Raw genomic sequence first — 72,089 nt, 5'->3', positions numbered from 1 at the left:
ATGTACTGTTGTTGGCTCTCCAGTGTAACTGGTTCACCACTGTCTGAGACAGGGGGTTGGAGTAGATGGATCACTGGTTTGCCCCATCAAGGCTTTTCTGTGTTCTCTTGAATATGTACTTTTAGAAATAATAACTTTCGATCTATATACTTCCCTTCAGGACAACTTAACATCCACTCAGAGAAGTTTACAAAGTGTGTTGTTTTTATCCTCACAACCATCATCCTGTGAGGGGGTTAGGGCTGACAGAGCTCTGAAAGAGTTGTGATTGATTCAAGGTCACCCAGCTGGCTTCAAGCGGAGGAGTGGGGAATCAAACCTGGCTCTCCAGATTAGAGTCGTGCCCCTCTTAACTAATACACCAAACTGGCTCTCACCCTTCAAAGCATAGCCACTGGAATGCCTCCAGCATTTGAGTGGAAGCTAAATTCATACGTAAGGTATGTGCAAGTTACTACATAAAAGAAACAGCCAACGGGGTTTTGTGGAGCATTCGATGTGACACTCAGAGGAGGGCAGAACTGCTTTGGGTGGCATGGAGATCTGCTTAGTGCCGAAAGTAGTATTGCTGAATGATTTCTGGGAGTGGTACTGGATACTGAGGCTTTGTCACAGCCAAGGATAGATTGCTACATCCCCAGGAGGGTTCTTTTACACTTTTGTTGTAATGACAGATCAGATACTTACCTAAGGCTATGTATCCCAAACATGGCAGTTCTCTTTGAGGAGCAGAAAGACAGGCAATGCAGCTCAACGAAAACAAGCTGCAGATATCTTGAGTTTTCTAGCGACTGGTAAATGAAGGGTAAGCTATACGGTACCTACATGTCTTCAGGACCAAATATATTGCAAACCTGCACATTTAACATTTGAGCCAAAGAAAACAATATAAATGAAGCAGAAGTCTAAACTATTAACTTGGATTACTCTCAGAAGCAAGGTAAGCAACCGAACAGAGTGAAGAATGAAAATCTGGAAAGCAGGCAACGGATTTGCATAAAAGCACTGGCTGGTGCTTCTTACTTCTTCAAGCAGCCACAAAACCCAGGCATCCTGCATTCTGCAGGCAGGTCTGGTCTCTCCTAGAGAAGGGCTTCAGGCTTGGCTAGCGTAGTGAGGCCTGGGAGTCTCTATTTAAACGGAATGGACTGGTTGATTCAGAAAGGCAGCCTTCTCACACCTCAGTCTAAATAGGCTTGAAGTTAATCAGGCTCTTCTACCTTGGCCCAGGCCTTCCTCTGCCACTGCTCTTGTGGAGTGGGTCCTGAGGGTCTATGGCCCTGGGTTCACGTCCTACATGGCGAAGGCCTGGTGGCTATCTCAGATAGCATCGCCAGATTGAATAAAAAAAGAAACCAGATCCTGGAATTCCTTGCACATGTGCAAAGCATATGTGCTCTCCCGGGCCCAGTGCAATGACATCATTTCTGGAGCGACATCATCACTGGCCACTTCCCCAGCACTCAGGAGGCTGGGCAGACGAAACCAAAGTTTACAAACCCCAAATACCTGCCCCTATGTTAGATGATTTCTATTCATAGCCTAGCAGATTTTCTAAATACTTTCCTTTGGATACCATTAAGAAGTGTTTTATCTGATGCAATCCCTCAGCTTTCATTGGCCTGTACCAGATTTTTTGCTGTAGCTTATCGAATTCACAAGGAACGATCACAGAAGCTATGAGATACATGAAACGGGAGTTCCCCAAGGTCCATGTTTTATTTCCTATTCCTGAGTCTTGTTTTTAAACCTATTATGTTTTATACTAATGTCTGTAAATTTCACTATTGTTTTTCTTCGGTATAATTTGCTTAATCGATATATGCGGGTTATGAACTGTAATAATAATAAATGTAATATTCATTGCTTATCCAAAGTCCTGGAACACAACAAGCCTTACAGTGCCTCTGGAAGATCTCTAGCAATGGACTCCCTTCACCTCTTCAGGGACCCTGTTCCACAGAATGGGGGCAGTGTTACAAAAAGGCCTGGGCTCTGGCCGGTGCTAGACAGGCCCCCCCCCCCGTAAGTGGGAGAACAGCCTGAAGAAGACAGCCTGAAGACTCTAGTTGGCACATGGGAGCATTATGGGAGGAGATGTCCTTGAGATGTGTGGCCCCAGGCCATGAAGAGTTTTAAAGGTCTTAATCAGTGTCTTGATTTGCACTTAAGAAAGAAACTGGCAGCCAGTGTAGCGGTTTTGAAATGAGCGATATATAGTCCCTGACAATAATTAGGCTTTCAGAGCTGCAGTTTCAAGGTTGTTTCCAAGGGCATGGTGCTGTAATCCAACTATGAAGTTACAGAAGCGTGGATCGACTTAGCAAAATTGGCTGAGAGCCAAACTACAAGTGACGTCTTACACAGGTTGGACACTAGTCGGCTTCCCTCAAGTTTTGATGGGAAATGTAGGCATCCTGGTCTTGCAGCTGTAATGGAGAGCCAAGCTGTAAAACCAGGGCGCCTACATTTCCGATCAAAACTTGAGGGAAGGTGACAAGTGTTAAACCTGTGTAAGGCGTCACTTGTAGTTTGGCTCTCAGTCTAAAGAAAGGAGACCACTGTTAGCCCAAATGCAGCTGATGAAAAGAGCTCTTGGTCATTGCACCAACCTGCTTTTCAAACTGCAAGACTGGGTCCAGGTGCATGCCCAAGCTCTGAAGCTGCTCGATATAATACACGGAGACTGTAGGATTGCCAGCCTCCAGATGGTGGCTGGAGATCTCCTGAAATTACAACCGGTTTCTAGGTCACAGAGATCAGTTCCCCTGGAGAAAATGGCTGCTTTGGAAAGTGGACTGTATGGCATTATATCCTGTTGAAGTTCCTCCCTTCCCCAAACCCTGCCCTCCTCTAGCCTCCACCCACCCCCCAAATCTCCAGGAATATCCCAACCTGGAGCTGGCAACCCTAATGGAGAGATTCACAGATAGTGATAGCAAAGCGTCTTGTGGAACCTTAAAGACTAACAAATTTATTGTGGCATAAGGAATGTCTTTGTGCATTTGATGAAGTGGGGCTCTGGTTTATGCCACAGTATTTCCCTTAGTCTTTAAGGAGCCTTGAGACTCTTGCGTTGCCCCCGTAAGACCACTTTCCTTGGAGTCAGCTCCACTGAGCAGAACTGCCTAGGATTGCTCTCTTACAGCTCAGCCCCAGACCAAGTTACATGGGCTGAGAAGGGTGTAACTTTGCTTAGAATGGCACTGTTAGTTATTTTGGCTACCGTAGACGAACACGACTTCCCCTTTGGAATGCGTCATGGTGGAATTTGCAGATTATAAATGAGGCCAAATAGTTTGTTGGGTTGAATAATACAGTATATGGATCATAAATTTACCTACAGTGATAGCAAGTACTTGATACATTCATAACAGATGTGTACGGTCGTGAAGCAAGACGGCTACTAACCACTAGCATTAGGCAGGATAGTTTCCCGGATGAACAGATTTCACCAAATCTTCCTTACATAGTTTTATCACACCAAAGTCTGGTTGCGGGACTGCTTAGTACAGTTCTTGTTTCTTTTAATGCATTATTCAGTCTTTTAAACTCTTTTGCCCTTTTGATCCCAGCGCACTGGGCCTCTTTTTATCAGGTGGAATTGAAGTTCAGGTTATTCTTTCTCGCTCCCCACCCCATTCTAAACCAGCTTGAACTTGATACAGTTTACAGTTTCCACTGTTTCCAAGGAAACACAGACACAATTCCAAGAAACAGATCGGGGAGAGGATCATTTTCAAAGCAAACATGGTTTTGTTATAACTTCTGAAGAGGAGGGAGGAAAATGAGAGGTTGAAGTTAGTTCCAAGTTCCAGGTCCCCCTTGTAAGGAAAAATAAAACAGGTTGCTAATAAATGCTAGCCGCTTAAAGGCTTCCGTACAATTACACTGGTGAGAGATAAGGGCCGATTCCAGATGGCCAGAAATTGCGGTTTTTCTGCGGAAATAATTGCTTACCGGCCACGCGTTCACTTTCGTCTCCATCCACTTTGTCTTGCAGCGTGCCATGCTGTCCCGCTTTCGGATGTTCGCACGGCCAACTGAGGTACCCAGGATTGGTTGTTTTCTCCCCGTCACAGTTGACGTCGGGGGCCTTCATTGGTTCGCATTTCGTTTTTTTTAAAAAAAATGTTTTTACGTGTTTTGCGCAAATGCGCAAACGCGCAGGTATGCGAATATGCAATGTCGACTTTTGTGCACTTTTGTGTGTTTGTGCATTTGCGCAGTTCGATGTGCGCAAACGTGCGACTGCGCAAATGGTGCCCGGTTTTAAAAAAAAAATTAAGGGAATATTGTTGCCGGCCAGCCGGCAAAGGAAGGAGGGAAAGGGGAGGGCCTCTCCGCGGCGACGAAGCGTCCAGAAGTGTGCAAACCCGCAATACCGCGTTCACACCATCCGCTTATCGAGCGCAACTGAGCACCATGGACCGCAGGTAAGCCGGGACGGGAAATTGCGGGTTTTTACGAGTGAGGTCGCTGAAAAAGCAAAAGCACTCGCTCTATTTGTGCCCATCTGGAATCGGCCAAGAAGAGAAAAACATAAACATTACCTGGGTGGATCATACGAATGGACTGACTAGTAGTTCTCCAGCAAGATGCTTTTGGAAGGCTTCACCAATGGAGGACGTCATCTGTCACCACCTGCAGTTGGCTTCTGGCTTGTGCGCTCTCCTCGGTAGAGAGACTCCATTTCATTGCTGGAACCCAATGCCATTGAGTGACCCAATTCATAATGAATTTGTCTAACTTGCTTATTTAATTGACTAATTTAACGCTGAAGGGATCTGTATAAAAATCACAGCACTGCAGTCCTATTACACACGTACCTAACAGCAACGTGGTTGAACACAGTGGGACTTGATTTGGGGTAAGGCATAGGAGTGTAGTGACCATTTTTCTTTCTACAGCAAATAATTAAGTCACCATGAAGTCACTTCCTTATTCTATATTAAGTAAGGGTTAATCAAAACCAAAGCAGCTCCTGGCAACCATACAATGAAGGCCAGTTCATGTTATAAAATCTTTGTGCCCTCTCGTGGCCACCACTGTATTCTTGTCAATCAGGTGTGCTCCTGGAATTCTGAGCTCAGATCTTATTTCTCAGGCATGCAGGAGCATGATTCATACCGGGATGGTGGCAAGTGGGGAGATGGGGTTAAGGCCCCCCCACCGGTGATGACTGTATTCCTAGTCATGGCCTCTGGGGAACTGGTCTTTGCCCCACTGGGGAAAACTCCATCCATCCATCGCCCGCCTTTCTCACCGAGACTCAAGGCAGATTACATAGTGTGAGATTAGTACAATCAGTATCAAGGACATTTCCATAAACAATATCATAGGATTTTACAAAGACACAGCATTAGCAAGGATCCAATACAAAATTGAAGAATGGCTGAAACAGAACATAATCAGTTCTAGGACTGACATTAGATAACATCAAGCACAGGTAGTATATAGAAGTACATATTCAAAGCAACAAATAATATGCAAGGATACATAGTGGTGAAGTCTGTGGTCTCTAACTCATTAGCGAAGCATCTGAGATCCCCCTCCCTACAATACTTCCCTCCTATCTGAGTAAAAAAGCCTCTTTGAATAATTTGGTTTTGCATCGTTTGTGGAAAGCCAGGAGAGTGGGAGATCTCCTGATCTCCTCAGGCAGGGGCCACCACAGAGAAAGCCCATGTTTGGGCTGCTGTTGATTTTGCCCATGTGCAGCCTGGCACCTGCAAGAGACCCTGCTTAGATGAGCTTACATGTACTTACATGAACACGTACGTTTCCAAACTGTGCACATAATGGCTTCCCAGGACTATTTCACTCGGGAAAATAGCACTGGGGGGGTGGGGTGGGGGTGGGGAGAGGCTTAAGTGCCTTTCCCTGTGTACCATCAATCTGATCTAAATCAGGCCCATGCCCACTTTGGATGTAAGATCCAAGCATAGAACTCCTAGAACACCAGCCATATGAGGAACACAAGGACATTATGATGTATGGATCAGTTCTGATTATTGTGGTAAATCCGAACGTCTTCACACAAGATAGCACTCCTGTTGCTTGATAGTGCACTATTCTGACATTAAAACTACAGTACACCCCTCTCTCACACACAGACACAAACACAGAGATACTGTCATTGCTAACAAGCACCTATTGGTCAGTGCTTGAGATGTATATTTAAACCTTTTAACTGTTTTTTTTTAATGTTTGTTGATGAACACTGCTCCATTTAACCGGTCGAAAAAAAGGTGGAGGAGATAACTATAAATAAAGTGTTGTTGAAGTGAAATGTCTATTCCCTACGAAGTGTTTATTGTGGGGTTTTTCTTTTCTGCCATTTTACCAGCCCAGCATGGGAATTCTCATCTAGCTATTTCTAAGAGGGTTCCTGCTGCCCTGTACTGCCTTGTAGATCCATTGTTCTTTCTAGACAACTGACTAGCTTTGCAACACCTTTCCCTTACGCTTCCTTCAGTAGCTGTGTGAACATCACTACATTTAATACAATGGAGTGAGAAAGAGCAACCTAGCCAATTCAACATAGCAATGCTTCTCCATTTCCATGCCCCCAATCTGCATGTCACTGTGATGGAAAGCATTGTAAAGGAGGGTTTCCTAGGTGCAGCACTTGGACAGTTGGAGGGGAAGGAGTTGGCAGTGGCCTGGGGCGGGAGCTTGATTGACAGGCTTCTCTGTTCCCTCTGACTGGCCAGTCAAAACCCACCTTCAAGATGAGAGGGTTGCTGATAGAATTTTGAAGAGAGTGTGTGTAAGCATCTGACAGGGAAGGCTCCCCTCTGGCATGAGGGGAAAGAAATGTGTTGTTCTATCTGTAACACCAGTGTTTTGAGGGAGAATTCTTGATAAGAATTCTAAGTATAAAAGCCAGCACAAGCTGAAACCTGTTTACACAGCTGCGATAGAACTGGGGGTTGGGGTTGGCAAAGAGTGATTGGGTAGTAAGTGGAGACTCCCATTCAAGTCAAGTGAAGAAGGATGAATTCCGCTTAGGAAAAGAAGATTAATTCCTGCCCAGTGTCTGGGGGGGGGAGGGGTTGGCACTGAGGAGGACCCCAGGTCTGTTGTAAAGAGAAAACCGTTTTGAACTAACATCTGGAAACTGACTTGTAAAAGGGAACTCTGTAAAGAAACATTGTTGCTGCAGCCTACATAAACAAAACATCTCTCACTATTGAGGATCAAGAACATAGAAACTAAGCTTAAAGAAACCTATATTGCCTGTGATTTAGAGGGTATTCTGTTCTACCAGAATACACTTTCTTTTACCTCAGCTCTTTTATTCCCTAACTGTCTTTATTCCATTCCTCCCTGTTTCTTTTGAGAGATATTCTGCCTCTAGTGCCATTTCATACAAAGAAGAAGCTCACTTCTGCTTTTCGCCTATCAAGGTTTTGGGTTGAAAAATATAAATGCTTATCAGGGTGGGACAAAAAGAACTTTACAACCATAAACAGAGACGTGCCACTTGAGGCTGCTCAGCCAAAGCAGGCACCCTTGGATTTTGGCGGGAAAATCTGTTTCAGAGTGGAGGAGTGAAGAGGGGGGGGGGCAGTATCAGTCATAGTCACATTATTAACAATTTGCATGAATATTATGTTATGAGGAAAATATTGGGAGAAGACATTGTGCTTTCATCTTAGGGCCAAGCTACAAGTTACGAATGACACTTGAACGGCAAGTGGAGAGCAAGTGAATGGCAAGTGAACACGGAGGAATACAATTGCTGTTCAAGTGTCATTCGTCACTTGTAGTTTGGCCCACAGTGTCTAATAACACATTCTGTTTCCCTTGGGATGTCCCCAGTTCAGGTGGAATGGTGTGCTTTAAAGATCTGCTCTTCCCAGGTAGGCAGTGCTCTGATTCACATGGCAATCGTGGTACACTAAAGCCTGGTACAAACAACTCCCCATGCATTGACTCACTATGTGGGAAGGGAGAGCAGGGACCAGCATGCTGGACCCATCCCCTGACCCACTGCCTACCTCCACACAATTGTCTGGTCATCTGCAGAGTGCAGCTGTGTGGAGGCAGTGGCTGTGTGCACACATCCCCTCCCTGTGATCAGCAATGTTCTGAGAGCAGTGTTACTGATCACAGAGAGGGGACTTCATCAGCATAGTCAATGCTGTCGTTCTCCCTATGTAGTGAGTCAGCACATGGCCAAGTTACAGACAGGGGGCTTATACCTTCCCCCTGCACCATTTTCCTGTCCTGAAACAGTTCTGGAGAGTTCTACTCGACATGTTGGAGGCTGTACTGTCCTGAAGAGCTACACATTACATTTCCACAACAGGGCATATAGCAGTTCCCCGGAGCCATTTCAGGTCAGGAAAACTATATAGGGGGAAGGTCAAAGCACACTCACTCTCACCACGCTATGGCTCTAATCCAAATCAGGTTTGTAAATGCCTTAAATGTGCAGATGAGACCATGCCTTTTCACCAGATCCTTATTAGGCCCTAAATAAGCCCTAATGGGCTTAAGATGAAATAACTGGGATCATGGGGGTGGGGGCAAGATGTAACTAGGTTCAGAGTAACTAGACCATGAATACATAAGCATAAAGAACAGTTGTTTATATTTGTTTGTTTATATGCTGCTTTTCTCCCCATGGGGACTCAAAGTGACTTACATTGTTCTCCTTTTTCCATTTCATCCATACAACAACAACCCTGTGAGATGGTTAGGATGAGAGAGAGCAATTGGCCCGAGTGAGCTTCCATGACAGAGTGGAGATTTGAACCTGGGTCTTCCAGATCCTAGTCTAGCACTCCAGCCACAACACCGTGCTGGCTTTTTCTGTAGGCACAAACTAGTCCCTACAGCTTCCCAAATCTGCTGCACGGATGTAAAAATCTATTGTAGCATGCATAACTGTAGCAGGTATAGAGAAATCTCTCAAAGTCCTTTCCAGTGCAATGTGTGCTCACAGGGTCATGCTCAGAGTTTATCAATAGTCTCACCATCATATATACCCAACCACAACAAGAATTAGGATTCTAGTCAGCTCTGAGCTGCAGACTAAGACATATATTACCTGTAGACACGGGGATATTAAAACACTCCAGCTATTTTCAGCCCCCAACCAGCGAATGAAGTAATTCCTTAATACAATTACCTCTATATAATTGAAAGTTAAATCAAGGCTGACTGTATGATTTGAATATTAATTTAAATAATTTCATCTTTATTACACTATTTCGTTAGCACAGTGTACTGCCAGATGGGCTATTCATTTTCTAGTTGATTTTGATTTACTTGAGCAGACTGAAACAAAGGAACATGTAAGAAGCTTTTCCCAACCTTCTAGGGGGCTGAGTGCGAAATCCTTTTTCATTACCGTGCCCACTGTTCCCAAACCACTTATCATACCCATCCACCGGTGCCAGAAAATAAAATAACTAGTGCAATATGTAAAATGGCAGTTTGTGTGGACTTCTGCTGCCTTACACTGAATAGATATGAATGGGAAAACATTGTACAGTAGGGAGTATGGCATAGGATATATATATAGTATGTATGTATATCCTATGTATAGTATATACATAGGAAAAAGCAACTTCCACAGTAAATTTGTTAAATAAAACAGGAATCCGGAGGCACCTTAGAGGTGAACAAAATTTGCAAAAAAACTCTGTTTATAGGGTTACCAGCATCCAGGTTGGTCTGAATTCTCCCAGAATTACAACTGATCTTCAAACTACAGAGATCAGTTCCCCAGGATGAAATTGCAGCTCCAGAGGGCAAACGATGGTATCACCACCACATCTTTACTGAGCTCCCTCCCTTCTCCAAACTCCACCTCCCCAGGTACTGTCTCCCAAACTCCAGGAGTTTCCCAAGCCGGAGTTGGAAAACCTATCTGTTAGTCTTTGATTTATCAGTAGAATGCCTTTTGTTTTTCCTGCTGCAGATGAACACTGTTATCCTTCTGGTATTTCTCTTGGTTATAAAGTAGGCTTGCCAATCGGGTTGGGAAATTCCTGGAGTTTTGGAGGTGGAACTTGGGGAGGGCAGGGTTTGAGAAGGAAAGGGATTTCAATGGAATATAATACCATAAAATCCACCCTCCAAAGCATCCATTTTCTCCAAGGGAACAGTCATCTGGAGTTCTGTTGTAATTCCGGGAGATAACCAGACCCACCTGGAGGCTGGCAACCTTTATAAAGGTGTCTTTAAAATGACTGTGCAATGTAGGAAGTGATGTCTGGCTTACAAAAGCTTCCACAGGAGTCAATGTTGTTGTTAGTTGTTAAGGTGCCACTGGACTTCTGTTTTATTTTGCTGCAACAGATGACCCTCTCTGGAATGGTTATTACTCTGACATGTTTAGAAAAGATTATGTGAGGATTTTTTGCCAGAATCATTAAAAATAGTCAAGAAGGGCCCTCAGCCAATGGTTTGGGACTTCCAGTTGCTTTAACATTATTGAAATTATGTAGTTGTGGATCTGCTCAGAACCGAACTGGGAGAGCATTCCCAAAGATGATAAACTTCAGATAACCAGGGTCCACTCCTGACCTCAGGGCTTCCTTTTCAAAGTCTCTCCTGAATCAGCAAGCTGAGAGAGAGGAGGAGGAGGAGGAGAGACTGTTCATTCTCTCTTCACATGGATTTCCAAAGAGATCTGTTGTTTAAAGTTCTTTCCTCCTTTAAACTCTGTCTGCTTTCAAGTATTGTTTATTTCGCAGGAGTCAACTGAACTCGGTATCCCGTGAGCCATCAGATCTTGACCCATGCTATAATCTGTACTGAAGAGTTCAATTCACCTTTCATTACCAATTGCAGCCCGGCAAAACCACTGTGCTTTTGGCTGTTTTACCCAAAGCAAATTATTGCTAACCATCCATGCAGGCACCTGTCTGAGGAGGCCATTTTCAGCCGAATTGCATAGTGACCCAAAGGATTTTTGCTAATATTCCACATGTGGAACTGACTGCTCTTATTCTAAGAGCAGTGAGCTCGTGTGGTATAGTGGTTAACACAGACTAGGAATGGAGAACTAGGTCTAAATCTCCACTTAACCATGAAGCTCACTGGATGTCGTTAGGGTAGACATTCTGACAGTGTAACCTAACCTACACCACAGGGCTATTGTGAAGATAAAATGGAAGAAGAGGAAAGAACTGTGTACACTTCCTTGGAGGAAGAGTGTGATTAAAAATCTAAAAGATTGCTAGCACTTGGATGCCTTCTCTGACCCCAGCCTAAGCGATGGAATGCATAGAAGGCTGGCAAAACACACATAATTGTGGTTGTTCTGGCCAAGGGAAGAATGTGGGGGCGTTTGCTGCATCTGGGTGAGCTTGGTGAGAGTGCACAGAGTGCCAGCATGAACAAGTGTCCAAGCACGTGGGGCGGAATCTTTCACACAACTTGGTCTTAAACAAAGAAAGATCTTTAGTGTACTCAGGCCCGGTGGCAGGTTTTCTGGTGCCTGAGGCCGGGGGCAGCTTCAGCACTGTTGCTGCCCCCATGTGCGCATATGTGCGTACCTGGACTGTGTGATGATGTTACGCAGCAGGCAGCTGGGATGGCGTGCATGCGTCCTCCCAGCCGTTCTGCTCTGTTGCTCCGTGCACCGCTCCGGCCGCCTGCTGCGCCTGGCCTGCAGCTGCTGCGCCTGGCTGGGAGCGTGTGCTGGCAGCGGCGGCAGCATGGGGCAGCTGACCAGGAGGGCTGGGAGGCTGCAGCAGCTGCAGGCCAGGCATGGCAAGTGGTTGGGGCGGCACACGGGTGGCTTCCCAGCCCTCCAGCGCTGCCACCACCAGCTCCACAGCGCGCGCCCCTGCCCCTGGTGCCCCCTCCGGCACCTCAGCACTCGAGGCGGCTGCCAGACATGCCTCTATGGATGCGCCGGCCCTGATTGTACTAAACTAGAGTATATAGTGCAGAGCACAAAATATGCAAGGAAGGAGATACTATGGCATGTTTGTTAAGTAGCTATGGCAAAGAAAAGATTCTAGCTAAATTAACTTGAGAGTCACTGAAGTTACTTCAATGTCCCAAACAGCTGGGGTGGGTGAGCATTTAGCAGAGCATTAGGAAATTGGGGGAAGCTGCTCTCCTATCTCCCTTGCTCCTGGTCTACGATGAACACAACACACACACACACACGCCTACAGATCTTTTAAACCCCTCTCCTGTGAGCGTGGGTCCCCCCAATTCTGCACTGGAAAACCTCCCTCTGTGCCTGCTATGGCACCTTGCCCAGGTAGCACTTTGGACTCATAATCACGGTGGCTTTATTAGGCCATAAGAGGCTTAGGTTTAGGAAAACAGTCATTTCTCTAGCACAGGATGATAGTTTGAACAAAACACTTGGCTGTTTTTTTGGCCCTTCCTCTTCTTGAGAAGAGATCAGCTTTCTCTGAGTTTGATTCTAGTAGGTTAATTAAAGGCCAGTTGTGATAGCTAAAGGCTTGCTTGATATCTCTTTATCACAATACAAAAATGCTGTTTGACTCTTTGCAATGACCCAAGTGGACAGAGCAGACAAGATAGATCCTGGGACAATTACTGTGCATTTTTGTTCATGCACAAACCATCTACTTCCCCATGTCTCTCTAATACTTTCTCTGGTCACAGTAACCCTTTAACATTACTCTTTTGCAGCCTTCTTTAGATGGATCTATTTTTTCTTCCTCACTGACTAGTGATGTATTTCCGTCCAGAAAGCTGATGACAAATTGGCCCTGATAAGGAAGAACTCTATTTGAGGCTAAGGATCACCGTTCTGCTTCTTATCCACCAGGTGGCAACATCCAGCATGAATCTAATAGGTCTCTAAACAAGGAAATGCAAAATTGACCACTCCTACAAATTGATTCATTTGAAATGTGGTGCTGGAGGAGAGTTTTGCAAATACCACGTTCATTTAGGTCACTTACACCTACATTCTCACACCTGAAACCTGCCTGCAAGGCTTATGCAACAGCACAGCGGAGTCAGCCTGTCTTGTTTTGCAACCTAATATAGGAAAGTTTACTCAGACATAATCGTTTGAAATGTAGAGCTGAAGGAGAGTTTTGCAGATACCACAAATGGCCAAAAAGATAAATAAATGGGTTCTAGATCAAATCAAGCCTGAATTCTCCCTAGAAGCTAAAATGACAAAACTGGGACTTTGGTACTTTAGTCACATCATGAGAAGATTCTCTGGAAAAGTCAATAATGCTAGGAAAAGTGGAAGGCAGTAGGAAAAAAGGAAAACCTAAAACAAGATGGCTTGACAATAAATGAAGCCACAATACTCTGGTTTCTCTTCAGATTGCATAAATCTTTTGCCTTTTTTAATAAAAGAAGCCACGTTCTCCAGTGTGCAGGATCTGAGCAAGTCTGTTAATGATAGGACGTTCTGGAGGTCTTTCATTCATAGGGTCACCATAGGTCAGAGGTGACTTGATGGCACATAACACACACACCATCAGCAACCAACAATTTGTGCTACAATGTGCAAAGTCTCCCATAATGTTTAAAAGTACAATGCTGAATGCAAACAGTTAAATTAAAATTTTATTTTCTGTTCCACATTACAAATGACAAACTGCATGGATTTTTAGCTTAACTCACAAGTTTTTCACATTTCCCTATTTTATGTGGCTGCCTGGTGTCCTTCCAGCTGTGTAACAGCCTCGACTTCCCCATATTCAAGTTCTTTACTTTTCATATTTACTGATATAGCTAATTCTCAACATGGCCTCATCGGTGGATACTTAAATCCAGAGACTATTTTTTCTGCAAACCTGGAGCTTTTCTCAGGTTTGTAGAAAGATCTGCCTGGTCTGTTAATGGCCTCAGAGCGGAACTACAAGTGACAAAAGGCACAGGTTGGACACTTGCCAGCTTCCCTCAAGTTTTGATGGGAAATGTAGGCAGCTTGGCGGAATGTTGGACAAGTGACAGTTGAAAAGTCCATTGGACAGCAGTCGGAGAGCCAAGCTGCAAGACCAGGATGCCTACATTTCCCATCAAAACTTAAGGGTAGCTGACAAGTGTCCAACCTGTGCCTTTTGTCACTTGTAGTTCCGCTCTGAGGCCATTAACAGACCAGGCAGATCTTTCTACAAACCTGAGAAAAGCTCCAGGTTTGCAGAAAAATCAGAAATCTTCAGAACAAAACAAAATAAAAACTAGGTGTGTGGGGTAAAACCTACCCAAATAATAGTGTTTTCTTGTCTGCCAGGGAGAAGGAAGGAGGGAAAGCTGAAGACAGGGGAGTAGATAGAGGTAGGTAGGCTAGGGGGTGGGAAGGAGTGAAGAAGGAAAAGGGAAGAGGCTGTGGGGGCTTTCAGGGTAGGAAAAGAGGAAATAGTGGGAGAGGGGAAAATGAGATGTCCCCCGCATGGCCTGGAATGTCCCCACTTGTGTTTTCTGAATCCAGAGGCTAAACTCTGCTCTTAAGGGTTTTTTTGTGGTAGTGAATTTGTGTGTGGTTTTGAGGCACACTGCAATAAACAATCTGCATCAGATAACACTATACAAAACTAGAAGCATTCATCTGTGCCGGAACAAGCGCTTAGCTGAAATATGGGTTCCTTTCACCTCACTTACTGACCACTGGTGCCCAACATTTTCAGTGTTGCCTGTTTCTTACTCTTCTTTTCACCTGTCAGGAATTGTTCTATATAAGTGCTATTTTTACGGAAAGGAAACTTAGTTCTGGACACCTATTTCCCATGTTTGTATAAAATAGGACCCACAGCCCCTTCTGTCCCCTTGTGTAGCATTTCTGTGCCTATTGCCCCATTACTCTAGCTTGTTCACACAGTCCTCCTCCTATTTTCAATAGAAAGCTGATCCTTTTAAAAATTGTATTTAAAAATCAGTACATGTCAGGGAGCAAGGGAGGCTGTGCCGTGCCCCTTCCTTCTCAGCCCTCCACAGGGTCAAGCCCAGCAGCCACCAGGCCCAGTGGGGTGACTGAGGTACCTTATAAAAAGCTGCGCACCAGCCAGCTGATCAATAGCACCTGGCCTTTGACAGCCAGCTGTCAGCTCTTAAGGCAAAGGTAGGGGAGTAAACAAGGCAGAAACTGCTCAGAAGGCACTTTTGGTCCCTTAAAGGCTGCCCCCCCACCCCAGACTTCTGGGTAGAGGGAGGACACTGGGCATGCCCCAGACCTGGCGAGAGCCTTCAGGACTTGAGGAAGAAGAATAGACCTGCTCTGGCTCCCAGCTCAGAAGGGAGTAAAGCTAGGGGAGAGGCGGTGGATTAGGGTGGCATCCATCCCTCCACCCCTCATTATCTGAGGCCAAGGCAAGGTACTTCAGCCCACTTAGCCCTGGTACATAACAGCTGGGGCTGGGATTCCTACAGTACACACTCGCTTTATGGCCTCAATGCAGGATGGAGGAATGGTCAGGAGTGCCTTCTCTTAGTTGCATTTAGTTCACCAACACTCTCCTTAGACTCAGCTCAGCTGATCTGGTCATGCTTTTGTAACCCTGCAGCTGGATTACTGCAATGCAATGTACATTGGGCGGCCCTTGAAGATAACCCAGAAACTGCTGCTGCTTCAGATTGCAGAAGCCCGATTATTGTCAGGGGCTAGCAAATGAGAATGTATCTTACAAACAACTATATTGCCTGCCAATTAGTTTCTGAGTTCAATTCAAGTGTGGGTGATATCCTTTAAAGCCCTTCACAGCCTAGGATCCACATATCTCAGGGACAGTCTCCTTCCATAATGTCCCTGTGTACTAACTATAATCTTCAGGTTGCCAGCTACTGGCTGTTCCCCCACATACGACTTGCCACCTGGTTTCAACCACAGCTCATGCCTCCTTCATTGTACCTATCACTTTGTGGAAGATTCTGCTTGAGGAAGTGAGGAGACACCATCTTTAAAACCAGGGCTTTTTTTCAGCTGGAACGCGGTGGAAAGGAGTTCCGGCACCACTTGAAAATGGTCACATGGCTGGTGGCCCTGCCCCCTGATGTCCAGACAGAGGGGAGTTTAGATTGCCCTCCGCACCAGTGGCGCGGAGGGCAATCTAAACTCCCCTCTGTCTGGAGATCAGGGGGCGGGGCCACCAGCCATGTGACCATTTTCACTGAGGGTGATTTAAACTTTAAAAAACTCTCCCCTTGTTCCAGCTGACCCAAAGTGACGTCATTGTGCAGTCCTGAGTTCCACCACCTCTTTTCCCAGGAGAAAAGCCCTGTTTAAAACATTTCAGGAGATGCAACACAATTTTATTTGCTAGGACTTTTAACAGAGCATACTCTAGGCAGAAGGTGGGGGAAGTTATGTGAGGTTTTGTGTGTTTTAAATTATGATGTATTAAATTTTGATTTGCAAGCCACCTTGAGTCACAAGGAAAGGTAGAATATATTCTCTGCCTGCCCACATGTCGCTGGAGGGGGGATATAATCCTCCTCGGTCCCCCAAGCCTGTTTAAAAGCCGTATGGCAAGTTGTGCAAAGTGGTTTCCAAACATCTTGGAGTTCTTCTCCCAAGAATTTGGCCACTCTTTCTGGTTTCCTGTGTCCAGGGCAACCGAAACAGCAGCTGTCCAGCTGAACTTTGAAAGAGGAATGCTATTTTTAAAGATACCAGGGAGAGCCAATGACATAAGTTTAAAACTTTTGACCTCACTGGAGTAAATGAGAATTCTGTCCTACATGGACTCTGCTAAAACATCATTTTATCCCAAGTTTGAATTGTTTATTGCTCCAATTAGTTTTGCAGCAGATGTCCAACAGACTGTAAATAATTACAAACTACGTTTGCTATCAAAAGAGATATTCAACTCCTGCTGACTTCAGAGCAATTTCAGTGTTCTAAAAGCTGCGTGGCTGAGTTATACAGCATGTCAAAAATCAGTTTTGGCCAGATGTTTGTATGTTGTGGTTAGCACAAGCAATCTGGAGGTTGCTGTCTGAAACTATACTAAACAAACCACGCAGGTTCCCTCCCCCATCACTTTTCCTTTTATGCTAGCGATTTATCAACTATGTATTTAACCATCAATGTTAGCAAAAGTGAATTCCAGGCTTCTTAACAGGGTTACTCTACTTGGTGTTAAAACGTTCATTCTAACCCTCGTGATTAGAGTGTCTGGAAGCTGGGAAATGCTTATCTTAAGAAAAATAATTTATGAGACTGTCATGAATTTAGGATTGGCCTTCTTTTTGTGTATCATGTTTCCAGCCAGATAGCAGAGGAATTTTAGGGGAAATAGCCTGGCTTTAGGACGAACACTTAGTTGATCTGGTAGGTCATTTCCATCACAGGGAGAAAGGGGCTGTGATGGTCTATGACTGGGCCGATTCTCCAACCCCTCTTAAGCAAAGGCATCAATATAAATAATTGTGGTGGTGGTAGGGTCTATTATTAATTGTAATTGTAGATCATCTGACTGCTTGCAGTCTATATACCAACAAATTTAGGATCCCAGAGGGGGCAAGTGCCCCCCTTGTTCCCTGCAGACACCTATGCTCCCAGAGGTTTTTGATACTATCAACCACGTTGGAATGACTCATGAAATTAGGGAGGGGGGGCATGACTTTGCAGTGGTTCTTTTTTTCCTGAGGGAGGGGAAGGTTCCAGAAGGAGGATTGCACTTCCTGCATCTTGATTTCAGTGTGCATTGTGTTCTGCATAGCAACAAGCATCATAGACATGGGTGAGCTACCTTTGTTCAAACTACAGGATATGTCCAGTTTGTATGTTTTTTTTATGACACGTTCCATTCAGGATGTCATGGACAAGACCAGGAAAAGGAGGGGGGGGGAAGTAGTGTTACAAGCTTCGGATTTGCAAATGGTTCCACTGTATGGGCTTCGAGTGGCATGCTTACAGGAACCAGAGCTCATGACTAAGGGAATGACAATGTGTTTTGCATCTGAACTGTGATATATGTCTCTTCCTATGGATCTTGAGTGTCGGGAAATGGGTTTTGTAGAAGGGCCTATCAGGAGTGGAAGAGGTTTGCTCCTGCGTAGCCAGAGGGAGGTGCAGGTGGGCATCTGTGTGATAAGGAAACTCAAGGCAGGAGACAGAGAGGAAGCAAACCGCTACAGCTGGGCCAAAGCACCAGAGGCGGGTACAATAACAGAAGAACTTAACGCCCACTCAGAGTATGTTGTTATCCCCACAACGAACACAGTGAGATGGGTGCGGGCGAGAGAGCTCGAGAGCTGTGACTGACCAAAGGTTCCCCAGTTGGCTTCAAGTGGAGGAGTGGGGAATCAAACCCAGTTCTCTAGAGTCCCACTGCTCTTAACCACTACACCAAATCGTTCTCCAAGCACAATCTCTCTAAGGATGTGATACCGGGTGGGGGATCGGCTGCACTACACGATGGTTTCTGTGCTTCCATCCGTATTTGTATATTTGTAAATAAAGCAAATCGCTCAAAAATGCTGTACGTCTCCCATGCTCTCTTCTCCAAAGGGAACCAACCCGAGTAAGTGCTAGCCGCTTTGTCTTCGCACCCCTCAAGGAAGCGTGCGTGCATATACCAATATTGTGATAGCAGTAACAGCCTATGTCTTTTGTCCCACAGCATACCTACAAGTCTTTAATGAGATAATCTGGAACTATGAATCACATTCCACACATTCAGTAACTAATTAAAATGCCTGTCATTAGATGTGCACTGACTCTGTTAACATTAAAATATTTATTTTCTTTGGATTTCTATTCCGCCCTCCCCACGAAGGGCTCCCCACGAACTAGACTCTGTTAACTACATTAGTGTAATATGTCAAGTGGCTAAAGACCAACTAATTCATATTATCACTTGCATACAGGAGATACAAGACTTTGGGGGACATCTTGGATCCATATTTAAATTACCTCATATTATTTACCCATAATGCCATTTCATAACTTCAGTGTCTCAAGATGGTTCAAAAAGTAAGCCTGCAATCCTAAGGACACTTTCTTGAGCGTAAGCCCCACTGAATAAAATGGAGTTTACTTCTGAGTAGACCTGCTTAGGTTTGCTCACTGTCCCAGGACAACAGCTGGGGGTTTCCTAACTCTCTGCTGCTGACAGGGAACAGTTCTTCATCATTTCAGCAACTAGCACTATATTATACTCTTCACAAAAAATGAGAGGGGGCCCAGCCTGCAAAATTACAAAACAATAAATTGATTCCTATGGAATCTGGATTAACTGACCAAGCAAAGTGAAATGTTTGTTTAAATCTTGACTGCCAAGGGCTTCTAAGTCTGTTTGTTATGCAATGACTCCTTTGAACACTGCGCTAGGGAATAAAAGCTGCTACACACATTCCGGGCATAAGTCTACATTCCAGCTTGATCCTCATATCTTTTTCAAGGTAGCCAAGAGTGACTGCCTCTAGTAATTCCACATGAGTAGTAGCCATGTTAGTTTGTTGCAGCAAAACTAAACAAGAGTCTATTGACACCCTAAAGACTAACAAATTTTCATTCTTGCATAAAGAAGCCAGTTCATCAGATGCATGTAGGAAGACCTCACTAAGCACACGTGCACATAATATATATATTTACTTTTTGTTTCAAACTTGCTTAGAAAGCAAAATAGTTGTGAACAGCATCATCCAAGGGCCATGAAACACACCAAGTACAGTGGGACAAACACTTATGCAAAATTCCAATGTAAACAAGAAAAATGTAGAGGCTGTTGATGTAACAGCAACATCCATAATGGCTCTAGCAATGTGATCTTTTTCTTGCTGGCCATTTGACTAATAAATTTGAATTTGAATTGCTCTAGCATAAGAATTAAGTGGTTGGGTTATGAATCAGCACTCTACTGGTTCGAATCCTACTACTGCCATGAACTCAACAGGTGGCCTTCCACAAACCACTCCTCTCAGCCCCAGCTGTACTGTGAGAATAATATAGACTTTGTTCACAGCTCTTGAGTAGGACACCAATCTGTCTAAAAAAGTGGTATATAAGCGCTATTATTATGAGCCCAACAAGCAGCCTTGCATAAGTCTCTCCGGGAAACCAATCTGTTTAGAAGAGCAGTGTATCAGCGCAATTATTATAATTTACTCAGCAAAACTAAGAGCTAACACCCATAACCGAGAAATTCAAAATTCTGCTCTTAACCATCTTTGTTTTATGAGCAACCTCTATAAGCATCACCTAAGGGAAGGTGGGGAGAATCCTAAATAAATCTTATGAGGCAACTTCGTAATAAAAAATGGCAGCGTCGAAGGCGCTCCAAGTCTCCCATTTAGTTTCGCCTTTTACTGAGAAGATAGTTGGGGGCGGGAGGGGGGAGAGCCGTGTTGGTCTGCGGTAGAACAGCAGGACCATTGGCGCCTTAGAGACCAACAAGATTTTTAGGGGGGTAAGCTTTCCAGAGCCGCAGCGCCCTTCTTCAGGTACGAGGAAGATGAAAGAGGACGAGCAGCGGGCAGTGAAAGTCTGCGGAGGAGGAGAGTTCTGTTTTGTTTTAGCAACTGCGTGCCGGCCCGGCAGGGCTCCCCTCCCTCGAGAAGGGGGAAAAAGAGGCCTCCTCTCCGCCCTCTTCCTCCTCCTCCTCGGAGTCCAGTGACTGGGAAGAGGCGGAGCGCGGCAGGGTAGGCGGCCAGCTGTTTCCCGGCAGGGCAGCGCGTCGGAGGAGCAGAGGGGCCGGGAAGCACGGAGGGAGCGGCAGCACAACTCGGGATCTCCGTCTGGGCGCCGAAGAAGCGAGCGGGGCCGCCAGCAACGCACCATGGAGGTGGAAATGGCGCAGGTGAGACCCGTCGGCGCCCACCTGCCGCCTCGTAGCGGAGGGCAGCGCCCCCTCCTCGTCCCTTCGGCCGCCCCCAGACTGAGGGGCGGGGGAGAAGCGAGGGCACGCCCCTTGCACGCGCCGCGTTCTTCGGGACTGGGCTCGAGGGGCGGGGCGAGGAAGAGAAGCTCCACCCCCCCTTGCCGATAAGTGCGCGGTTTCGTCCCTGTCCCTTTGTGATGTCATGCAGTCAGGCGCGCTGAGTCACTGGCGCTGCGGGAGAGGGATGCTAAGGGGACGGTTGGACGCGCGCGAGTTGCTGCGAGGGGCGGTGACTGGAGGACCCCCCCCCTCCCCGGATTGAGAACCGATCTCCAGGGCACGGATATCAATTCCTCTGGCGAAAATGGCTGCTTTGGAGGGTGGACTTCCGTGGCATTATACCCCGTGGAGATCTCTGCCCGCCCAGGCTCCACCGCCAAATCTCCAAGAATTCCCCAACCTGGAGCTGGCGGCCCCATCTTCAGCCCCTCAAGCGCGAAGCTCATGGTTTCAGTTATAGTGATTAAAAACTCAGTGGTGCTTCTGAGAGTATGGAAACTAGCAGTCTTGTGGCCCCTTAGAAGCCGAAACAAGATGCTAGCTGCCCCCATAAGCATGAGTGTCTACTTTCTTCAGAGGGGTCACTTCAGAGTGGGCACTATTTTTGAGTGGGTCCTCACTGTTTACTTGGTGCATTTTTATCCCTCCAAGAAACTCGAGGAATTGTAGGTCAGTCATCTTCCCTACGTTTTGCTCTCACAACAACTTTGTGAGGTAGATCAGGCTGAGAGAGGGAGAGACTAAATGGCCCAGGATCTCCAAACAACTTCCAAGGAAGAGTAGAGAATTTGAACCAGGGTCTGCCAGAACGCTACCACACCAGGTGTTACAAAACAAAAAACCAGCAATGTCAAGGGGTCATGAAATGCAGGAAATACAGAGTGAAATGCAGTTAGGCAAAATTCAAATCTTATCTGTGGAAACAAAGATACCATTCACTAGTTATGCTCCCTGCCCATTTTATCACCTATAAAATGGGTAGGGAGCAACAGGTTTTGTTAAGATAGTCACAATGTATAAAATCATAAACGCCAGTTCGAAGTGTGTGTGTGGGAGGGGGGGAGGGTATGACTTCGAATAAATCCCAGTTCAGCCCTCTCCCTGTGAACTTCTGAGTGTGTGCAGGGTGCTGTTCCTTTCTAATAGTCATGAATCTGCCACACAAGTTTGAGGCCAGATCACAGGGTGGCCGATAATGGTTTCCTCAAAGTCTTGTGTCCTCCTTTCTATTTCTTTGGAAAGGTCCTGGAAATAGAGGTTGGACTGGATGCCTTGGGGAATATTGGGGAGGAGAGGTTTATGGGGGAAGGAAAAGGTTGGAGAGCAAGAAAAGCCCCCCATTTTGGCCAACTTTGATCAAGTAAGACGTGTGTAAGAGTTCTGGTGCTGCAATAATTGGGTTGTTAGGGTAGCTTAATATAGGTGTCGAAAAAAGTGTACATTGCCGCTTGTGAACTGCTGAATAAATTCATTTTGTGGTGAAATGGGTCAGGAAACCAATCTGGGCCATAGTACTCGTGTCTTGTTGCTAAATTCAGTGGATGGCCTTATGAATCTGGTTGTGTGTGTGTGTGTGTGAGAGAGAGAAGTTATATAAGGTGTGCTGCTAGGGCCCATGTTTCTGAGTAACTTCTAGCAATATGCATAGACTTGCCATGCCTCTGAAAAGGAATCCTTAAGCTGCTTTTCACTAACGTACTTGTTTATGTAAATCTGACGATCGGACTTGAATTTGTATGCATAGTGCTGAATATCACACATAAAGAAAAAAGTGGACTTGAATAGAATAAATGCATTGAAAGCTACCTGAAAACTTTAGAAATGTATCCCCTATCTACAAATCTCCGCCTGCTGATGTAAGGTGAGAGGAGGATTGTGCTTACATGTCTTTCTTCACTCTCCATAGGCACATACTTTGTGGATTGTTTCCTTCTTCGTTCCCGGGGTCAGGTTGTACCAGGTTTAGATCTGAATAATATCTTTCAGTCCCAGCACAAGCAGCAATCTGGCTCTTTCTCATACGATTCTATAATCTGATCAAATGTAGGCTGTTACCTGAGGCGACACTCAGTTCATACTTCTCTAGGCTGTATTTTTGTTGTTAACAGAGTCGGTGGAGCATTTAGTGTTGTGATAAGAGAGGAGTTTTGCTATGGCTTTGACGAACACAAGAAATGGTATGCTTGCAGCCTTGGAGAATGTTTCTTGGTACACCACAGAACTGCCCCATAAACTCTTGGAGGTCAAGGCACAAAAATCCCCTTGCATCTCCTGACTACTCTTTCATAATCACTATTTTCCCCTCTCCCTCATTCTACCACTGTGTCTCAGGGGTTGGTGTTGCATAAGTAAACGTTGGTAATAAATTAGAGAGTGAAGCAGTATGGGCAAAGGATTGACACACTTGTTTAATAAACTGCACGTTTGCCGCTGTTTGCTATTATGGAGTGGAGGTGAATGAGAAATTCCCCAAGGCTTCTCTAACTGGGGTGCTATACAGGCAGAAGTTAATATCACAACCTGTTCTTTCTGTATGTGTGGGAAGTCAATTCTGTGCCCAGGATAGAGGGGAAAAGCAGCTGTTTAATTGGCACATTGCTTTTAGACGGCCACCTGTGGTAAAGCATGTAAGTGTTGTGCCAGCCTAAAAACTTCAGGTGGGCCTTGCAAACTTTTTATTTTCATTAAGGTTGAACACAGATGTCAGTATTTTCTGTTATGTTACTCTTGCAAAAAATATATATATATATCATGGGCTAGTACACCTAAAGGTTCTGCTTTGGGTGACCTTTTTAGTTAAAGAAGATTTGGTGTATGATAGCAAATGTGTTAACCTGGCTTGCTTGACCTTGAAGAGGACTTGCAATTTTGTATGCCATCAGTTCATCTCCATGGAGGAGGATTACCGAACCGCAGGTTCTTGTAGAGTGCCCGGATGAAAGAGGAGTAAAGGGTGCCAGTTTCTGAAGCAGTTGTACAATAGTGTGAGTTCCTGTATAGTGTTGTGGCTAGAAAGTTGGACTAGGATATTGGAGAGCCAGGTTTGATTCTCCACTCCGCTATAGAAACTTGCTGAGTGACCTGGGACCAGACACATGCTTTGAGCCTAGTCTACCTCACAGGGTTGATGTGAGGGTAGAATGGAGGAGAGGAGAATGATGTAAGCCATCTTACATAGAGTAAATGAAGTAAATAAATACTGAAAGAAAAGCTTTCGCTGCTGACAGTCCCTCTCCTCCACAAAAGTGCAAAAGTCCTGTCCTTTGCAACTGGTCATCTAGAGCTTATTATTTATTTACTTCCTTTATACCTCGGCTTTCACCCTAGCAAGGATCCGAGGTGGCTTTCATTGTTCTCCTCTCCTCTATTTTATCCTCACAACAATCCACTGAGGTAGGTCAGGCTGAGAGGGTGTATCTGGCCCAAGGTCACCCAGTAATCTTCCAAGGTGCAAGGTGGGGATTCTAACCTGGCTGTCCGAGAGCTTAATCCAATATGCTAACCACTACACCACACTGGCTCTCATGCCACTCTGTGTATGGTAACCAAGCTAGATAGCCAAGGAGTAACTGGCAGGGATGCAAAAAGAAACTCAGCACTATGAGCAGGGGCGGCTATCTACGTAGAGTCAGCACACAGCTGCTTAGGCTAAGGTGTGCTAACTTCAGCACTGAGGCTGCTGCTCTGAGCACACTTACCTGGGTCAGCCCCACTGAACATAACGAAGTTTATTTCTGTGTGTGTGTTTATATGCCATCAAGTTGCCTCTGACCTATTGTGACCCTATGAATGAAAGACCTCCAAAACGTCCTATAGTTAACAGACTTGCTCAGATCTTGCAAACGGGAGGACGTGGCTTCTTTATTGAGTCAAGCCATCTTGTTCCAGGTTTTCCTTTTTTCCTACTGCCTTTCACTTTCCTAGCATTATTGACTTCTCCAGAGAATCTTGTCTTCTCATAATATGACCAAAGTACAATAGTCTCAGTTTTGTCATTTTAGCTTCTAGGGAGAATTCAGGCTTGATTTGATCCAGAACCCATTTATGTATCTTTTGGGCCGTCCATGGTATCTGCAAAACTCTCCTCCAGCTCTACATTTCAAATGATTATGTCTGAGTAAACTTTCCTATATTAGGTTGCAAAACAAGACATTAGGCTGACTCCGCTGTGCTGTTGCATAAGCCTTGCAGGCAGATACAGGTTTCAGGTGTGAGCTTGTAGGTGTAAGTGACCTAAATGAACGTGTGTTTCAAATCACAGGAAAGAAAGCAAATAACTCAGCGGTAGCTTTTATAATAGAAGGGCCCATAGCACTAGGACACTAGATATTCAGTGCCGAAGGGTGTGCATTTAGTTTTTATACTACTGAGAGTTAAATCTTGGCTCATGGCACATAACGCATAGCGGCTTTAGCAAAGCCAGGTTCTCATCTTCCATCTGAAACACTGAAATCGTCGTGATCTGTTTTGCCAAGTTGGAGATGAGGGAAAAAATAATTATCTTCGGGGTAACAACTTTAATTCCTGCCCCCCCCCCCAACGTCTTATCTCCCAATGACTTGTAAGTCATGATGGAATAGCACCAAAACAAACTTGTCAAGAGCTGTCTCATGTTTTTTTCCTACTTTCAAGGCCCACCTAGAAATAGTTTAATTAATACAAATTAGGATCTCTCGACTGCATAAATGAAATGTGCTAATGTGTTCAGAAAAACTGTACACTTTTCTGCTGGTTTGAGAATATAAAACTGCAGATGTGAATAATGGTTTATTGCACTGTGCTACTGAAAAGCATTTTCCCTTTCGGATGAAATGAAATGTGGCAGTTGTCTGTCATGGTTTCCCTAAAAGGGCCCTTTTTGTTCTTTAGCGTGCAAACTTCAGGGCTTGCAAGAAGCTTGGAGTTGTGCAATCACTTCCCGCTCTTCCCCTCGCCTTTTTTTTGGAATGAGCCTTTCAGAGTACAGTCTCTGAAACAAAAATACACTAGTTATAGATAACTATTTAAAACTGACTTGCATGTTGGGTGGAAAAATGTCTTTTACAACTAGAAATCTTAGCATATAAAGTTTCTTTCTAGAAACAGAAATATAAAACTGTCAGAAGACGATATAATAGGGAAGTGAAACGATCTTTTGAAAGTTGCATAACTTTCCAAGTTCTTTTTTTTAAAATTGGCATTAGGATTTCACTCTGACATCTTCACAGTACAATTCTATGCATGTTTAGTGTGAAGTAAGTCCCACTATATGAGGCTTACACCCAGGTAAGTGTTACACCGACAGTCAACTTGTATGATGGTATGGTTTAGCAAATCAGAACTGGTCCCCGCTGTGTAGTGAATAAAACCTAACAGTGCAATCTTAAATCAGTGGGCTCAGACTGGAATAACAGTGTTTAGGATTGTACTGTAAATCTAAAGTCTGGCTGTTTGAGCTGCTGTTGTAGAAACAACCAAGAATCATGTGGTACTTGAAAAGGCCAAAAGATCTGTTGTAACTTGAGCTTTTCTGGGCCATAGCTCACTTGACCCTTGTTACAAAATGGACAGTGAAGATACTAGATGCACAAATGTGGATCTGTTATGCCTGTTGAGATTAAAAGATCTGTATCTTAAAAGTAAAGACACCATGAGTGCAAATTGTAAGCTATACGTATTGAATGAGCCATAACTTTTCTGTAGATAGTCACATCTTGCGACTAGATCTTGTTCTCCAATGCAGGTGTATACAAATCATAAGGCTGATGTGGAACCTTGCTCACTGCACTATAGGCAAATGTACCCTTTTCCATGCAGGATTAAGTTTAAGAGAAATTGTCTCTGCTGGTTTACTGTAGAAGTGGCTTCCACTGCCTCTTGCCCCATCCCTGGGGCAGTTTTGCAGGTTTAAAAATAACTAAACAGAGTGATGAATGCATAATTGTATATGTTGCTGATAAAATAGCACAAATATGCTCTGATCTGGATGTCAGTTGTAATATAGGCGAAGTGGAAGAATTGCTTAATGCACTATCTGGTCCACTTATGGACCACTTTGACCCAGTTACTGTGATGGACATTGACAAGATCCTGGCATCTGTGAAGGCCACTACTTTTGCACTAGATCTTTGCCTGCCCTAGCTGCTAAAATCACGTAAGGGCCACATGAATGAAGCCTTGATGTTGATCATAAATCAGCAACTAACTCAAGGCATCTTCCTTTGACCCCTCAAAGAGAGGTTATTTGCCCACTACTTTAAAATTCATCCCTAGACCAAAATGATGTGGCCAATTGCTGCCCAGTCTCTAATCTGCCCTTTCTAGGTAAAACGACTGTGAGAGCTGTAGCATGCCAACTCCAGGTATTCTTGGAGCACTCTTGTGCTCTATACCCTTTTCAGTCTGGTTTTAGGCTGGCTTATAGGATGGAGACGGCTCTGGTGGCTTTAGTTGATGACCTACATCTGAATTTAGACAAAGACCACTCTTCTTTGTTGCTGATCCTGGATCTATCTGCAGCCTTTGATACCGGAGATCATGTCTGCTAAGGCGTTTGGAGGCAGGAAGCAGGTATCACAGGATGTGCCTCGGACTCATTTAAAGTTGTTACTCCTGGAACAGACTTAAAGGGTTGATCCTGGAGACCAGCTGTCTTCACCGTTGGAATTATCTTGCAGGGTTCCACTGAGTGCAATCTTATCACATGTTATTCAACCCTTAGGCGAGAACGTTTGTAACTGGATGTCATCAATAGGCAGATGACACTCAGCACTAGATCTCATCTACTGGTAGTGCAGTAGAGATTTTAAATTGTTGCTTGATGGTTGCGGTCAAATGGATGAAAGTGAACACATTGAAACGGAACACAAACAAGATGGAAGTGATGCTGGTTGGGAAGGCAGAGATCTTGAAGGACACTGCATTCCCCACTTTAGATGGGGTTCGTTTCACCTTTGTAGACGCGGTTATAACCTACTTCTATATGATTTAGCACTGCTGCTAGAGAAACAAGTTAATGCAACTGCAAAAAATACCTTCTAGCATTTCTAGCTTCTAGACTCAGTCTAGCCTGGAAGATGGTCCCTTCCTTGACACAGCCAGTCTGGCCCCCTGGATCCACCCTATGGTAACTTTGAGACGGTAATGCACTCTACATAGGTCTTCCCTCAAAGTCAACTTGGAGACACCAGTTGGTGCAGAATGCTGCAGCTCAGTTATGATCAGGAGCTAGGTGGAGAAGGCATATTACTTCCATTCTGCAGTCAATCCACTGGCTACCCATCAGTTACTGGGCTCAGTTCAAGGGTTTGGCTATCACATTCATAAACTTAGTCCCTCATATCTACAAGATCTGCCTCTCTTCCTATACTTTGCCATTGGCGGCTTTGCTGATCTGAGAATGGGCAAAAACAGCTGTCCATATACACATGTTCTCTGTTGTGGCCCCCACCTTATTGTATGGCTTGCCTGATGAGGCTTAGGAGGGCTCCCACTCTCTTGGCTTTCAACAAAATATGCAAAACTAAATTATTCGGGAGGGCTTTTTTACCCCGATAGGTTGGGGCCGGCTATTGGGAGATTGTGACCCAATATTACAGCAATGACACTGGCTATCAGTCCACTCCCAAGTACAATTCGGGGTGTTTATTTTGACCTTTAAAGCCCCACATTGCTTGGTACTGTGGTATCTGAAGGACCGTCTTCTCCCATATGTTCCTGCCTGGGAATTAACATCGTAGAGAGAGGCTGCCCTCCGGGCTATAAAAAATATTCTGATGTGAAATGATAAAGATTGCTGAGAGACACTACAATAAAATCATTGCTCAAAATGCTGGGTGCCACAATGAAATTTCTAGGCTCCATGGGGCCTGGGATTTGTCGAGCCCTACTATAGGCACATGCGTAGCTGTGCAAACTGGACGTCTGGACTGAAATCTTAATAACACTTTTTTGGAGTCAGCTCCATTGAATAGAATAGGGCTTACTGCTTAGGATTGCTCCCTCTTATGGGCACATAGTTAGAGATCCTCTTGTGCACTCCTTCACTGGTTCTGTCATTGGTAACAATTTTAAGCTGGCACAGGTCTGAGCAGCCCTCCAGTGGTGCAAATTAAACATTAATCTGCTTTAGGTGTGTTTTGAATTCCAGCCAAAATGAAAAGTAGAACACAGATTAACAGCCCTGTTAAACTTTGTTTTGGCCCCAATTATTGCATTCCATTCCAAAGCAACCTATTCCTTTGTGTTAGGACACTTTCTAAGGACCTGGAATCACTATATTTTAAGATTTTTTCAGTCTTGTGTCTAAAACCTGTTTGGAAAGTGTCAGACTCTGCCCAAAGGGAAGTGTATACATTAGAGGCAGAAGACATTAAACATACAGCAAGATTAACAGTTTTTGGAAAGGCTTCTTCTACTGCTTATATACCCAACCAGTTTTATAGCAAAGAAAAGCAAGAGTTGGCCTTAAAAAAAAAAAAGGGGGAAATCTGCCAGACCTGGGAAATTTGAGGCTCTGATAGCTGAGAAATCACAGTTGCTCAACTTAATAGCTTTATTGCATGCTTGTTTTAATAAGATAAGCAGTTATATTGGCTAGTAACTAACAAGAAATAACACGTAATGCGTATGGAAAAATGCATTATGTGATACAACTCGCATACCCTTCAGAGTTTGAAGGGTACTCATTAAGTACTGCTGCAATCCTTAGGTATCCAAACCACATTACCCGATTTAAAGTTTTCTAAAACTAAATGCAAGTTTGAAAGCTAGAAAGCAGCAGGAGACTTGAGCAGTGCATAACATTTTGTGCCTCCCCACTGTCATTTTTCATGTTCCCCTCCAGCCAGCCATTCTCCCTTTCTCCTTACTCAGCCCGCTCTTCCATGATTTTGATCTTCCAAGTCTTGCCTCGGTTGCTTACATTTTGCTAAAACCAAAATAAAACAATTGGCAGAAATGAGATATTAAAAATCTGCACCCAAGTGTTATTTTTACAAGTGCAATCCTACACCGAATTTCCCCGCTTCTTAGCCCACTGAGTTTAGAATGGTGCAGCTGTGCATAGGATTGGAGATTTAGATAAACAAATGCAGGTATGTGATATTGGCTTAATTATTGTCTCACCACCTTGGATTCTTTCCCATTGTGTTTGTACTTGCGATATACTCTGATCTTGATCCCCATTTTAAAGCAATTTGTTTGTCCACTTAGTTGGAAATTATATCCCAGTGCTTTGCCAAATGGCCTTCATCCGGCAGATTAACAGAACCATCTTGCATGGAGTTGGGTGTGCCAGAGTCCATTGATTCAGTGGGGTTAGGTGCACCTAACTATGCATAGAATCGGATTGTAAGGCTTGTATCCATATCTAATGTTGTTAACTTTCTTCTGATTTACACAAGATTTTTTCTTTCTTTCTGCATCTATATGCTGAAGTAATGCCATTTTTAGTCCTAGTTGGGGCTGGTTAGGGCTACCGTATGCTCAGATGAGTCTGAAAAGAGTGGTTGTTTATCTCTTTATGAAGCTTCCTTCTTTTTCTGCAGCTGTTTGGATTACTTGTTTCAAATGTGCTCAGATTTTGAACTATTTTATTCCATCTTCAGACTGCTTTGTGTTACTATTTCTGACAGCTGTCACTAAAGGCAATCTGAAGTCAGGCAAGTGACATTTACATAATATACAGTGTAAAGACATTAGCATGAGAGTTTATTACAAGAAGCTTAAAACAAGCTTCCAGTTACAGGCAGGGGGGAGGAATCTAGCTGCACCATTCCAATATATGTGGCAGAATTCTAATTCTTGCCCTGTGCACCAATCCCTTCTGACCATCAGGTGTCTGATAGGGACTTTCCCAGTCCCGATGGAAGCTTCCAGTCTGCACATGGCCTTCTTTGTTCTTGTGGATCTGTTCTGCTGATGGAAGTGAAGGTTTCCTCTTGCTTTCATGCACACTGATTTGGGATGCTTGATATCTGACAGCTATGTGAGGGCAGATGCCAGCATCTATGCCACAGGTTGCCACTAGTCCACATAGAAGACTAGATCTTGCAGAATCAATGCGGGCTGCATTGTCCAGAGGAATGACAGTTGTGAGGAAATCTCACACTTCTTGCTTAGCATTGTATCACACAATCAGCTTGAGGGATGCAGCCCAACATGCATGGCTGGAGGAGGAATAGTTTTTAGAAGAGTGCACTGATAGAACCATAGTTGGAATAAACACTGGTTCAACTGTTGTCTCTAGTCAGGCTGGGTTCACCGGTTTTTGAAGCCCCTTTGAAGAGCACCTTAAGGATGTGGAAGGTTATATATAAACAAGTGAGGAGGACCAAGGCTGGACAGCATATAGTAGAGCTATCTAATCACAATGTTTGGTTCCAGTGAATTTCTTTAGATGAATTAATATCATTAGAATTGTCATTTCTAAAAGTTAATAACAATATTATTGCCAGGGCAGATTAGCAACTAATTTTTATTTTAAAAATGGTTAAATACTAAAGGGTTTTTATTCTTTATTGAATAACAACAACAACAACATTCAATTTATATACTGCCCTTCAGGACAACTTAATGCCCACTCAGAGCATTACCCTGTGAGGTGAGTGGGGCTGAGAGAGCTCCAAGAAGCTGTGACTGACCCAAGGTCACCCAGCTGGCTTCAAGTGGAGGACTGGGGGATCAAACCTGGCTCTCCAGATTAGAGTCCTGCCGCTCTTAACCACTACACCAAACTTATAGTTTGCAGAATACTAACTTGCAGCTCTAGCAGTTTGATCTTGTTGGCGCTGCACCTGATGTAAAATTTAGGTTCACTTTCTAAAAATGATCCTAGAGTATATATAAGTGCACAAGTGGTTTCAGAAGTGCTTGTTTGTACAACTTTTGCAAAGCTGAATCACTGCTCAAGACTTGGAAAGCATCTAGATCTTCTGTTCTAGAGATGTTATGTGGATAGTAGAGTGGCTTGTTGTAACCAAGGTCTTAAGGAAAGGTTTACACATTCGAAAACAGGTAGGGGAGTCACAGAGGTATATACATATATGCCATGCAGACATTTCAAACATTTCCTTGTTCTTCTGGTTTTCTTATTAATGGGGTCAGCAGCTATGAATACACCCAGTCAAAGCGACAGAGAATGCAGACTCTTTTAGAACAAACTACACTCCACAACTGATAGCTGGTACATGGATTGCTGCAGAAGATAGGACACACTGGTTCTAAAAAAATCTCACCGGCTTCTAAGTTTTGGAAAGATCCAAGCAATATGACTGCTGTCTGGTCTCATAACTAGTGTTTTATTGAAGAGAAATCAAAAGGAGTCCAGTAGCACCTTTAAGACTGCTACTGGACTCTTTTTGATTTTGCTACTACAGTCTAACACGGCTAACTCCTCTGAATTATTGAAGAGAATAAGTGATTAATGGATCACTTTGTAAGGGTTGCTTTCTATTAATAAGGTACAATTCCCTTCTAAAACTCAGTTACTGTCTGGTTTGCAATCTATAACAGTAGTTTTACCATATGACACCATGAGTTATAATGCGAGTGCATAAAAGACAGTTTGCAGTTTCCATCTTGTGATCACGTTGAACTTCTGGTGTAGTGGGCTCTTGTATTCTCACTTTAAACACACGCGCGCGCGCACGCGCGCGCGACCCAAACAAGGGAGAGGTAGAAAAGGTCCAGTAGATAGCTGAACTTAGTAATTTGGGGTCTACCTGCCTTGAGGGACCTATCCTGTTTTCCTGGGTCTTGGGCCTCTGAGAGTGAACTACAGCAACTCTGAGCAACCCTTCAAATTTAGAAGCCAGGGTGTTAGGGAGACAAAAGGTGTTTGAAATTAGAATGGTTTCAGCTTTAAGGCATTAAGATTTGGCTCTTATTTTTAAGCCGCTTGCATTCTTTTGCAGTCATTTGTGACAGTCTTTGAAATATGTCATCTCTGCTGCCCACCAGGGCAGAAAGTTAAAATGGCCTAGGAGCCAGCCAGTGAAGTGGTCCCTACAGTGTGATGAACCAGCACTCCACGGCCACACAAGTTAGACCTGCCTAGTAGTACTTGTTGCCGCCTCCCCCCCCCACACACACCATTGGCACTGCTGCCTAGATCAGAGCTGAATGGCCTCTGCAGAGATGGCAGAGCTACTGGGGTTGGCTCTGCTTGTTGCCGCTTGCCAGTGGCCCTCCAAAGCAGTAGGCTGTAAGGAATTTCCCCACAAACTTAAATGGCCAGACCATCCCTGCTACTCACTATGTGTCTTCTGTCGAACCTGACTAGAGTTCATTTCCTCTCCATTTCCTTTTCCCTCTTTTCTGTACCCCAACCTTCACTTCCCTCTATTTCCTTGCCTTTATAGCCCAAGTCCACCTCATGGCAAGCATCTTTACTCACTGGGGTGATAACCAACACAGAGGTAACAATTTATAGGTTATGTAAATGTACCAGAAGCCAAGAGAGACATCAAGGTGATACATCCTTATGAAAGAGAATAGCAAGCCCTTGAAAGATCAGCCAACATCTTCCTGTTCCAGCAGGCCTCTAAGGCACGTTGAAAGCGAAGGTCCAGGCCACACCTATTAGAAGAAGGTGTGCTAACTTGCTCTCATGGGTAGACTAATCTCTCTCATTGGAGACAGGTCTTGTCCTAAGGGCTTGTGCCTCCTTGGGGAAGTTGCTTTGGATTGGCTGGAGTGTATGGCTGAGTGCTTTACTTTGTTGGAGTGGTGTCCTGATTAGACATTCCAACTTTCATGTGGTGAATGGCAATAGAGGGACAAGGGTGTGCCTGATACTTTGCCCTGGGGCATGCATATCTTCAGCCGAATGTCTTCAGCGAGCCCTTGCACGTCTACAAGCATGGGCTCCTCCATGTGGTTGGGAGTGCTGCAAAAAGTAGGATTTCTGATCAAACGGAGGAGCTTGTAGATATACAAGTGAACCTATAATAATTGCGCTTACCTACTGCTCTTCTAGACAGATTAGTGCCCCACGTAGAGTGGTGAACAAGTCAGCGTTAATATTATCCCCACATTACAGCTGAGGAGCTGGGGCTGAGAGAAGTGGCTTACCCACTGCCACCTGCTCAGGTCATGGCACTAGTGGGACTCGAACCTGCACATTGCTGATTTGCAACCCAACCGCTTAGCCACTATGCTACAGCAGCTGGGGTTTCTGCAGATATTTGGATGTAGGCATGTATGTTTAGGGGCTGGGGCAGACACCTTTCCCCAAAGACTGGCTGAAAACTTGGGGAAATCTATTAGAGTAGTTCAAGACACTTAATAGGGAAAAGAAAGAAGAGAGGAATTTTACATAAGTAGTATACAATGGAATCCACTTAAGAAATAGGACAGATAAAAGAATTGTGAGGTGGCAGGAATAAACTACTGGAAAATTTCCCTCCTCCAACTCTGCTGTTCCAGGATACACTAAAAGAGTTAAGCAGCCATATTTCCAAATTGCTTCTCTCCCAACTTTGACTCTTGTATGCACTCGACAGCTGCTTTAAAAACCTGCGCAGCCAACTAAATCTCCAGTGGTCAATCAGAAGCTTTACTGGGCAAGGACCTGGACTTGTCCACTTTCTAAAAACACTTGGCAGGTGCCAGAAAAGGTGTTGGCGGGTGCCATGGTGGCCACAGGCACCACGCTGGGAACCACTAGGTTAGATCCTAAGACTTGCAGGCGAGAGCTCTCTTGCGTAATGGATCTGCGTGCTCCCTGTGCCCCTCAGAAAGCCATTCCTTAGAAATAGTGTGGGATCCAGAGTAGGCTAGCACTGCATAGCAAGTAGTAAATCCATGGGAATAGTAGATACCCTTCCTACATATACACTTTGTGCACGTTCAGATGCATATTTGGATCCAACCTGATTTTTAAATTACCTGGAATATGGTACAAAATGATACTTTACGGGCACACTCACCATTTTATTCATTTAAAATAGTAGGTTTTCCTTCCCCTTCAAAAAATACTTTGTGTATCAGAATCCAAGCAGATTGCTTTCCACACATTTATTTTCCTTAGACGTAAAAAACTTTTCAAAAATGCTTCTTTCAGCTACAGTTTATATCTGTGGCAAAGCTAAATTGCATGTGTCAATAATCCCATGCAAAATCAATAAATGGTACCTAACTGCATCCCACAGGTCTGGTTTTCAGAACACTTCTTACCACATCCTCAAATGCAATTTATTGCCAATAAAGAGATGGTGTAATGGTCTGTCATGTGACTTATTCCACAAGAACTCTTTTGTTCTGTTTTTAGTTCCAACAAGTTCCCACATTATGTCAGCGGAAATAGTTTTGGCAAATCCATGACAGGGGAATGCCCAAGGAAATAGCCTGAGTGCTTTCAACACATATAAAGTTCAGTTTTCTGGCTAAGGGAGGTTTATAACTGAGGTGTTTATCTTGCGAGCAGCTCCTTTGCTAGATGCACCCTAAAGGTCCGACTCATATCAAGAGTCATAATGGATGACAGTCCAAACTAAACTTCTATGTTAGCACATAATTTGGTTATTAGGTAAGTACTATAGCCTCTGACTAGTTAATTTATTCAAGATTTGGATCTAGATATTCTTGTTTTTGCAAAAAAAATCAAAGCATGAATAATTATACAAGAAAACTAACTAAGCCACATTATGGTATAGATAGAAAAAGGAGACATTTTCATTGGCTACTGTGGCTTAATATGCGCTAGGAGTCAGCCATGGAATCTGGTTTCAGCACCAAGCCTGAGTCCTAGAATCTATAACACAATAAATTCCTCTGGGCATGCACAGACTGTCTGTGCTTCACCGCTGCTTTCAAGATTAAAGAGCAAGGCTTCTGGGCAAATTACACAGCTTCTCAGCGAGCTCAGCATTTCCCCACACATTCACGGCTTCTTTTCTTTTTCAGAAATTAAGCACTGACTACCATGTGGTGTTTTTACTCATTTACCGATTTGCTTTTCCAGAGCCTGTTTCAAGCCACATTGCTAGCTTAGTCCTGACTTATAAAAGGCAGTTTTAATAAGATAAACATAAATGTTAAACAATTCACATTAAGCTGCCATCTGGACCCCAATGGAAAATTTCATGTTTTAGATTTACATATCAGCATTTGCCATCTGGGTAGTCAGTTATACATTTTATGGGAAACCCTCTGTGTGCATAGTAAAGTTTGACTATTAACTCTTATTGCTCTTTAGCAAACATATTTGCATTAGGATAAACAAAGAAGTGAGGCAGCGACCCCCATCTTTAGAATTTTTAAAATACAATTCATACAACAAAAGCTATTCTGCGGCCTAAATGTGTTTAAAATCTCTGCCAGTGGATGTTGAACAAATTACAGAATGGGAGGCATTTACAGGAAAGTATGTCATGAAATTTGGGGGCAGAGGGAAAACGGTCTTTACATGGAGTGCCCGAGACCTCTGTTTTGTATCCCATCCCTGCTTCACGGGCTTCTTGTTTGTTTTTTTTTAAAAAGAAACCATCAAGCTTCAGGTTGTGGCCCTAGGCACACTCAACACCGAGGAATGGGGCCAGTGCCTGTCCTCACTGGAGAAGGAAGCCCTTCAAATATAAAAAGGACTGATCCTTCTGGTCCCTTGCAATTCAATGTGATGCAGTAATTAGGGTGCCAGACCAAGTTCAGAGAAAGCCAGGTTCAAGCCCCCACTAAGCCTAGTCCCTATTAGCCTTAGCGTGCTTCACAGTATTGTGAGAATGAAATGGAGGAGGCCACGTCATGTACCTCTTCCAGAGTGCCTTGGATGCAGGGTGGGATAAAAGTGTAATAAAAAATAAAATTCCTAGTTGAAGGAAGCCACGATGAATTTTAAGCTGAGCAACAGAGAAAGATATTCCCCCATAAACAGGCTGCTGAATTCATTCCTCAGAACAGAACTAATGAGCCAAACCAGAAAGCATTTGAACATTAAGAAGGCAGCAAGTATACCTACATGGACTTCCTTTGGGCTGTGATGAGCTGGACTTAAATTTATTAGATTCATTTGTACCTTGCCTTTCTTCCCAGTGGGGATCAAAACGGTTTTCATCATTCGCCATTTTACCCTTACAACAACCCTGTGAAATAAGTTAGGCTAAGAGTGACCGTCTAAGGTCACCCAGTAAGCTTCCATGGTAGCGTGGGGATCTGTATCTGGGTCTCCCAAATCTTTGTGTGACACTCTAACCACTACACACCAGCATGAAATAGCTTTTTATTTAAAACAAGAAGCAAAACTCCCTCTGGGGAGTCAGTGCTTAAACTCATATTAAATTGGTTGGTCTGTGTTATGATCCTGAAGGCAGCGAAAGCAGGCCTACAGTCTAGACAGAGGTTTCTACATACTCATCAAGCTTCCCGGGTAAGCAGAAAGTAGGGTTGCCAGGTCCAGGTTGGGAAATTCCTGGAGATTTTGGGGTGGAGCCTGGAGAGGGCAGAGTTTGGGAAGTGGAGGGGCCTCAGTGGGGTATAATGCCATAGAATTCACCCTTCAGAGCAGCCATTTTCTCCAGGGGAACTAGTTTCTGTTGCCTGGACATAAGGTGTAATTCCGGGAGATCCCCAGCTACCACCTGGAGGCTGGTAACCCTAGCAGAAAGTATGACACTGTAAATTAACCAAATGGGTGGGAGACAGCCATAACATGGCTTGAAGAGAACTGAGTACACTCCAGTAGGCATGGAACTGACAGCACTTAAGAATAAGTTAAAGGAAAGAACGGAGAAGGGGAAATTAGTCTGTTCAAGTCTCTGTTTACAGAATCCTGAAAGGCGGGGGGAGGTTGGGGATTACAAATTGTTTCTGCCCCTACAAATTCTCACAGACTCTCCCCAGCTTGTTCCTCCTAAGAGCAAACGTCATGGTTGACTGCTTGTTACAACAAAAGGTGACCGCTTGTAGACAAGATTGGGATTTCTGTATAGTCAGGAGAGAGAGATCATTTCCACGGTTTGTAGAAAAATACTGCTTCATAAAATAAAAGAGCATAGCCCCACATCAACCTGATGAATTCTGAGCATGGTGCAGTTGCCGCCACAGCACAAGGATCTTCACTCTGTGACAGAAGGACGCTGAGGCAGCCATTTTGTGCAGCCATTTTGTGGTTGCACCCACCATGCTGTGTTAGAATTCCAAAAGCGCCTGGAGGCTCAAAAAGGTCGGGGACCCTGATCTAACCCAATAGTTCATAATGTTGAGATGTTTCGTGCTTCCATCTTCTTCTATATATTGCCTTGGTTACTATTTTCTACTGCTGTGACAGCTTGTGGAACAACATGCATGCGAACAAGTCATATAAGACTTTGAAAGGGAAAAAAAGGATACATTCAGATCTTTTGCTGTAACATACATCCATTTGAAATTAAATTGCTTCTTGTCTGGCATTTGGTGCTTGATTTTAAAATTTCCTATCAGCTTCTGTTGCTGCAGTTAAACACAAGATACTTGGAGCAGAGCTTTAGTGATCAAGTATCTTGCGGACTACAGAGGGGCACTGAGTTGGCTGATCTTGTAGTAATAGTAGCAGAGAAATCCATTATAATGGCAACCTGGAAATAAGAAATGGGATCTAAAATCTAGATCCTGCCATTTCCCCCCACAACATATTGCAAATGCTCAGAGATGAAGACGGCGTTTCAAATCTGCCACAAGAGAAGAGGGTGAGCAGCTGGTAAAGTACTGGCCCTTAATGAAGGCCTGCCATATTGCAGTATCTTATTACTGCCAGACTTAATTAGTTCATTTTACCTTGCCAATCTGGAGGGACCAACCCCTTATTTCAGGCAGCCATAGTAAATGCTTCAGCGTCTTCATTGTTGCCCATTACGGTGTAATCTGGCATCTTAGTCCAAGAAAATTTAAAGGTAGTTTAATTAGAAATTACGGAGACTGTCTGAAATGTGGTAACTGTACCAATTCACAGGCAAGAACATAAAAATGGTCTTGTTGCATCAGACTAAAAGTGCATCTGGTTGAGTATTCTCTTTCCAACCATATGATTCTGGTGATTTTATAAGCATCACATCAATCGAATAATTGTTTTGTAGATTGGTCCTGATTTTCTGGCCTTCAGGGGTATGCAGCCTTCAAGTACAGAGACGTCATTTAGCTATCACAGCTGCTAGATGGTGATAGAGCTATCCACCCATTAATGTAATCCTTTTAAAAGGAATCCATGCAAGCAGCTATCATCATACCTTATAGTAGCAAGTTCTGTAAGTTTACAGTGCAAAAAAGTCATTCCTGGTTTTTTTGGTCATGAACCTGCTGCCAGTTCGTTTCATTGGGTTATCTTCATGCGCTAATGCTGTGGTCACACAAGCAACCCAGTTGGCTGCTTGGAGTGAAGAGATGGCAGGCATAGCTTGGGCCCATTGTTGCCTCCCAGACTTGCTATATCACCCATGCTGAACTGCCCATGTATATGGAGGACTCCAACAGTGCTAGCAGTTTCACACTGGGATCTGCCTTCCTCCTCCATCCTGGCCTTTGGTTGGTGTCTGTTGGGGGAGGTGAAGGATGTCCACCTAAGGAGGACTGCAGCACAGGCTCTTGGCTATAGACAGCATCTGTACATCCTTGGGAGAGCAAAATAACTTGAGCCAGCCCTTTCTCCAGTCTTACCCCATTGAAATCAATGGGTCTAGACTGGAGTAACTCTGCTTAGGATTTCACAGTTTATGTACTGACAATCTCCGATACATTTAGTGAACATCTGAAAACCTGCTGTCATCTCGGTATGATGATTGGCATTTTCTTGTGGATAATATAATAACAACATTTGATTTATATACCACCCTTCAGGATGACTTAACACCCACTCAGAGCAGTTTACGAAGTATGCCATTATTATCCCCACAACAACAATCACCCTGTGAGGTGGGTGGCGCTGAGAGCGCTCCAGAGAACTGTGACTAGCCCAAGGTCACCCAGCTGGCTTCAAGTGGAGGAGTGGGGAATCAAACCTGGTTCTCCAGATTAGAGTCCCGCACTTGTAACCACTACACCAAACTGGCTCTCAGTTTGGTGTAGTGCATGAAAAGTGAGGAATATGGGTATTTTCAGAATGTTGCAAAAGTAATATGAGATAGTAAATGTTAACATGCAAATATCCACATACAAACACATTTGTGTCACTCACTGTATGCGAATTACATGGCTTAAATGCTAAATAACAAACATTTTAAAAGTAAAGGTCCTCTTGATAGTTTGCATGCTGGGCTACTTTGTGCAGTTTTGAAAAAGGCAAGAATATCCATAACATGGCCTTCAGTTTGATGATTTAACTTGGAAAGGCCAGATTGTTGAAGGTCTAATGCCATTTAGAACTTGCCCTTCCTGTGTACGCTTTGGCTTCTTTGTGGGACCATGTTTGATTTACCCCGAGCTTGGACAAACTGCTCTTGTTCATCCTTGGAACCACCTTGTGACGTACGTAACACCTTTTGTTTAGAGAGGAACACCTGAGATGGAATGACATTTTTTCAAGGTTGCCCAGTGGACTGAAGTGAGATTTGTGCTTCGTTTAAAACTCTGATAAAACACCATTGCTTTCAACAGGAGACAGTCAAACATGTGCTTACAAGATGGAAATAAGGTCTTGAAATGCAAGTAAAATATTCTGGACATGCCACAAAAACATTCAGATAACTCTGTTTATATGACTAAATATTTGTAACCTGCCTTTCCTAGTGGGTCAAGGTGGCTTATGAATTAAATTAGCAAGTGCTTTGTACATTCTATTCACTCTTGTGGGTAGAATCATGTCAGTTTACTTGGGATTGTTACTTTTATCATCTTAAATAAGTAGACATTTCTAAACTAAGAATATCTTGTGATTTTAGGTTTTGTTCATACTCGATTTCAGCTCTAAAAACCACTGAATGTGTGAATTTTGGAAGCAGCTTTGTGATTTTCAAAAATTAACCTCTAAATGAATGAGTAATCATTGAAAATCAAGAAACCATTTATGAGTACTAAACAGAGATAATAAATTTGATTTCTACAAATCAATGAATGCGACTACCTGTTTCAAAGACAGTTGGCTTGTTGGAAATTCAGTGAACACCTATTAATTACACTTTAGCAGGAGCATTTTTGGAACATTCTTTGTAATGGAATTGTATGATCCCATCTCAGCTACAGTTTATTGGTGCAACCTTATCTAATCATATGGGTGCTCTCTTATAAAACAGCTGCACTGAATTTAATCAGATTTATCCCAAGTATATGCGCTCATATCATAGGACTGGTAATAGTTTTATCTGTAACTGTTCCATGCCATTTGCAAACTATTTTCATTTAGGTAAAGGTAACCCTGTGCAAACACCGAGTCATTAATGACCCACGGGGGGGGGGGATGTCGCATCACGACGTTTTCTTGGCAGCCTTTTACGGGGTGGTTTGCCATTGCCTTCCCCAGTCATCTACACTTTACCCCCTGGATCCTGGGTACTCATTTTACTGACCTTGGAAGGATGGAAGGCTGAGTCAACCTTGAGCCGGCTATCTGAACCCAGCTTCCGCCAGGATCGAACTCAGGTTGAGAGCAGAGGTTGGGCTGCAGTACTGCCGCTTACCACTCTGCGCCACGGGGCTACTTTATTTTCATTTAATGAGTTTTATATTAGCATGTCACCAAGAACATCCAGAGTGCCATTTTGTCCCTAGCTTCAGGTCTTAAAACATCTCAGGACTGGCCACGTTCATGGGTCCATTTAAATTAGCTTTCATAAGCAGTTTTTTGTTTTAAAATGATTTTACAGAGGTAGCTTGAACATCCATAATCTGATTTATTCTTTTTTCTACATACAGGATCTGATAGACATTCTCTGGAGGCAAGATATAGATCTTGGAGTAAGGCGTGAAGTTTTTGATTTCAGCCAGAGACAAAAGGAATATGAGCTTGAGAAGCAGAAGAAACTTGAAAGCGAGAGACAAGAACAGCTCCAGAAGGAACAAGAAAAAGCTTTTCTAGCACAACTGAAGTTGGATGAGGAAACTGGTGAATTTGTTCCCATCCAGCCTGCTCAAGCCATTGAACCAGGAAACACAGATATATCCAGTAACTATCCACAGGTAAACAAACCAATCTACTTTTCATTGTGTAGCATCTCTCTTCTTTGCTTCTTTTGAAAGAATGGTACATAAAGATTAGCCCTGTTGGATCAGAGCCATGGTCCATTTTAGGCTAGTATCCTGTTCTCCACAGTGTCTAATCAGATGTGTCAGAAGGCCCACAGAGGCCAATATATCCTCCTGTGTCATGTCCCTCAGCAACTGGCAGAGATTTACTACATCTGAACCTGGAGTTTCCATTAATCCCCATAGTTGATAGCCATTGACGGAACTATCCCTCATGAAAGTCTCCTGGAATATGTGAACATTGAAAGATGAGATACAGATAAAGACCCTAGAAGCCCTCCCTCCCTGTATTGAAAATGAAATCCTGCTCTCAAGTCATAGTTGACGTATGGTGATCCTTGGTGAAGTTTTCATGGCATGAGACTAACAGAGGCAGTTTGCCATCGTCTGCCTCCGAACCCCCGGTCTTTGTTGGGAGGTCTCCCCTCCAATTACTAACCAAGGCCAACCCTGCTTTGCTTCTGAGATCAGGCTCCCTTGTCTATTCAGGTCAGGGCCCCTACCTATATTAGTGCATACCATGGCATTGTTTATAGAAATGTTCTTGATATTGACTGTGCTAATCTCACACTGTGTAATCCGCCTTGAGTCTCCATGAGAAAGGCGGACTATAAATGACAAATAAATACTATTTGCTTGAGATCTGCAAGTAGTCTTAATTTAATTGTTAAAAGTTCCTTCTCTTTCATATATAGAATACCCATATTTCCAGACAAGATGCAGAAGATTTGTCCTTCGACGACTGTATGCAGCTTTTGGCAGAAACATTCTCATTTGTAGACGACAATGAGGTAAAACTTTAGCCAAATTGTTTTTATTACTATCCCTTTGTAAAAAAATGTCCCTTCCTTTGTTCATAATTCTGATGGAGCTTGAATCTCAAAAGCTTATACCCTGGAAATCTGGTTGGTCTTTTAATCTCGCTCTTCCAATGTAGACCAACGCTGCTGTTCACATGAAACTATCTTCACAATTCTATGCACTAAACAAAAGACAGCACTTGGTTGTATTTACTGAATATACTTCCTAAACAAGAGTTTCTGAATGACACTGCTAAGTTAAAGCATAGATGATAAAGTTTGTCTGATAACATTCCAGATTTCCTTGGCTGAATTTCAACAAGTGGTACCATCCAAGATGGAGAGCAACCAAGACTTTGTTGACGCTAATCAGATGCAGTCACACGAATCCTCTGGCCTTCAGTCTTCCATTCCAGAGACAGCTGGTACTGAGGCCTTGCAAGACATAGAACAAGTTTGGGAAGAACTGTTGTCTATTCCAGAGCTGCAGGTAAAAGTGGCAGACACTGCCAAATGAATATTCAAGGATTGTGGATGAACTGAAAAAGTGGAAACCCAGCATCTGCCATTTCTGTCCCTAGACAATGGAGAGGTAGGAGTAACATCTGAAGATTCAGTTCTCCAGCTAAAAAAAAAAAATCAGGTTGCAGGGATTTGAAGGCCTCTTTCTGCCTGAGTGCAGCAGATAGTTAACAAAGACAATACTGAGATAGACTAGTAGTTTGAATATGTAGATGGTAGCTTTATATGGGACCCCCGCCCCCAGCAACTGCTCACCCAGTGACTTCCTATGAAATAGTCAGATCTATATCGACAAAATTGAAGGCAACATACTGAAAATGTCCAGACATTTGTATTTGCTTACTAATCAATATTACATGTAGAGAGCCAGTGAAGCGTAGTGGTTAGAGTGCTGCACTATAATAATTTGATTTATATACCACCCTTCAGAATGACTTAACGCCTACTCAGAGCGGTTTACAAAGTATGTTATTATTATCCCCACAACAAAACACCCTGTGAGGTGGGTGGCGCTGAGAGTCAACCATTATGTTCTCTGGATAATGTTGGGCCAGCCACTCACTCACATGCGTTATCTGCCCAGTGACTCTCACAGAATTTTTACGAAACACGTACCATGAGCTTCTTTGTGGTAGGGGTAGAATAAAAAGTTTTAATGAGAAGAAGAAATGATTTTCCCCTTTGTCACAGTTATTCCAGGAAGGGCAAGGAGAAACCAGAGACAGAGGACCTTGCTTCCATAGCCTATTTTGCCTCTGAAAAAATAGCCAACTCTCAATGGATAGCTGCCACCACCACCTGTCACTTAAAGATCCGAGGCAGAGCCTGACAAGGCCCTCCACCCTCACCCCCCAGTCCAACCAAATACCCAGCCTGGTTCATTAGAACTGGCTTACACAACGCTCAGTTATTTTGTACCTGAGCCATCTGGGGGCCAACACAGGCTCTCTTAACACAAGTTCTTACTTTATTTTGGAAAAATAAAGAGTAAAAAGGGAAGGTTTTTGCAACAAAACCCCAAAACAACAGGGAAGGATTTCATCCCCACAGGAGAATGCAAGAGTTAAAATAATACAGAAAGCTAGACAATTATTCAGGGTCCTGAGCCTATCCCACAAGGGAACCCCCTTCTGTCAGTTGATTCTGGAAAAGGCCATAGTCACTCTTGCTTCAAGCGTTTATCCATCTTGTTATAATCACGCTCCCTTTGCAGGGATAGGTGCTCTTTTCTTGCTCTGGCTGGTACGAAGCCAATCTGTTGAGTCTGTTTAAAGGAAAAACCCTGTCCCTCCCTTTGGGGCTTTGTGATTTGCTGTCCTATTCCCACTGTTCCTAGGCAGGCTTTCCCAAGATATAGCCTGATTTGGGAGCTTAAACAAACCAGGGAATCATGGGGACCCCAATAGTTAGCTTGCTTGGAGCCCAGTCCAGTGTATACATACTTGGAAGTTTAGTGAACTTAAGAAGTGAAATCTAAACAGTTAGGCATTGTTCTAAGTTCACTAAAGTTATTAGGATTAGAAGGATTTAACTCTGTTTAGGACTTCACTTTTACTTCCAAAAAAGGGTGACACTGTTTTGCAGTAGCTTGATCTACAGCGTCAGCACACCTCATTGTAGATGGGGTGGATAGGCTTTGGAAAGCTGTTGCTATTTCTGTTTCTTACTGACTGCAAGAGCTGGAGAGACTCCTTTGGAAAGCCTTCTCTGTATTGTTAGCATGCATAGTTTAGGTGGCAGGGTGATGCTTAGATGGGGGTGTAGCTTGGTTTTTTTCTTCTTATTAATTTATAATCCGCCTCTCTCACTGAGATCCAAGGCGGATTACCCAGTACAGGTGAAAATACAATAAAACCAACAGTTAGGACATTCATTGAGCAAAGTATAAGAATGAACAGTAGTTCAGACACTCAGTGAGAGATACAATAGGGTATGGAAGCAGAAAAGTTTGGAGGGAAAAAAAGGATAAAGCCAAGCACAGAGATGAAATCTTTCTGAAACAAACCGTAACTAATTTAATTTTAAGTTAGCATTGATCAAGCATTCCAGTGCTGCAACGGCTTGCACACGTCCTCAGAATGTTGAAAAGTTTGTACAAACCTCTAGCAGAGGGAAGAAGTTGTCACTCATCAGCAGAAAGGCTCCAGGCCACTGCACAACCCTCTTTTCGAAGTCTTCAGGAATCAAGAGAGGCAGTGCAAGAAACTAAATTCCCGTCCTAAATTCCAGTCACATAGTGAACCATTACTCCAGACTGGCTTTTCCCAAAGGCTAAGTATTCTAACCAGAACGTAGATAAAACCCCAATCCCACCCCTAACATAAGTGCTTCTTTGAGGGAAGACATCTGGATTGCCTCCAACAACGTATTTGGAAAGATACACGCACATTGTATGAGTGCATCTAAAGCCCTTAGGCAGACATTTTTTGTTCTAAAATAGACGTGGGGGCTACATTCAGTTTGTAAAACTCCGAATGTCTTTTCGTAACGGCACGGTAAAATTCAGAACCCTAGACAGTTTGCACAGGGGAATGAACACATAGACTACTGTAAGTTTCTAAGTTCCAAGCACCCAAATATCCCTTCTATGGTTAATTTCTTCTTCATAGAGATTCTTATAGGCTGGGGGCTATAGTTATCTGCATGATTTTCCACTTCTCTCGCTTTATATGCCTCAAAATCAAAGAGTCCAGTAGCACCTTTAAGACTAACCAACTTTATTGTAGCATAAGCTTTCGAGAATCACAGTTCTCTTCGTCAGATGCATGACGAAGAGAACATCTGACAAAGAGAACTGTGGCTCTCCTAAGCTTATGCTACAATAAAGTTGGTTAGTCTTAAAGGTGCTACTGGACTCTTTTTGATTTTGCTACTACAGACTAACACGGCTAACTCCTCTGCATCTATTTATATGCCTCAGCAGACTATAAGGAAGCAACAGTAAAGAGAGAAGAATGAGACAGATGCAGTGCCAGGCTAGTGTACCCCTCTTCATTTGAAGAACACAGATGGGATAGAATGGAGATCACTATAGTGTACAGTGTCAGAGTCATGCATACTGGGAGGCTACCAACTGCATGTACTAACAGCATGCACCACTCATGATCCTTCTCCATGTTTTGTAACCATATACGTATAAGTCTTGGTACCTCGACATATGAACACAAACCATGAATAATTTAGTGGACAATTCGTGTGGACTGCTGTTATACCCACATTGTTAAACACACACATTCCCCATTCACACAACTTGGCAACCATGTTATTTGGGAGGATCTGTGTGTGATGATTAGGCGCCTGCTATGCGCATTTGTACCATCTGAAAAGGCTTGTATATCGTGTGTGTTACTGATGAACTTTCACATTTCTTTTTAGTGTCTTAACATTCAAAATGACAGCTTGGATGAAGTAACCTCAAGCAAGTGTTCAGAAAATACAGCATTGGAGACAGATATTAACTTCGCCTTCTACAATGCGCTACCTGCCATGGAGAAAGAAGTTGCTGACTGCAGCCTAGAATTCCTGAACCATTTGGAGGCTCCCTATTCCAGCAGTGCACTGCCCGACAATCTCAAGCAAAATACCACTTCATCCACAAGCACTGACTTTTGTGAGGATTTCTACTCTCTCATCGATGACAAGACGAACAGCAACGTATCTCTAACACCGCCACCGCCACCTTTTGTGGATCAAGCACTTGCTGGCTTTTTAAATGAGCCTATCGATCTTTCTGATTTTGCTCTGTGCAAAGCTTTTAACTGTGACCTAGCAGGAAATACATTGGAATGTAATGATTCGGACTCGGGCATTTCACTAAACGCAAGTCCCAGCACAACTTCTTCACCTCATTCTGTTGAGTCATCTGGTATCTACAGAGAGACAGGCTTTGGCTACAGCGATTCCGAAATGGAAGAGATGGATAGTGCCCCTGGGAGTGTTCAAGGAAGTGATGCTAAAATGCACTTGTTTCACATGCATGCTCCAGCCTCTCCATCTCTTGAACAAAATACACAAAAGCCAGACTCACAGCTTACAGACACACCCAAAAAAGAATTACCTGAAAACCCAGGTCACCCCAAGTCTCCGTTTATGAAAGACAAACCATACAGCCTGCACGATGCTCATTTCACAAGAGATGAGCTCAGAGCAAAGGCTCTGCGCATCCCTTTTTCCGTTGAAAAAATTATCAACCTTCCTGTCGATGACTTCAACGAAATGGTGGCCAAGGAACAGTTCAATGAGGCCCAGCTGACTCTGATTCGGGACATCCGCAGGCGCGGCAAGAACAAAGTGGCTGCACAAAACTGCCGGAAAAGGAAATTGGAAAACATAACAGAGCTGGAGCATGATTTAGGTTACCTTAAGGACGAGAGAGAAAAGCTCCTTAAAGAGAAAGGAGAGAATGACCAAAGCCTGCGCCTGCTGAAGAAACAGCTGAGCACCCTGTATCTCGAAGTCTTCAGCATGCTCCGGGATGAAGATGGCAAGCCCTATTCACCAAGTGATTACTCACTGCAGCAAACCAGAGATGGCAGCATATTTCTTGTCCCTAAGAGCAAGAAGCCAGAGACTAAATGACAAGGATCAGGGATACTTCTATTCGCTCTACTGCCCTTGTAGTTAACACTTTCCAACAATGCAAAAGGTGTCCTATTTTCAAGTGACTTTACACTCTTAAGTGTGTGTGTGTGTCATCAATTTGCAACTGACATATGGCAGCCTCATCAAGGGGTTTTCATGGCAAGTGAGCAGCAGAGGTGGTTTGCTGTTGCCTTTCCTTGCAGAGCAACCCAAATCTTCCTTGGTGGTCCCCCATCGAAGTACCAACCTTACTTAGTTTCCAAGATCTGACTATACCATCTTGTTCCCCCCCACCACACACTTAAAAATCATTAGGTTAAAACAAATGTATGCACAATGGGTACAACTTTTATAAAGCGCTAGTTCCTTTTGATATAGCAGCTGATTTGACTAATTTCTGTTCTTGTGTAAATATTTCAAGATTTCTTATTTATGTACTTTTCCTTTTGTTTTACTGAACTGTGTATTAAGCATGACATAAGACCGATAATCTTGTTTAGCTAAAGACCAATCTTGTTTTAGTCGCACCATTTTATAACTATAAATGGAATGTTTGCTGTTTCTTATAGATTTTTACTTGCTTTGCTTTATTATAAATGCTTGAATGTAATGCAAGTGCACATTATAAAGGAACATGGTAAGGGTGCCAAACAGCCAGTTTAGGTCTCCTCAGTTTCAATGGGAGAGTTCAGCACCGTTGAAGCCAATGAGCCTTCGAAGTGCTTAATTTTAGCTGGATTGCACTCTCAGTTTTTAAAGTATAAACATAGCTTTGCACATGAATATCTACTGTAAGGGATACTACTCTTTGGACTGCACTTCTTTCTTTGAGAATGTGATGTATCCCATTGATTATAATCAGGGCTGTACAATTCTGCTAAAGTCCCCCCAAAAGAACAGAATGTGTAATTGGGTGCAAGATAGGACTTCCTGAGAATCTCCACTTATAGGATATGCTTGAAACTGTGTGGGATCTATGGAAATCTAAAAAGCCAGAGGGGGTGGCTGAATAAATGTCAAGGATTTGAGGCTCTATACATGATTAAAGTTTTTAAAGAAATGGGACATTCCGCAAATAGCTCAATTGCGTATTGAGCATGCTCCTTTTCTTGAAGAATTTTTTAAAATCGTTGAATACACTTTTTAAAAACTAGAATAATTCTATTCACTTCTATGTTCTATTATGCAGTATACAGCTTCTAGTTTTTAGACTATAAACGTGATCTGCACATAAAACCTGGCCTGTATATCGAAATAGTCTGTATAAACTAACAAAAAGGAAATAAACAGGGACATCTAAACCAATTGTTTAAGTATGGAGTTTTCAGCATTCATTCACTTTCAGAATTTAACCACCTCAAAAACATACAGAACTAAGTCCCACTGATTTCAGTGGAACAGATTCCCATACAACTGTGAAGGATATTGAAACTTAATTTTATGATTCATCTGTTAAAGAGGTTCTGCCAGATACGTTAACTTTTGTTCATAAAGTACTTTGGCTACAGATATTAAACAGGCTGCATTCATCTTTCAGTTCTAAATGTTTTTGTTTTAATAGAAAAATAGTATTTTGGGGTCCCTAAGCATTTGAGACTTGTACCATCCTACCTGTTTAACATTTTATTTCCATTCTCATCTCTCTCTCAAAGACAAGGATTTAATCCTCTCCTGCGTGTCTAAGTTAAATCTTGTTCCAATATAAACCATCTAACTATATTACACTAGTAGCAGTAATGCCCCTGACAAGGTATTAGTACAGGAAAATCATGAAAGTAAGAGTTTGAACCATTTGCAATTCAGCTTGAGAGGCAAATTGTCACTTTGGCACAAATTAAAATTTCACACAGGTCTTAAGAGACAGAAGTAGGTTTCTGGAACAGGCTGAGGAGACGGGGCCAGTTTCCAGGAAGGGGGAAGAAGCAAAGGAAAGCCTGCAGTTAATGGACCAAGGAAGAACCTGAAGGTATAAGATGGAAGGAAGCTTAACAAAAAGGATGGAAGGAATGGGAACTGAAGCAAACTTCTAAAAATTTCTTAATTCATATGGATAGGGGAGAGTTGTATGCTAAAGAAACCAGTCTATGAACAGGACATGTTAAAGTAAATGGGATCATAAACAATGGCAGAAAAATCAGTACCTAAGAAAGCAACAGGTGGAGACAGATGAAAGCACATGGAAAGAACTCAGGGCTGAGGCTATAAATGACGCTCGGCAGACTGGGACTGTGGTACAACAGGTTGCATAGAATAGTATTCTGTCACCGTTGTATTCTATACATTTCTATTTTATTTGGTTGCAATGCACACGTGCCAAGTGGGAGTCCTGCAAAGATTTGCAGAGGAGATATCCCACCGTCCCTTCTGTCTGTTCCCCCCCGCCCTGCTATCTTTTCTCCCTTCCACCCCTCTCCATAATTTACTTCCCCAGGGCAATTCCTACGTTAAAACAAGTTTGTATGTCTGCTTTTCATGCTGTCTCCATGGGGGTTTTAATCCTCAATTATTTTGTCCTTTGACCTCGGATATTTTTGTTTTTGTGCTTTATTTACCTGGAGGCCAACCCAACTTTGCAGATATACCTTAGCTCTGGGAGCTGTGTCCCCTCTTTTGGATTTTTAAAATCTCAGTTGGGGCTACCTATTGCTATTAGACATGACAGGGCTGCATACCATGTTAACTGGAAAACAACACATTTATAATTTCATACACTGCCAATACAATCAGTCATTCTATCAGCACAAAAACTATTAAGAAACTGCCTTTTGGAGGAGGCTAAGGGAAATTTCACTAGATCATAGGTGCACGCAGCCAGGCAGACCCATGTTGTGGTCTCTATGCTCCCCACACACCCCTTTCTCACTGTATCCTGGCTCTGGGACATGGCAACCGTAACCAGACTGGGCCACAATTGCTTTAGATTAAGGGCTACTCTTCAACTTTAGATTCTCTACTTGGAAACCTATTTCTCAAAGTCAGTTAGGAAGGACATCATAGAGAAACTGCCTGCTGTACCCATAGAGAACTTGAAGCCTTCAGATGGTCACTATTTGCATTCTGCAGACAAAAGCCACGGACATGCCATTCATATGTTACATTTCCTAACTACAAATTATGACAAAACTCTGAGGTTATAGAAAATGACATGTGATGAGGTCAATCCCAGGCACTCTGCCTACAGGGTATCTGATAAACACTAAATTGTGAAGAATGCAAGTTTGTAAAGATTTAAGCCAGTGTTTGATTCTTTTAAAATGCTGACATTAACTGATTTACCTCTTAAACTGAGGTTTGAGCTAGTTGCTGGTCATATCAAAACAAATTCTATACACAGGCTACATCTAATGGAAAGATGGCAAACTTGCATTTTTTAGGGAAGCCCGCATTTGACAAGAGCCAAACTTCAACATACTGTGGAAATTGAAGGAATCTTGTACAAGTCAACTCCTGCAACACTGAACAATGCAGAACTAATAACTACATGAAACTAGTAAAGGAGAGAGGCATGACCAACCAGGGCACTTTATTGTAAACATCTGAACAAGACAGGTTTGAGATTGCAGTTGTCAATAAATTTTGGTTGTCATTACATTTTCTATCTGTTATTTGCATGCTGCATCTTTCATCTTACAGAGATTAGATGGTCAACACTAGTCATCCTGTAAAACAAAAAAACCAATTCACCAATCTACTTACATGAAGAATTAACATTATTGGGGGAGGGAGGGGGTCACTCTTCTACTGCTCTGCTCCTTAGCACTCATCCCACCTTCTGCACAATTAATCTATCCCATACTTAGCAGTTCTCTCTGGTTGATGCTCAACCCAGTGCAGACAGGAATAGCATCTTCCCTTTCTTAGCCACAAAGGGCCAGCAGCTCTTTGACACTTGGGGAGGAAAAGGAGAAGAAAAGATGCACTCACCCCACTTTATTTTCTGTTGGGCAGTGATGAGATGCATGCAGCTTGGCCGTGTCCCCATTTTACAAGAATGAAAGCGAGCATAGGTGCTGTTTTTCACTCAGATGTCTGGAGATAATAGCAAATTGCAATCCAGAAATGGGCTCTAATACAGCCATTTTAAACATCTCCATCCCAGATAAATAATTTGTAAAACATCTTAGCGCCAGTTGTACATGCAGAAGCCTACAACTCCATACCACCCACAGTTAAGTTTATGGTTGAGTAGGGATAGCAAAGTGATGCTGACTGACAAGGTGCCAATAAGTAGTGTGGAAACACCATCCTATCTTCACTTATATGCAGAGAGATTTTGACTTTAAAAACTGAGTTCTAAATATATGGGGGATTTGGGGTTGGCTCCAACTAGCTTTTCCACTGGTAAAAAAAAAAGAGGTCTCCCCTTTGAATATAATGCTTGGGATCATGGGAACTGCACAGACAACAGGTGGGACAGGAGCTGTAGTAAAGACAGAGATTAAGTGAGATCGAGATTGAAACTGGTTGAATCCAATCCCATATTTAACATTAAAGAACAAGGAAACAGCTAACTAGAAAGAAAGAATTCATTCTTGAAGAAAAACTATTACCTGAATAATCATTTGGAGGGGCATCTTGTGCTATCATGTTCCAGATGAGTTATCAGTTTCCTTGCCTGAAATTCAGTAAAGCAAATTAGCAAGGTTACTGGCTGAAAACATGCAATTCTCAATTGAGTTCTTAGAACATGAAATCTATTGCTATGTACTATTTTATTAATTTCAAATGTAAATTACTTTAAATGTAAATTAAGAAAAGCTCAGGATCATAGCCTAAGGGCCAGCTCCCATTAAATGACCCGTTTATGATGGCTTGCTGGATGTCTGGTCAAAATTGCTCAAAAGATTTGCTAATCTAATACAGTCAAGACAGCACTTATGAACATGAAATTCAGGATGGCCTTTTAGAAAACCTGATTTCAATAAACACGTGGTAGGCTGTTAAATAACTTCAGTACGACGACCAGTATTTTCTAATGATCATTCTAAAAAAAATTCTAAGTATCACTCCCAGTTGCAGTTATCAGCCAGATAAAGCTTTCACTGGGTCATTCACAATTGTGTAGCTTAGAAGCATAACAATACATTTTGCACATTAGCACAACTTTGTATTTACATATTTTTTGGGCAGTTCCAAAATGTTATGTTGTACTAGAACATTGGTTCTCAAAGGCCTAAACCTATTGAAGTACTCAGGACTCACTTACAAAGTAACTTTCTTCCTCTTCCAACATAAAATGCAGAATCTCACATCAGTTAATACTGAACCAACATCATATATTCCAATAGCCAAGGGTGCCACCATCTGTGGATACTTAAATCCACAGATTGAGACCTCATCAACACATTTTTTTCCAAATTTTGGGGACTTCCCCAGATCTGCAGAAAACTCTGAAACCTTTAAAAAAATGGAAGAGGGTGTTCCAAAAAATCTCAAAACACAGAGACAACTGTCTCCCAGTAGCATCCTGGCAGGGCAAAACTCTGATGCTGCTGAAGCCAGACAGGTTGGAGAGGAGTACTAAATACAAAAAGCCGGGAATCCACCAGTTAACCAAATCTTATTATTAAATATAAGTGAAAAGTGCAGGTGCAAACAGTGTAAACAGTATACAATAGCAATAAATGAATATAAATATGAATGCAATTTCAGTTCATCAAAGTCCATATACAAAATCCATAAATAATCCACAATGGGAGATCCGGAGGTAGGAGAAAGCTGTGCCAGGATACCAGGTAAGTAGACCACAGTCCACGCAAGGGTAGAAGATGAGTGTGCCGACGGGCAGATGCGTGCATAGATTTTCCAGTTCCCGTTTCGTGTTGAAAACACTTCTTCTTAGGCACAATGAACATGGACTATAATAATTATAAAGTCTTTAATAAGTCTATAAATCACAATGATCAGTATACAGTGAAAATCAATAAATCTGTTAATCGCAGGGCAAAGTTCTCCCGGTCACAAACACTCCTAGATCATGTCTTTTACTGTAAGGTTATCCATGGACAGATGCTCAGTAGGGTGGGGAACCCATTTTAAACAAGACCAATTAGTTAAAGCGATAAGCGCTTCCCCGGTCTAAAAGGGACCATCTAGCAAACATACAGAAGTAAAAGACATGATCTAGGAGTGTTTGCACTTTGCGCTTATATTTATTAATATTTGGTTAACTGGTGGATTCCCAGCTTTTTGTATTCAGTGCTATCTACTATCCGGGTTTGTCTCCCCCACTCTTGGTAGCAGGTTGGAGAGGAGGGCAACCTGCAAAAATCACCTGAAGGGAATTTCATCTTCCCCACACCACTTATTCTTCCACAATGGCAGTAACTCCTCCAGACTGCCCATCCCATCTTTGCTGCAGGCAGGCAGGGTGGGGGGGTTGTTGCTGTTAATGAGGCAGCAAAATCGCAGATGAGTGGGGGAAATCACCCCTGCCATCACCATTGAGGCATGGAAGCTGGGGGCAGCCTGAGGGAGTTGTCTCTGCTGTGCTAGAAAATGCAGAGCAGGGAGGAATCGCCCCCACCCCCACCCCTCGGTGATTCCTGCAGGTTCCCGCTTATTTTTCTTATTTTGTATCTATACTTATAAGCATCACTGAGTAAGAGGCTGTATTTCACGGCCGTTTTACACATTACGCAGAGGCAAACCAGTTTACCATTGTGGCTCACAGGGCCATCCAGTTCCAACTCATTCCATCCCCACTTCCCCTCTCCTGGTCTTTCAACGGCCACCGGCAACACAGTTGTATCCTCCTTTGGGTCCCAACCTACTGTTTGAGAACCACTGTACTGAAGGAGCTTACCAAGTTGTTTTCTAACGGGCTGAGAAATCCACATCTTGTCAAGTTGAGATTTCTTCCATGACCTGCAAGTCAAAGAGATTGTTCTTACCTTGTCCAGAAAAGGGATGCTCTTAATTCATGAAAAGTGTTAGAGACAAACCTTACCTATTCTTATTCCCCTTCCTTTCAGGTCTAAATGCTAGACCTATGACCTTGGGTCAACTCAAGTAGCTATGACTCAGGGAGGCTCCAACTCGTGAAGAACTCTTGCTAGACTTTCTTCGATATTTCAGCAGTGAAAGGTAGTTTTAACTAGCAGCTCTCCAAAAGCTCACTATCAGCACAGTATATTATTGCTTTCACTTTTCTGGAAGTTGTAGCTGGTGCTGTGCTGTTGCTGCCTTGTCATTCTTTAATTATGCTGACTGGTCCACATACACAACAGGCTGCAGAAGTCCTGTCTGAGTTTCCTGCGATCCACACTTTGGCTAAGAAACACATCCTAGAGTCTTTAAAGCTGGTTAAGCACTGTCCTCAGCTTACACTTCTCCACATTTGCGTCAAAGAACTAGGTCTAAGTCACTGGCACCAACAGGCAGTTTGCAGATTTCATATTGAGGAATTGCAAAACAAGAGTAAGACACTACATAATTAAATTAAATTGTTTTCCTATATGGCTGTTGTGAATTCCATGGTAGACACTGTCAAAATTCCCCTTCCCCCCACCCCAGACATACACACTAGGAACAAATTAAGTCCCTCAAACCCATTTTCTGGTTCTGCCCCTGCAATCAATAGTAGCCCTGGAAGTGATGATTGAGGTCTATTCTGTCCTTGCAGACAAAGTTGCACCGTATGGCTTAGTAATGTGAAGATTCCGTATCACAACATCAAACTGATACCCGTTTGACAAGTTTTGGCTATTTGGATATAAACAATCTGCCACATGGGGCAAATTCTGGATAGTGAGATATAAATGTTTTATATAAACCTCCATCTCCTGAAACCAGAAAGGATACTGAAAGGCCAGCCACCTACTTTTTCACCTTCATACTATTATGTATGATCATGTTCAGTGCATACCTTGCACAAAGTTAAATGAGATTTCACCACAGCATTCTATACCCAACAACCTTGACAGTGTGCCTAAACAGGCCAGAATCAAAACCATCAGATTTCAGACCCCATTTTCTATAAATCTAACATAGATTGGTTGAAATTACAACAGATCAAGGTGAATATTTTATGTCTGGCAATCCATTCCTATACTGGAATTAGGTTTACCTTCATACTGTTCATTGGCCTAGAGAAGAAGTAACAAGATGAGAAATTCCAGCATCATACTGGCAAGGGTCTGAGTTTCTTCTACTCACTGTGCCCTACTCTTCTGGATGTGTACTGACAGAAAGCACTGCTCTGGCAATAGTTGAAAGAGAAGTCTGATCGGATTGAGAAGGATAGCAAATTAGTAGGGAACATAGTTGTATGCAAATTTGGGTAAGTGAAGGAGCAAACACACCCACTATCATGAAGTTCTGACACATCACTCTGATGCATTAAAAAAAAATCTTAAATTTTATTCTAGTCACAAGACTCGCTGTTTGCAACAAATACATCATGTTCAGCCAGTTTCTATTCCTAGGCCATGAAGCAATCAGTTTTCACTTCACCTTCAAGGCTGATGCTCAGCACATTAGGTGTGTGAAGTAGATTTGTTGGTTTGCCCATAGTCAGAAAGTGTATACTTGTTCCAAGGGATTTGGAGGGATCGTGACTGAGCTGCAACCTGGTTCCAAGTAGAGGGCAGTCAGAACCGCATGCAGTAGAAATATTAACCATTATATTTAATGGTTAAGTATAATAACCCATTTTAGGGCAGAATAAATGAAACTATATAGTTGTAAGCTAAGTAACAGACCAAGGCTATTTGCTTGTAAATTTTAATTCAATGTTTGCGTACTTGGGGTGGGGTGGGGGTTAAGCCTTAACAGCATTAAAAGGCAGAAGCCTGTTCTGCCAGTGCTTAAGGGCCGATGCACCTCTTGCATATATCAATGAAATTAGAGGCAAATTGAATAAAGCTTAAAAGAACTTTCATACTAATTTACTTGGAAGGCTTAAACTAATAAACAAGAGCTACAAATTATATGCACACGCCAGAAGTATTTGGAATTTTCTTTTGAAAATAAAGCTTTTTTATCATTCACAAGCACTAGTTTAAATGACTCAGTCCTAGTTATACGGCTAAACAAGCTTTAATGCAAACATCTTGCCCCTCCCTTTGCATGTGCAACTCATTTCTTTTGGTTGGTTACATATGCAGAAAAACTAAAATTTTTAAACGATTCAGCAGTTTCACAAGTTTAAACTAATACAAGATTATAATGCACTGATTTTTTTCCTAGCAAGAATATACCCTAAAACTACATTTCTTTATTTAAAGAAGTTTAAGAAAGAAAAAAAACTGAGCTACACAAGAATTGAAAAATTAAAAGTTCCTTAATTATTTTTAATTTCTGGTACCACTACCACAAATTTACAGGGCAATATACCTGATTTTATAAAGAAAAAGACAAAGCTACAACAACAAATTAAAAAAGAAGTCAGGAATGTACATCTAAACACTACATTGCATTAAATCAATAGCTGCACTCTTTGCAAACTGTGGCTATGACAGTCTTTAAGAAGGGTTTCCTGTTTAAGCTGCAGTAACTTTTCTGACTATGGTTCATCGCTCCTTCTGTGGAAGATTTTACAGTTCCTCTAATGCATTTGGGACGACTGTCTCAAAGTAACCTGCAGCTTTCCTGACAACTCCTCGCTCTCTCCTGCTAAGAACTGTAGCCTGTTGAATACAGGATAAGAAAAGGATTACTCTCAATGAAACACTGTGTACTCTTCATATACAATACTGATTTATAACATACCTACCCTTATCCTGCTACGTTTTATTAGAATCTTCTTCCACCATAGCCCCCACTTCCTCCTCCAGATCCATATCCACCTGCAAACAGAGTACTTATTTCAGCACAGGGAAACAAGTGCTATTTCAATACTATTTTAGTCAATGTATATTTACCACCATAGGGACTGCCTGAGCTTCTGCCACCAAAGCTGCCACCTCCTTTCATGGGTCCATAGTTTGATGGCTGCTGTCCACTGTAACTGCCAAATTCATTATAGTTTCCACTACCACCGTAGTTGCCTGAGGAGGAAATGATTATTTTAATTTCTTATGATCATTTAGGCTATATTTTTCTTTGCAGATTTTAAATCACAACTCATTCAGATTTAATTAAAAAAGCAGTACCACAAGCATCTCAATATACAACACACGCTTTTCACAGCTCTGAATTTACTGTATGCACATAATGAACTTACTGGATAGGATTAATTATTGTAATGACTGCCAAGAACATTCATTCATTCATTCATTCATTCATTCATTCATTCATTCATTCATTCATTCATTCTATCTATCTATCTATCTATCTATCTATCTATCTATCTATCTATCTATCTATCTATCTATCTATCTATCTATCTATCTATCTATCTATCTATCTATCTATCTATCTATCTATCTATCTATCTATCTATCTGATCTTGTATCCTATTTCAATCTTGCCGATGTTCATATGGGAAAAAAGCAGTTTATTCTTACTGGGCTGTATCCTACCAACTTTTCCATTGACAAAAGACAGGAGGAGCCTCAAAAGGCATGCTGGGGATCACGGGGTCCATGTGAGCAAAAGCCACATGGCTACAATGAGGAGGGGAAGTGGGAAAGGTTAAGCAGATAGTACAGGCAGGATCCAACATGTTATTCCCTTTCTTTTGGTCTCCTTAAATCTTTAGAGTTCTAAGAATCTCAACATAACAGTTTTGAAACTCCTGGATAAAACATGAACAAAATTAAAAATTCTGGGAGCTCAAATAGTTCTTTAGTATCTCAATGTGAAGATTCTAGCACAACCTCCTTTAGCTGGGACCTTCTGTCATCCCTCTTCTGGATACTCCCAGCTCCTGCCTTCTTGTACCTATTCTTGACCTTTACACCAGAGGAAGGCTGTATTCCACTGGGAACTATTTCTGAGCGTCCTTCCTATCTGCTCCTTCCGTACTCCCATACTTCCCAAATCTACGTCCTGCACATAGACAGCTACAAAGAGAAACAGCTGTTCCTCCTGTCTCCTCACAAATACAGAGGCAGGAGAAAGCTAACACAGCCCACTGCTCCTCTGGAAGCTCCTGCAAATAAAGCATGTACATGGACACGGCTTTCAGGAAGATATATTAGACAGTCTTATGATTTAAACAAAAGCTTATTGAATGAATATTGTACAATGAATCTGGCTAGAGCTATAATACCATTTTCCCTCATGTTTGTATGGAGGGATGTTATTAGCGCAGTTCTTTAAACAAGGCAATTCTTAGACCTGGCCTGGAGAAAGAAAAGACCTCTCGGGTCAATGCAATTCCAAAGAGTTCAGTGTTTGGTTTTGACTTGAGGCCAAACACTGCGTAACATTCTTAAGTCTTGAAGTGATTTAATTAAGGTGGCAGACTGAAGACCTAAACCTTTACCTACCCTACTCAGATTTGATTAAGAAGTTACATGATGTAACTGAAAGTTCTTACCACTGAAGTTTCCTCCTTCGTTGTAACCATCATAGCCGCCACCTCCTCCGCCATACCCACTGCTTGGGCTTCCATAGCTTGGGCTACTACCATAGCCTCCTCTGCTACCATATCCAGGACCACCTCCATAGTTCCCACCACCTTGAGACATATCAATTGAGATGATAAAATGTATTACTCTTGCAACAAGCCACTTCATCATTTAGCTTCTTCCAAGTATCTATAATCTGTAAGACTGTATTGTAGAAAAGAAATCTAATACATATAATATAAAGACTGTGACTAGTATAAGAGGCATATTATATCAAAAAGGCTTCCATGAGGTTGCAATGAAGTTAAGGAGATGCTGAAGCAAAGTTACTGGAGGACTCTTGTAGTCACTGTATACTGACTAAAATGAATAAAAACAATTTTCACTTTGGGCCTAATGCATTTTCTAATTTAAGGATTGATTCTTATTAAGCATATACATTATTTGCGTACTGAGAGATGATCATTCAACTGATAATTATTGCATTGTAGGTGTTATATGGGGTGTTACATGTACTGTTCATTTACTGTTTCACAACTGGATACTCAGGAAACATGAGCAACCTTTAAAATGCTAAATAAGTGGACTAAAGAGCTCCTATCTTTTGGTTATTTATGCAGATCAAATAAGTGTTTTCCAAATGTATCTTGGGTGCAGTAAAACAATACAGAAATCAATTGTTTTATTTTTAGATGCATGAAAGACAATTTCTCTTAATGCCTTGATTTCTTTATGAGTTGTCAGCTGTCCTTTCATATTGATCATTTTAAGATATATTTGTCAGACTGACTCAAAGAACTATTAATGTTTGGAAGAGCTTTCTTTTACTGTATCTTTGGTTCCTCTTAAATCAGCTCCAATCTAAGTGACATTGACAGTATTCTGCTTACCATCACCAAAGCCATTGTATCCATCGCCACTTCCATAACTTCCCCTGCTGCCTCCACCACCGCCACCACCTCCACTACCATAGCCTCCTAAATCAGAACAAAAAGTTAAAATACCAGAACTGTCCAGGAATTTAACACAATGCTTTTTAAAGGGGCGTTGGGTAGAAATCCAGCATACATTTACCTCGGCTACTAAAGCTTCCACCTCGGCCACCAAAGCTTCCACCACTGCCTCCAAAGTTTCCACGACCCATGAAGTTGCCTGAACTGCTTCCACGATCTTAAAAAAAAAAAGGGGGGGGGGACAGTATTTTTTTGTAATGAATGAAAGTTACTATCGTCACCACCAAAATTGTTACACATTGAGCTGTTATGTAAAAAACTCACTTCTCTGAGCAGTTGCTGTCTGCATTTCTTGCTTGGAGAGAGCTTTTTTCACTTCACAGTTATGCCCATTAATAGTATGGTATTTCTGAACTAAAAAAAAATTCAAAATGACCATCAGAAAGACACACAGACTTTTAATAATCATGTATGCATAGCTGTATTACTATTTATATTCATTGGTCATTTTTCTTTCTTTCCTCCAACACTAAAAGCAACTCATATAACAGTTTAATATACTATATAAAATTAAGCAGCAGCATTAGAAGCCAGCTAAATGATGGGAAAGTCTTGGTAAAACAGTAAGTCTCCACCTGTTGACAAAAAGAGTAGGAATATTTCTTGGTTGGTCTCCCTGGGAAGGACGTTCAACAAAGAGTATGATGGCAGAATGAGCCCTGTTCTACACCCTGAGAAGGAAGGTATATGAAGAAAATTAATTTCTCCACATCCTGAGGAAGGAGAAGGAAAACACATAGGAGAAAGTGCTCCCTTAAGTATGAAGGAACTAGACTATTTAGGGATTTATAGCTGACAATAAGCATCTTGAATTGCAACCAAAAACAAATATGAAGCTTTATTCCTACATCAAATTTCCTGTTCAGGAACAAATACTATGCAGCAGGAGCATTTATTTAAAACATCCTTATACTGTTTTCCCAAAAGTTCAAATTTGTCTAGCTAACACGCATAAAGCAGGAAATCATAGAAACGCTGCCAGAAAATAAACCAAGGAGACACCAATCTGACAAAGAAATGTTTTATATTCTTTGCAGAAACTGAGGAGAACATTTCCTCAACAGCTTCCGGAAGGAGATTCCACACTATACACAACACTTCTAGCTACCACCATTCCTTCCTGACATGACAGCATTGCAAGACCTGCTGCCCCAGTCTTAATTGGCACATGAGCCAATGCAAAGAAAGGTGAAACAGTAAGAGCTGCAGAAGTCTGCACAACACAAGAATGATACTACATACCAACAATTTTGTCAACTGTATCATGATCATCAAATGTCACAAAAGCAAAGCCTCTTTTCTTCCCACTCTGCCTGTCTTCCATTACTTCTATGGTTTCAATCTTGCCATATTTTTCGAAATATTCTCTTAAATTATATTCTTCTGTGTCTTCTTTAATTCCCCCAACAAATATTTTCTTCACTGTTAAGTGGGCACCAGGTTTCACAGAATCCTGTAAAATCCCAAGTTACATTTAGCCGTCTTGCAAAGAAGCATATTTAAAACAAATTAAAATTATACAAAGAGTTTATAAATCTATACTTTACAATTCAAAGCATATTTACTTACTTCTCTGGAAACTGCTCTCTTTGGTTCCACCACACGTCCATCAACCTTATGTGGTCGAGCTGCCATTGCAGCATCTACCTCTTCCACGCAAGAATAGGTCACAAACCCAAAGCCACGGGAACGTTTTGTCTGAGGGTCTCTCATCACCTATAATAAATGTAAATTTTCAACTTAGAAACTGTTGGGGTTTTTTTTAATTCCGAATTTGGATCTCAATATTCACAAAAACTCTATCTGTGGCCTTCTCCTTCTTGCTGGAGCCCTCTGAGTCTTCTGAAGATGTGCTCCTGAGAACCCACAGGTGAGGCCTGGCCAACTGCCAATGGAGGGGAGAAATCATCCTTGTTGAGTGAGATCTTGCACCATCTGTATAAAGCCACCAAATTGGGGTGTTCTGGCAAGGCCCTTTCAAGCTGCAGCTCTCCCCTTCCCTCATGCCATTTCCAAAGGTTTACAAATCTTTAGGAATAATTTTTCAAGGAGAGATGGCAAAGATTTCTTCTGGAAACTCCACCCCTTTCACGATTCATAATAAACAAGTTTAAGTTTTAGAGTAAATAGATGGATGTTGTGATCACTTACCACACAGTCTGTGAGCGTGCCCCATGTTTCAAAGTGTTCCCTTAAACTATCATCCGTAGTTTCAAAGCTTAGGCCACCAATAAACAGCTTCCTCAACTGTTCTGGTTCCTTAGGATCTTGGCCCTGAAACAAGGAAAGTGTTCATATACAGCATTATATGCACACTGTTGCTGTAAACTCAACAATTTATGTGTTCTCATGTTACTTATTGTCAAAAGCAGGCCTTTTTTCCCAATCAACACCTCAACATGATGGAACAAAATTTTCAAACCCTTGATTAGCAGCTAACAAATACTCTCGGTCAAAGCAAGCTAAAAGGAAGGGGCTTTTCCAACTTCACCTCCCTTTCCATTAGAACAGCTGGCCATTCATATAGTCTGAAGAAAGGGACCAGGTGACAGCCAGATGGAAGGGATCTTGTTCTCTCCCCTTCTCTTGTAGAATGGCTCGTGCTACTGATGCAAGTATTGCTGCTATCCAGGGCTGCTATCCCCTGCTGTGGCAGGGAATTCCCTGCCCCCCTCCACTCACCTGGCCAGTGGGAGGGCACATGTCATTTTCCTCTGCAATGGGTGGCCATGCGAACATGCGCAAGTTCCTGCTGCCCTCTCATCCACCGAGTTTGGCCCCGGGGGTCCTGGCACGCCTACTGTTATCCTATGCACACTTACTTCAAAGTAACCATGTTTAGAATTAGGCAGTCAAGCAAATTTACTCCTCAGTCCTGGACGTATTGTGTTAAGCAGTGTGGTATAAATCCAAATCTGTTTTGTTAGGAAGATGATGAGATGAGCCTCATCCAGGCATATGTACAAGTATCATAGAGTTCAGCAGACCTTGCTTCTTAGCAGAATGTGCACAAGACTGCAGCTCTATGTGTTTGTGTACAGTTTTAGATTTTTATGCTTTTGGCTAAGTCAATCAAGTTTCTCCCATTAAAGGTGTCATTTCAATGTGTTGTTCAGGTAAAGCAGCAAAGGAAAAATGTACTTATTTTATTCTAGCAGATACTTAAGGATTCTGATTAAAAAACTAGCCTTTGAATTATCCTTTTCTAGTTACTGAACATTACTATTTTTTTATTTATATAAGAACAAGTGGTTTCAGAACAAGTGACAACAGTCAGCCTCATTTAACCTTGTAAAATTCTAAATAATTTGGCCACATTATTTAGATTTAAAGCTGTGATATTTTTATAAAACACATTCCCATTATGGATATTTGATTATAGTTCAGAAACCACATTACTGCATGCACATGCAGAGGGCACCTCTGTATGTTACCTAACCATGTTTTCAAAAGCTGTAGAACAAGCCTCTACAGTAAATTAATACCCCAGCGTAGTGTACAACATTCCACACTGTAGATGGAACATTTCTGCTCCACAAAACAGCATGATTAAGTACATTTTCTTACACATTTTATGATATTGTTTTCTTTTTTAAGCTTTATTTACTAAAGATACTGTCAGTAGCATTATGTCTTTTATAATCTACTTTTGCCTATTTTTGTTAAGAGTGCACAGATACTGTATAGAGAGAGCTATTACTTAGTGATTATATTAAATAACTTAGGTGAATTAATATATAGGTAGAAACTGCATGCTTTTTTTACAGGAGATATGCAAGGTAGACTGGATGCGAGTTTAAAGTTTATAAATTGAAATGCTATAATTCTTGGAAATATAAAAACTTCTCTTTTCTCATGGTACAATCTTTTAATCATATGGTTAGAATCTCTCCCTTTAAAGCAAGTCAGCTAATGTAAGGATTCTCAGACAGTAACCACATTTTAACATCTCACGACCATTTTGTTTATTAGTCTTTGGAAACAGCGCAGTTTTCTGAATTAAACTTGCACCACACATGTACTCAGCTTGGAGACTCTCACAAAGCTATAGATTTCTTTGACTAACAGTCCATCTTGCCTCAGTGAGCTTATGATAAAAATGAGAGCAAATTCTTAAGTGTCTAAAACTGATACTTAAAAAATTATAAAATTTATATAAGCTTCCAGACTTGCAAGACGCAGCAGTCAATCCCATAACAAAACTATGGGTTGCCAGAAAAAAGTACAACGGCCTTTCAGTAGCAACATTTTACAGACCACCCTGATATTATTATTAGAGGAGAAATAAATCCTAGAGTACACTGTTGGAATACCAAACATCCTTCTTATCTACACAGTTCCAAGAAACTTTATTCTTCTCTAGCAGGGATTTTATGGCAATTTTTCTGGAACACTAGGAGCTTCACGGTAATATCCTGATAACCAGCCAGGGTGGTATGTTTGTTTATTTACTCACTTTTATAGCTTGCCTTTCTTGCTGAGACTCAAGACAGATTATAGCATAGTGGTTAGTACGTCTGACTAGGATCTGAGAGATCCAAGGTTCAAATCTCCACTCTGCCATGGAAGCTTGAAGACTTTGGGCTTCAAGCTTTCTCAGCTTAACCTGCCTCTCAGGCTGGTTGTTGTCAAGAAAAAATGAAGAGGGATAGAACGTTGTAAGCTGCTTTGGGTCCCCATTGGGATGAAAAGTGGGGTGTTAATGCAAATAGAATAAAATTCTTCTTCCCCAAGGGATCCTCTATCTAAGAATAGACTGTCTGCAAATGCTCTTCCATCAACTCCTTCTCCGTCTCCTCGCCTTGCGGTCCTCTGCCACGTACTGGTGCATTCCAGGTGGAGAATCTTCCAACCAGGGTAGGTACCTGTCCCTCCCCAGCTGGCATGTCGCTCTGCGGCACCCCACTTGCTTCCTGCCGCCGTCCCGTGCTGGGTCCAGCGTGAGTTCAGGGCCGCTGCCAACCAGGGTGGGGTACCACTCTCTTGTCCATGAGTGCCTCAGCACCATGCGGTTCTGCGGGGTCTTTTGGTAGTCCTTCAGGTTTCTCAGGGACTCCTGTATCTGCTCCGTCTGCCATGGTGCAGGTAGCAGGCTTCAGGGCTCTGGCTCTGAAGGCAAGGTTGGGATTCCAGCCAAAATGTCAGGCCCCTCCTCCTCCCTCAGAGTGGGAAGATAGAGTGAAAGCTGAGGTGGAAAAGGAGGGGGAGATGGTGCCCAAAGACGAATTGGAACAAAATGAAAGTGGAGGCTGGTACAGGCAAGGGAAACTGTACATTCCAGCGAGTTTGCGGGGTGAAGTACTAAAGAGTTTTCATGATGTAAAATTAGCTGGATATTTCGATTATTTGAAAACCCTGCATCTTGTTCAAAGACAGTTTTGGTGGCCTAAAATGAGGCAGGATGTGTCTCAATATGTATCATTCTGCCAAGTGTGCTTGATGGGGAAAACCAAGGGGAGGAAACCTCCTGGATTATTACGACCTTTGGAAACTCCAGCCAGACCCTGGGCCACCATATCCATGGATTTTATTACAGCCCTACCCTCCTCTAAGGGAAAGATGTAATTCTAGTGGTGGTGGATCTGTTTTCGAAACAAGCGCACTTCATTCCATCTGCTAAGCTGCCATCTGCCAAAAAGTTAGCGACGCTGTTCAGGCAGCACGTGGTGTGCTTACATTCATTTCCAAGCAAGGTCATCTCTGACTGGGGGGGTCACAGTTCGTAGCTAAGTTCTAGAAGTTAATGAAGGTGGCGGGGATTGAACAAGGGCTAAGCGCCGCCTATCATCCCAAAACCGACGGACAAACCGAAAGGGTTAATCAGGTGCTGGAGCAATTCCTGAGATGTTATATTAATTACCAACAAGACGACTGAACCGAATTCCTGGTTTCTGCAGAATATTGTTACAGTAACAATATATATAGCTCCATGGGGGCCTCCCCCTTTAAAATTGCCCAGAGGTTTGAGGGCAAGCCCCTGCCGTTCCTGACTGACACTGAGAAAACGCAGGGTGGGGGGACCTGGCTGAATGGTGGACTACATTAATGAATCGGTGGGAAGTAATTCAAAAGACTCTGAACAAAGCTAAAGAGGATTATAAAAAGCATGCAGATCACAAACGATTCCCCCACCCCCGGACGTGAAAGTGGGAGACCGTGTATATATCTCCACTAGGAATCTGCGGCGGGAACAACCAAGCAGAAAACTGGGTGGAAATTTGTAGGACCGTTTGAGATGCTTCAAATTATCAATGATGAGACTGTGGAATTAAAACTGCCAAAGAACCTAAGACACATCCACCCTGTCATTTTATTTCAGCCTCCTGAAGAGAGCTCCCTGCCCTGACGTGTGGCATCTGGACCCGGGGGTCCCCCCCCCCTGTAGATGGTCAACCTCACTACAAAATTGAGGATATTTTAGACTCTAAATGGAAACGCGGAGAATTATACTATTTAGTCCAATGTGTCCATTTTAATAAGAGTAACAAGTGGATCAAAGCTTCTGATGTGAATGCTCCTAAGCTTGTATGTAGGTTTCATAAGAAATACCCTGGAAAGCTGGGAGGTTAAAGGAGTCTTTGGGGGAGCAGAATGTCAGATAAGCCCCATAACTGCCATGTGTTAAATGTCTTATTGTGTCTGTCATGCTAGCTGGATTAATATGCCTCTGAGAACATGCAGAGTAAAACCTGTTTTGCTGAAGGATTGCTAGTTACTTATCTTGCAGGTGTTTTCGTAACAGTTTCCTGGCACGCCTGAGAAAGTGACCTTGAAGTACAGCAGAGACTGCATCGAACTTCTAAGAAACTGAGCAACGCTCAGCCTTTCCCTCCTCCCTTCTTCCCAGGCTCTGCAAGCCAAAATCCTAACGGACTTTCTTCCTTACTGGGGGAGCAGGCGGGGACTTTGCCCTATAATTAACCTTGCTTTGCCATCCTGAGCCATTCCAGCCAATGGTCCTGTCTGACTATCTTGATACTGGTATTTCTCTTCAATAAAGTAACTTTAACTCATACACCTGAGTGATGCAGTGAAGTCCTTGGAAATTTACCTGGCAAGACCTGACACTATACTGCAAAGATTCCATACAGGACCACATCATAACAAATAAAATAAATTTTAAAACGTGGAGAAATTACAGCTATTATTCCTGTCTTGCAGAAACAGGGCTTTCTCCAGTGCCTATACCATTCACTGATCTATAGCCATATGAAGGATAGTTCTGCCTTGTAGCAACAAGTTGTGGTCCCTGACAACTTTACAGGTATTCTATAGCGCAAAACCTGTAATCGTTTTAGAAATGGTGACACAGGACACATATCATTCAGGTGAGTTCAGTAAAATTCAAGTGTTTATAAGGAATAGTGCCTTAAAGCATTAATATTGTGATGTGAGAATAAGTTAAAACATTCTCATTCAGCTAGTGGGATGTGTGTGTTCAGGATCTAAGCACATGCTTGCTACTGAAAATTCCTTTCATCCAGTGTCTGAAAAGTCATGGTTTCACATAGTTTTATCTTTATTGACAGTTGCATTATAACTCATGTTTCAAGAAAATGAACTTGTTTCTCAAAAGCAGGTTTGTTGGTAAATATCTCTAAAACATTTTGTAATAAAAATGATTCAGAATGCTAGCCCATTCACGGCAGCATTTCATTTAACGACAGGAATAAAGGTGTATCTAGGTTGCATCACTTCAGATTGGAGATGAGGACTCATGAAGCTGAATGCTCCTCCACACCCACAAAATCCTCCACACAGGGAAACTAGGTACATAAGGGTGAAAGGTTCTTATTTATCTCAGCCTTCTATGCCATGTTTTTCTGTGGAAAGAGAGTCACGAGAGTTCCTGCCTACAGTTTGAAGTGGTGCAGCTCTCTTACTCGTCTATCACCACAGTGAGAAGCTGACAATAAACTGGAAATTAAAGTGGATTATTTTAACTGCTCAGGCAAACATCTAGATCAGAAAGTCATTTCTATCTTGCTCCTTAGTGCATTTTAACCTACCTTTAATTATTATCTTAAGGTGAAGTGCCTTCTGTAGAGTTTGACAATACTGATCTTAAGTATTAGTTGTCACAGGAACACAATTTATGCATAAGAAATTAGTGGCTTATTAAAGATATCCCAAACTAGTGGGAGGAATGAAAAGCAGAATATAGTAAAGTAGAAGAAAATAATATAGTGTGGGTTTGAGCCACATGTGAAGCAACCAGAGCAGCGGACAGCGTGCATCTAGGCAAGAATTGTGTGAGAAAACTAGAAAAATAAAATATTCCACCTGTGAAGATCTTCTTCCCCTCCTCTTGTAATCTTCAGCCTCTCTCTCCTCCTTACACGCCATTTTGGGAGGGTGGTCTGACTCAGTTGCTCCTCTTAACCTAGGTAACAAGTAGTACGAGTAATTTACCCGTCTCTGAAGGTCTTTTTCTTACTCTCGTACAAAATAAGGGGACATTCTAATGTTAATGGAGCAAATACAGGTAGCCATCTAGTTTAAGGGATGGCACTGTATAAGACAATAAAGGGGGGTGGTAGCTTTCTTTTCAAGCCACGTTTAGAAAGATGAAATTCAAGACTTATGGATTATCTTGCAAGCAATAGCTAGCAAGAAAGGTGACTCCTGAATAGGTCAGATATAGTCTCATGGTACCACTATTTTTAAAGTAAGTTTTAACTACTGTAGTACATACTGTGGGTCTAACATGAATACACTGCTGTCTGCTACAAAATTATACTAAACAGCTACCCAACTAAGCTTTATTCAAATAGGTTTAAACCATACAACATTTGAATAAAGTTGTTTCCACACCTCAATGTAGGACGGTTGTTCTGTGATAATCCATTTACTCTTGCTAATTATGTAGGTGATAGGAGCAAAGCCCAGCTGGGATAGGCAGAGAAACAGAGAATGCAAGCCTTGAAACACTGCACAAGAGCAAGCCCCAACAGATCCCACATGGATGGTTATAGCCACAAGTATCCCAATTAGAGCCTTATGTCGCTAATAGCAATTACAGCTCTTTAGACGCACAGTCTTAAGTTGTTGCTTTCTGTTTGACAAGATCACTTGCTGATGCTTAAGGAACTTGATAACATTTAGGGAATTAAAAAAAACACTTCTAGGGTTTATATGCAAACCTCGTAAGTGTTTCTGATCTGCTAGGAATTATCTTGCTTGTCATATCTTGTATGACAGGAATTCTTTATTAAAATATTTGCTCAGAAAGAATGCTTATAGTTTTAATGAAGCAACATGTGCTATTTATTGTAAGCTTCCAGTCTATATGCCCAAAGGTTCTAATACAGGGTATTATGGGGCTTTTATGGTTAGCTTTTACTCAGTTCTAGTAACTGTATTTCAAGATAAAGCTTAATATTGTATAGCAAATCATCCATTCTTCCATGCAAATACATTATAAAACTGTAATGGATCATGATTTTGAAAAAAAAGTGCTACTTTTTATATGATTGTAGTTATCAAATGTGGTTTAATTTTTAATGTAATTAAGCTCACATTCAGGAAGTCTTGGGATGGGAAAATATGCACTTCTAAAACCTCAAAATATTTTACAAAAGTCCTATTGATTTCTATTTCACATCATGGGTTTAGAACTGGCTTTAAGTTAAATACCATCTTCCACATGGTACTCTGAAACTGCATAGGAGCAGGCTGTGATGATACTTATTTGCTGATTAAGTTTCACTAGTCAATGGGACTTGATACTAAGTTATGTTCAGGATTCAGGGAGGCACAATTTGATAACAAATTATTAAAGAATCACGAAAAGACCCGGTTGCTCACATGCCCAAGAAAATAGTGCATTCACTGGTTTCAGCATTTAGAAGCTAATGGGGGGGATGAACATAAACAGGGGACATCTAAAAGAATGTCAAAACCCCTGATCAAAAAAAGTAGAAATGATTTCCATTCTCTACTATGGGTACTGGGTGCCATACGTAAATGGAAGTCACTCAGGACACCAGAACTCACTGAATCCACAGGATCACTGCATATATTGAACAGCAGGATTTGAGACCAGTGGCACCTTAAAGACTACCAACATTTTCAGTTGGCTTTCAAGAGTCAGAGCTCCCTTCTTCAGACACCTTCCTTCTTTAACATATGAAAGTAGTTACCTTTAGCCCTTGTGTATGTGTTGAACCAGATTTAATTTTAGGGTAATTAAGCTCATATTTGGGAAGTCTTCAAGTGGTAAAATATGCACTTCTAAATCCTCAAAATAAACGGCCTATTGATTTCTAGTTCATGTGGATTTAGGAATGGGGTGAAGTTAAATAGCATCTTACAGAATTTGTGTGTGTTTACCCGCATGTTTACCCAGAGGCCCCCCTGAATGCTGTGAGATGGATCCCAAGTAAGTGTGTAATTTCTAGTTACGGTTTAAAACCTGCCCCCCCCCCAAAAAACTTGGCCTCCCTTTAACCCGTCTTCCCCCGCCAGATTGTGTTATATTTGAATTTAAATTCTAGGTTTTTTAAAAAATAGTGCGCGAAACAAAGGTATTCTTCCCTCTAAAGTGTTTATGAGGTGAACGTGTAGGGATGAGGGGGGGGGAGCGAAGAAGAGGCGGGCTTGTCAAAAGGCCAGCGTGGGGGAAGGGGGTGAGATAATAACTGCCCTGTGGCCTTACAAGAGGCCACCCGGCCCGCCTTCTCTACTACGGCTGGTCTCCCTCAGCCCGAGCCTCTCTCCCCGTATGCAGAGGCACAATGGCGGCCAAAGCCAGTCTGGCTTCCTCCGCCGCTCGGGCGCCATTTCACAGAATCCGTTGGCGGCAGCGCCCGGGCGATAGCGGGAAGGACCGAGCCAGCCAATCGCCCACCCTGCTACGAGCGGCCCCCCTCCCCCCCCAGTCTGGCGCGCGCGCTTCACCCCCGCCCCTCCCGCCAACTGCAGGGCCCGCGGCCGGCCTGCCTCTCATCCCGCGCGACGCCAGCCGTTACCTCCATTTTGTGACTGGCTTTTGCCTCCTTCAGCCTCAATATGGAGCCCGGAGAGGAAGAGAGGAGGCGGGGCGGGGTCAGAGGAAAGCGGGACACGTGAGAGGAAGGCGGCCTCCACTGGAAACTACGGCGGCTAGAGGGGGAGGGGGAGGGGGGGAGAATGATGAGCGGCCTCGAGCGGGAGGCAGGCGGGGAGGTGCGTTGCGGTGGATCGCTGGAAGCCCGTGGAGGCCTGAAGCCTCGCTCTGTGGGATTCTCTGCTCCCCACCCCGTCTTCCTTTCGAAGAAGACTGTGAGGTGGGCTGATCCATTCAGAAAGCAAAAACACAATCCGTGTATATATATATCTCCTAACAATATATGTTTGATTCTAATAAAAGAGGGGTGTGTGTGTGTATATCCTAACAATATATACATACACATTTTATACACACACAACGCACACACACTCCCCCACCTACCTCTCCTAACAATGCATACATATATACATACACTTATTTATATATATATATATATATATATATATATATATATATATATATATATATATATATATATATATATATATATATATATATATATATATATATATATATATATATATATATATATACACACACATTTTATATATACATATAAAATGATATATGTTGTGTTTTATTTAGAGAGATGTATATATGTATATACATATACATGTATACAGGCTGGATATACAACATACATAATTTGTCATTTTTAGTCTGCATTTCTCACTGAGACTCAAGACGTTACACAGTGTGAGATTGTTACAGTCGCTATCAAGAGAACTTCCATAAACAATGCCATA

The 72,089-nt window shown here is 42.5% G+C and overlaps 2 protein-coding genes across 5 annotated transcripts; one reads left to right on the top strand and one right to left on the bottom strand.

The window, feature by feature from the left end:
• The first annotated feature begins 20,555 nt into the window (after positions 1-20,555).
• NFE2L2 (NFE2 like bZIP transcription factor 2) lies at positions 20,556-49,360 on the top strand. The gene is made up of 5 exons (XM_054970701.1): positions 20,556-20,714; positions 41,592-41,855; positions 42,617-42,712; positions 43,020-43,211; positions 46,619-49,360. The coding sequence occupies exons 1-5, from the start codon at positions 20,694-20,696 to the stop codon at positions 47,819-47,821; spliced, it is 1,776 nt and encodes a 591-aa protein (XP_054826676.1). The 5' UTR covers positions 20,556-20,693; the 3' UTR covers positions 47,822-49,360.
• Positions 49,361-51,317: 1,957 nt separating this feature from the next.
• On the bottom strand, positions 51,318-71,365 carry HNRNPA3 (heterogeneous nuclear ribonucleoprotein A3). Of its 4 annotated transcripts, XR_008596496.1 has the most exons (15): positions 71,264-71,365; positions 68,577-68,676; positions 62,445-62,567; positions 61,863-62,009; positions 61,536-61,746; positions 60,558-60,647; positions 60,355-60,450; positions 60,171-60,257; positions 59,250-59,390; positions 57,688-57,813; positions 57,536-57,612; positions 54,630-54,691; positions 52,375-52,439; positions 51,749-51,853; positions 51,318-51,483 (listed from the first exon to the last, which is right to left on the bottom strand). XR_008596496.1 is itself a non-coding variant. In XM_054970702.1 (12 exons), exons 2-11 carry the CDS (start codon positions 68,637-68,639, stop codon positions 57,560-57,562), a joined length of 1,137 nt encoding a protein of 378 aa, XP_054826677.1. In that variant the 5' UTR covers positions 68,640-68,676; positions 71,264-71,365; the 3' UTR covers positions 56,161-57,453; positions 57,540-57,559. The 4 variants fall into 4 exon arrangements, 2 of the variants coding, with proteins under 2 accessions (XP_054826677.1, XP_054826678.1); XR_008596497.1 differs by lacking the exon at positions 51,749-51,853; XM_054970702.1 differs by lacking the exons at positions 51,318-51,483; positions 51,749-51,853; positions 52,375-52,439; positions 54,630-54,691 and adding an exon at positions 56,161-57,453 and having other exon boundaries at positions 57,540-57,612.
• Positions 71,366-72,089: the final 724 nt, after the last annotated feature.

Source organism: Eublepharis macularius, chromosome 2, assembly GCF_028583425.1.
Source record: "Eublepharis macularius isolate TG4126 chromosome 2, MPM_Emac_v1.0, whole genome shotgun sequence".
NCBI lineage: Eukaryota > Metazoa > Chordata > Lepidosauria > Squamata > Eublepharidae > Eublepharis > Eublepharis macularius.
The sequence above is the reverse complement of the archived record's forward strand: the minus strand, read 5'-3'. Positions and strand labels throughout refer to the sequence as shown.

Coding starts and splice junctions, on each gene's coding strand:
- NFE2L2 (XM_054970701.1), top strand. CDS start 20,694: ATGGAGGTGGAAATGGCGCAG. Junction 41,856..42,616: donor TATCCAGTAACTATCCACAG/GTAAACAAACCA, acceptor TTTCATATATAG/AATACCCATATTTCCAGACA. Junction 42,713..43,019: donor CATTTGTAGACGACAATGAG/GTAAAACTTTAG, acceptor ATAACATTCCAG/ATTTCCTTGGCTGAATTTCA.
- HNRNPA3 (XM_054970702.1), bottom strand. CDS start 68,639: ATGGCGTGTAAGGAGGAGAGAGAGGCTGAAGATTACAAGAGGAGGGGA. Junction 60,258..60,354: donor TGGAAGCTTTAGTAGCCGAG/GTAAATGTATGC, acceptor GTTCTGATTTAG/GAGGCTATGGTAGTGGAGGT. Junction 57,814..59,249: donor CGAAGGAGGAAACTTCAGTG/GTAAGAACTTTC, acceptor TTTCCTCCTCAG/GCAACTACGGTGGTAGTGGA.